General features: G+C 40.6%; 1 protein-coding gene and 1 non-coding gene across 2 annotated transcripts; both read left to right on the forward strand.

Moving 5' to 3' along the window:
- Positions 1-16,556: 16,556 nt before the first annotated feature.
- Positions 16,557-43,582, forward strand: LOC131238852 (oleosin-B6-like). The gene is made up of 3 exons (XM_058236447.1): positions 16,557-16,707; positions 41,551-41,777; positions 43,205-43,582. The coding sequence occupies exons 1-3, from the start codon at positions 16,557-16,559 to the stop codon at positions 43,580-43,582; spliced, it is 756 nt and encodes a 251-aa protein (XP_058092430.1).
- On the forward strand, positions 39,411-39,517 carry LOC131241867 (small nucleolar RNA R71). Its single transcript, XR_009169433.1, has one exon. It is a non-coding gene; the product is annotated as a small nucleolar RNA R71 (small nucleolar RNA).
- Positions 43,583-72,089: the final 28,507 nt, after the last annotated feature.

A 72,089-nucleotide genomic window follows, 5' to 3' on the forward strand; every position in this document is an offset into this window, starting at 1 on the left:
GATTCACCCTAAACCCAAGGTTTTAAATCAGGTTCACACTTAAGCTGACTATTTATGCTCCCCCGAGCAAGGGTCAACACATAACACTCGATTTTAGGCACACCGGCCAAGGATCCACATAAGGAACCTCTCACGTTTATGCTCTCATGAGCAAGGGTCAACACATGGAACCCACTTTTAGGTACACTGGCCAAGGATCTTCTATAAGACCCTAACTATTTATGCTCTCCACAGAGCAAGGGTCAACACAAGGCACTCACCACGTACACTCCCACTGGAGGCCTCCTAGAGGACTTGCAAAGGGTGAGAAACACCTTAAACCCAATCCTATAAAGGAATGATCACAAGGGTCCTTTGGACTCTAATAACTTATAGATAAGCGGATAAGTCTCTTTTAGCTCGTTGTGGAAGATCTCTTCCTTTGTTGATGAAAAGTCTTCTGCTTCCTTGAACCGCAACCCAGAAGATGTACTAGTGTGTGGTAAAGGTTTGGGTCAAGGTTGTAATGGAATCCTACTCTAATGAAGATTTTTCGATAAGGGAGATAGAGCGATTCTAATTATTCATGCATTCAAGGCATCCCAGCTCAATGATTTGCCATTAAGATGGTAGTTGGAGGATCTTTGAGTACGGAAGTTCATTCCCCAATCTACTCTATTGAATGTCAATGATGAGGGTGGATTGGAGGATGAACTTCCATGAGAGAAAGGGCTTTGGGTATACAATCTAAGGTTAGACACTCAAAAGCACTCTCTTCTTTCTCTACCAACAACTAAAGACAACCTCTCTATATATAGGCAAAAAGTTCCAACAGATATAAAACGGTCACATTTATGACAGAGTTTGATATCATCGAGTGTATACTCTCGATTTCATCGACTGGCCACTCAATGACACAAACTCAAATGTCATACGCTTTTAAAACCTTTTGCCAGCTGGTCGAGGGAATTGAAACACGTGTCGATATCATCGAATTTCAAAATCCGATTTCATCGATACGAAGATCGATTCCTCGACATTTAAAAATAAGAGAGACATGGCTTAGAAATATTTCAGGTCAAAGATATGATTGAGGTACACTCGATATCATCAAAATTTAAATGTTGATGATATCGATAGTCATGTTGATGCATCGATAAATCAAAAGGATTTTCCAGTTAAGCTTGCTAGATAGTTTATGTCCATTCTTGATGCAATCGACCCGGCCTCGATATCATTAATATTTGAATAACGATTCTAACAAGTGACCCTCGATCTAAGATAAAAACCACCTGAAAATATTGCTGGGAAACTGTGTCCAAGATCGATATCATCGAAGGTCTTCCGATATCATCAGTTTTTGAATTCCGAGGATATCAAATCGAGTCAACTTCGATAGACTCGAGTTTCAAATTTTAATGATATCGATAGTTCTATCGATACATTGATAATTCCGTCCAGAAGAATATGTGTTTGCTAGACATCTTTTGTCCTCATTTCGATAGTATCAATTGAGCATCAAGGACATCAATAGCACTTCTTGAATATATCGATCAGTCTATTGATAAATCGACAGAGGTAGAAAACTTAGAGATTTTCTGAATTTTGAAAAAAAATTTCTAACTCAAAAACCCTATGATATTCTAATCAGTTTTAAGGGTTTTAATCACCTAATGTTTTAGGACATGGGATGTGAGGCTTAGATTTACTTGTGGTGAGTTTAGGCCTACATTTAGTTGAGGCAGACGGTTGATTGATATTCCTATGGAGCTTTTCTGTCTAGCTGACTCAACATTCACGCTAATTGACAAACCAGGGCACTTTCAATCTCCCCCTTTGTCAATTACGTGACAAAATACCAAAACACCGTAAAACAACTTTTATACTGACACCCTAAATTGTGTGTACATGAAATTTGCACAGTTATACAATGCTATCTAGTTCATATACACAAACATTTAGAAGCATTTAGAAGCTACTCCCCCTAACTGCGTTCTCCCCCTATCTTGGTGCTGTATCACAATTCAGTAAATATACAATTTTCCCTTTGGTGTGTTTGATTTGTTCTCCCTCTTTTTGTTAGTCATTGACAAAGGTAAATATAGCAGTTGATTTTGACTAAAGTTTGAAATATTTGAGAGAACCATCATTCCGAGGGGATATGGAAGAACATATATTTATAAAAAATAGATGTATAATGATCAAAACAGTTGATTAATCAGATATCATTTTCAGAAACTATGTATGCATAGGGAGATCAAAGACAGCAGAATATCAAGCAGTTAATATAAAGATTAAGCACATTATGTATTACACACCACTTGCAAAGATAATCAGATAAAATAGGGTAGTAAAGAGATGAGAATTATAATCAGCCATAGCCCACATTATCCAAAAAAAATTATATACCGCCCAGGATTGGCAGTAGTATAACAGTCAGCCAAACAAAATTACCTAGCCTATTCATGTTTCATTCTGATGCAGGTACCCTAGTGACCTCTACACCCACCAGATGACTTATCGGCTCAGGAGTGACGTGCTCGGTCCGATTTATGACAGCGACTAAAATGATTAGAGGATCATTTTCAACATTGTAGATTAAGTTCAGAAACTAATGCACAAGATTATGCTGAAATCCTCCACCAAAATTCACAATATTGCCCCACCCAATCAGTTCTAAGAGATTGATGATCCCAAAGGGTTCAATACACTTCTTATGAATGGCTCATTCCGCCACAATTTCTAAGTCAAAAAATGAAGATGAGGTAGTTTCATTCTTCTTACCTATCTTGCTCTTAGTTGAGGCACTTTGTGGAAGAACCAGATCTTTGTCTTTAGACATCTGGGGATGAGAGAAGATTTGGATTCTGTAGCAAAAACCGTTTTGAGAGATGGAATTCCAAGTTAAGATCAACAAATGAAACTCTTTTTCTGTTCTTCCGACATTTACTGAGCAGTAACTTTCGATATCTTCGAACATTGGTTCGATGATATCGATATACCCTATTTTAGATTTTCAATAAAGAGTTCTAGGGAAGACCAACTGTCCCGACATTTCAGCTAGTTGAGAGGTCATCGATGGTATCAATTCTCGATCAATGAAATCGATAATCCACATGATTTATCGACAGACATATTGAAGGTGAATATTTTTCATTTCTCAGCATTTTGACAAACTTTCATGTGTAATATAGTATATCTTTGAATAACTAGTATACATAGTAAAAATTTTGTACAATCAATGTACAGATCAAAAGTATAAACATTAAGATGTTTATATATAAAAAGATTGAGGTGTGGGACCTCAGATGTATCATTAAGAGCTCAACAAAATTGCATCTTTTCAGCAGCTATTCAGATCTAGATGCATGATCTGAACTTATTTTTCCATGCTCAATGTTTCTAGGCATGTGAATCATCCTTTCCTTTACCTTTGATGACATAACAGTGGTTATTTGTGCGAGAACCCTTCATCACTGATTTTCCTGAGAGGTCTAGGATTTTGCATTTTTCCTTGTTAAATGTAACTACATGCTCATTGTCACATATTTGAAAAATGCTTAAAAGATTATGCGTTAGACTTTTTATGCAAAAGGCATTCTCATTTTTGAGCAAATTTATTCTTTTAATAATTCCTTGTCCAATTACCTTAGCGGTGCTTCGGTCTCCATAGGTGACTATCCCATTATTAAGATCTGAATAATTTGTAAGTAGAGATTTGTCACCCGTGACATGTCTTGAGCAACCGCTATCCAGGTACCACTTAGTTTCATTGCCTAGTATATGGTTTGAATGAGTAACCAGACAATTCTTCTTTTCTTTTGGAACCCATTTTGTGACAAGATTTTTGACCGTGGTAGATTCAGCCACTTGATTCAATACTTCTTTCACTCTACCATTTATTCTAGGTGGTGATGGGTGTGTATTTCTCATATTCCTAGGTGGACACTTGATGGCTTGTATTTTCCTGGCTGGTTTGAATTTTTGTCCAGAATTATGTTGTGTCCCTCTCGGTGATAAGAATTTAGACTTATAATGACCCCAATCGCCACATAAATGACAAACTGGAGTAGTTCCAGTGTTGCTTCCTAAAGTAGCAGAATTTTCAGTCTTTTGTGCTGCTTTTACAAATTTTGTTTTAGATTTTTCATATCCTAAGCCGCTCTTGTCCTTTCCAGGTCTTCCCATACCTAAGAGTTTTTCTAACTTCTCACCACTCTGGGAAAACTTATAGTTTAACTTAGTGATTTTTCTGGATTCTTCTAAATTAGAATGTTCAGAATCTATTTTAGAACTGAATATGATGTTTTAACCGCTCTACCATCCAACTAGATAGATTAGGACTTCGATTCCAGTTGAAGTATTGATTGGATCAAGTAAGAATGCATTAAAATAATTACAAGTGGACCCTTGGCTCTTTAGTGTTTTCTTTAATAATAATTTGACTACATACCACAATTGCTTCCAGAAGTAATTTAGTTTCTAGTTCTATTTCTTAATCAATTCAGAAATTTACAAATATTCAGTCCCCGTGGGTTCGACCTCGGTCTTGCCAAGATTATTATTACATTGTAACCCAATATTTGAGGTACAAACGAACACCTTACTCAACTTTATCTGTCACGCCCCAAACCCAGAAATCGGATTCACAGGAATCACGCTCGCCGAGTCCGGTGCCGACAGCCTCCGTAGTACCCCATTCTCGGCTCCTAACGTTCATACGCCAGATTCCGATCTTGCGATCCTACAAGGAGGATTTTTTTTTTGTACATTTAACTCATAATAAGCATAACCACAAGATTACCCAATTCACAAAGGCAACATCATCATCACATATCCACTAATATAATCATTTGAGTACAATGCTGAAAGGGAAATACATAAATCAAAATCAAAGCTCCAGAAGACAACTGCACGCTCCAAGCTCAACATTGCTGCAACCTAATAACACCTGCACGCATCTATCGTGCATAAGCTTATAGAAAGCTTAGAGGGTGGTGAAAGTGTGTGCACAAGGTAAGTGCCAAGTAAGCAATATCAGAGTAATCAGAGTAAGCGGAAATATTGATAAACCCATAATGATACAATATCAGAAACACTAGCAAAATCATAAATCATACGAAATCAGAGTAAGCAGAATTATACTGGTATGCCCATGAGTCATACGATATCAGAGTAAACAGAATTATACTGGTATGCCCATGAGTCATACGATATCAGAGTACGCAATTCAGATTAGCCATATAAATGAGGAGTCAAAGAGAGCCAAATATCAGATACCGAGGGTACAAAGTAAGATGTAATCCTGCTAAGTCCGTCTAGGCCATATAAATGCAGAAACATAGTAACCCGAAATGCTAAGTACTGCGGATGCAATGTAATATACGGTGCGAATGTAATGACCATGCTGGAGTGTGAAGTCAGGATGATGGTACGTAGTATCACAGACTACGGAGTCCACCATAAAGGACTTCTATCCAAACCAGTCCCATACCTAAATTTGGATAGTCAGACTCAATGTGGTAAACTCCTAATCTCAGGTTAGTCGCGCTCCCAACCGAAATCCTAGTCATGCGAAGGTACACGTAACAAATAGTTACGCACCACTAGCCCGAGTGGATAGTGAAGGAATGAATGAATGAATATGCAATTCCTGCTCAATAAGTCCACATATCAGTACGGTTACTCTCTAGGATAATCACCGGGGTCTATTACACTCCAAACCAGATTGCCGTCCCATCGCGCGCAATAAGGTGAGTGGAAGAGACCTCACTATTCGCCTGCCAATATCGGGCCCGGCTCGTCGATAGCGGACCCATTCCTCGAGCTGGTCAGACTCAGCCTAGCATTGCCCCCTCCTCTTGGGCAGGTAAGGCCTCACCCCCTTCCAACCGACCACGACACAGTGGGAGACGCGGCCTAATGGTATACGGCCCTCATGCGCTCATGCATCCACTCGGTCTAGACGTTGGAGCAACCTCTGGAACCAAGAGGGTTTAGGGACTTTCACCCAGGGATATCTATAGCACCCCATGTAGAACAAATTTTCGGTGTCCCATCTGGCCATCCACGATATGCCTGTGGAGGATATGACCCTGATGTCGCTAGGGCGTATAGTAATCATAATGTAAGATGCATGAGTCATACAATCCAGTTATGCATTAATCTTGCACATACCGTGCGCTCATGTGAGATAACCTCCGCCTATCAGGGAGTCTCATAACAACATGCTCAATGACATATACAAAGATCAACCACACCTCATAACAAACATGCAGATGATGCGTATGGGTAGATATCATGATGCTATGCTGTCACATACTCATAATTGGTATCAATAACCGGCATCGACAATCGACCTCGACAATGTGGACATTTAACCAACATTGCCCCCGGGGAATGATGCTCATAGATCCTAATATATAGTGGACCCATGACCTCACATGAGGGCCAAATATACAACACCATGGGCCTTACTCAAGAGCTTAATACACATTACGATGGGCCTTTCACATAGGCCTAACATACATCGCAATGGGCTCCATCGCCTGACCCTCAAATGCATCACAATGAGCCTTATCACATAGACCTCATATACAACATATCAGGCTTAAAACACAAGTCGAATATACATCGCAATGACCCTCAACTACGAGTCGCATATACACCATATAGGTCTCGGCAATCGGGATCAATCGATAATCATAATCGGTTAATCGGTCACGACAATCTAGATTGATTGATAATCAGAGTGGGCAAATCGGTCACGTCAATCGACAAATAGGCCACGACAATCAAGATCGATCAATAATCAGAATCGGTAAATCGGTCACGACAATCGGGATCAATCGATAATCAGAATTGGCAAATCGGTTACGTCAATCGACAAATCGGCCACGACAATCGGGTTCGATCGATAATCAAAATCGGTAAATCAGTCTCGACAATCGGGTTCGACACGAATGGGCTTAACAAGGCCTAAGGGAAGGTCACAATGAGGACATCTAACCGTCATTGCCCATCAATGTGGCCATCTAACTAACATTGCTCCCAAGGAGTGGCCTACATAAGGAATTCATAAACAACGTAACGGCCACACATACATCACATTGGGCATCATTCATGGGCCATGACCAATGGGCCTTGGATACACAATAGGTGGGCCCTACACATGAGCCTCAAATATATATAATAGGTGGGCCTCAATGGACGGGCCATAAATACATCAAGATGGGCCTTACACAAGGGTCTCATATATCACAATGGACCTCATATCTGGGCCTCAAATACATCATAATGGGCCTTACATACATCACATCGAGGTGGGCCCTGCACATATCAAATGGGCCCCAACGGATGGACAGTGTACTTGTTGTTCACACATTAAGGTGGGCCGCATGAGTGGACGGCATAGATGAAACACATACAACATGGTGGGTCCTGCGATTACACAGCAGAAGGGCCCACCGTTCAACAAGCTAGATGGTGCAGAATTATACAACACATACATAGCGGTGGCCCCACGTCTCTCGTGGCCGGACGAAATAGATATTACACATACATCACGTCGAGCCCACGTCCCATGGACGGTGCAGATAAAACATGTACATCATATTGGGCCCATATGTACATCACATTGGGCCATATTTCATGGGCCCCAAACACATCCAGTGGGCCGCATCAATGGGCTGCATCACTTGGCCCTCAAATATACAACAAGTGGGCCCTACACCTGGGCCTCAAATACATCACGTAGGCCACGCGTCATGAACCTAATACACATCACAATGGGTCGCACGATAAGGGCCTAATACACCCATAATGGGCCTCGTGTACTTCAAGTCGGGCCTCATCATATGGGCCTCATATACGCCAAGTGGGCCGCATCAATGGGCCTGATACTTTCCAAAAATGAATCATATCGAAAGATCATCTAAACCACACTCTAAACAGGGGTGGAGATGATGATTGGAAAATCATCTGAACCATACCACAAATAGCAGTGGTGATAATGTTTTCCGCTGCTTCAAAATTTCAGGGCCCACCATGGAGATTATTTTCTATCCAATCTGTTCATAATGTCACAAGGGTCTAAACTAAGAAGAAAAACAAATTTCATATAAATCCAACACTTCTGCATTCCTAAAAGGGTTTCAAATGGTAGGTGTTCAACCTTCTATTGTTTGCAGCGTGGTCCACCTGATGGAAAGCATGGATATAGAATAAATACATCAATGGTGGTGGTGGGGTCCATGTACATGGCCTATAAGTGTAAGACGAGCTCGTTAAATGAATGGGCTATTCAGATATAACACTGGCGTCATGGTGCAGCCAGCATCGTCCTAATGCATGGACGGTGTGAATGTACAAAACATCAAGGTGGGCTACACGTCCAACCTAATGGATGGTGTGAAAGCCACACGAGCAGGGCCCACTGTTCCAATGCACGAACGGTGTGGTTACAACACTAGATCATGGTGGGCCCCACCTGCCAAGTGGATGGATGTTTTGAATATAATAAATACCTCATGGTCAAACCACTACTGATGTCAATACAACAGCTATTAGCTGGTTGTGAGGTACATCAGCTCATCTGCTTCCATCTCCCATTCAGATGGACAGCTGGATATACAAGGCATATCTCAAGGTGGGCCCCACCCCCACACGTGCAACACATGTGGGGTGGGTCCCACACCCAAAAAGGGACAGGCGGCGTAGAGAAAAACACATATATCATGGTGGCGTTCCACACGGCACCGTCCAAATGGACGATGCAGAATTAAAATAGATATATCAAGGTGGGCCTCATAGATGAACGGCAAGGGTGAAACAGGTGGGTTCAATGAAAGGCCCACCATTAGGTATATATTATATAATATAATATATAACATATATTTATATAATATATATATTTACTATATGATATATATATATATATGTATATGTGTGTGTGTGTGTGTGTACACGTACACACATAATGGTGCAGCCACACATGTAGGGTGGGTCCCACCGTCCACTGTAATGGATGGTGTGGATAGGACACATAAAGGTGGGTTGCCACCGTCCACTGTCAGTGGGCGGTGCAAAAGAAACATATACATCAGTGTGGGTCCCACTTGGGGCCCACCGTAACGTTTATCTTCCATCCAACCCATTCATAAGGTCACCCGTACCTGGATGAAAGGGAAAAGTAAATTTCATTTTAATCCAAAACTCCTGTGGACCCAACAAGGGTTTCAATGGCAGACGGTTCAATTCACACTGTTTCCTGTGATGTGGGCCATCTGAGCTTTGGATGGGCCTGAGTTTTGGAAGGGGCCCACGTTAAGATGGGACCCACCTCATGAACGGCTTAGATGTCATACAAACATCATGGTGGGGCCCACGGCTAGAGCCGTGGGTACTGCTGCCATCAGTCCGCCCGCCAGTGTGCAGGCAGCGCTGCTGCCTTCTGACAGCGGCAGCGTCAGTTGCTGCTGCATTTGTTTTTTTTCTTATAATTTGCAGTACTTCACATGTGGAGCCCGCATCTGATGAATCCACTCCATCCATTGGTTTCTACTAATCAAGATGGACCAAACGAGTCCAATATTGGATATACTTCAGTGTATAGAACCATCAGGGTGGGTTTTCAATGGTGAAACCCACAGTTTTCCAAGGGACGGCCTACCAGAAAGTTGGATTGGCCCCATTTTTCGGCTCAACGCCTAAAATGATCTAAGGAATGGAATGGATGGCTTGGATGGGCTCAATGCATCAAGGTGGGGCCTGTATGGGCGGTCCACCTAAAAGCTAAAAAAAGAAACAAAGTACACATTTTTTTCTTACACCCACTGTCTGCTCACACTACACAGACCACGTCCAGCGTCTCTGGACGCTGGACATTTGAATATAGTATATTATTTAAGGTGGGCCCCACTTACAGATGTGTTGCCTAGGTGGGCCACCACAAGGTTGGATAATGTGGGTAAGACATATATCAATGTGGGGTCCATCTGAGTGGGCCACATGATCACACCATCACAAAGAGATAAGGAAAGAGAGAGTGGGAGAAAGAAGCACCCACCTTCCTTATTCCTCCTTGATGCTCCAAAGCTCCAATGGGGCTCCTTCAATGGTGGAGATGAGCTTTTTGATGGCAGGATATGGGGGATCTAAGGTGGGAAAGGGCTAGGAATTTGGAGAGCTTGGGACGTCCAAGGTCTTGCTACCATGGTGGAAAAATGGAGAATGAAAAAAAAGAAGAGAGAGATGAAGGAGAGAGAGAGTAATGATGATAGCTCTCTCTCTCTTAACTAGGTAATAAGTGTTTTGGGGAAAAGGTAGTAAGTATGGGCTAGGGTCATTATTGCTTTGACTAGAATTTATGGATGGCTTAGGGTGATGTCACCTTAGCCTTGGGAAAAGTGCCAATGTGATAGGTGGGCCCCACCAAAACATAATCAATGGTCCAAATAGAGCGCGACCTATATCCTTTGATGTACAACTCGGATTGCCGTATGAGACGCGGTGTTGGAACTGCAGCGACGATGCGGTTGCAATGACATATGTCTTAGGTCAAGTCCACTCGAAATTATAGGATGACACTCAAGGTCGCGTGTAAATACCGGTTAAGGGTCGAAGGTTGCCGAAATTTGACCGGAAAAATCGCGAAAGTCTACGGAACGGTACGGGTTAGGATACGGGTCTTACATTATCCTTCGACTTAGGCCCCCATGATGGGTCCAATGCAGGATTTAACACTGGCCAAAGGAAATGAACTAGTAAGAGGGTGTCCTCAACCGCTTATAATTGCAAACTATGACATAGGGAGAGGTCCATCTAGGCCTTAACGTGTAGCACCCACAATATTTAGTCCAAGTAGGATTCTAAATCCTTATGGTTGACCAAGGTTAGACCATTGCTGGCGTTGTGACTAACTGGCCCACTTATTAAACACCTGCCATCAATGCCTCGCAGCCCACTTGGCCATTAACAAAGGTGAGGCAGTGGAAGAAAGCTATATATTTGATGAGAATGAAAAAGTCGCTAAAGAATGAGTTGGTGAGTAAGAATGGTTGGCTGAGGATCATGACAAATCCTTGATCGTGAGGTGGTTATTGTACACTCCAAGAAATGAGGTGCACTCGCAGCAGGACAATATATTTCGCATGCATTGTACCATCAATAGCAAGGTCTGTGATGTAATCATAGACAATGGTAGTAGTAAGAACATCATCTCGAAGGTGATGGTGAACAAGTAGCGGCTACCTACGACAAAGCATCCTTTTCGTTACTCGATTGGCTAGATAAAAAGGATGAATGAGACTAAGGTAATTGAACAATGCACTGTCTCATTTTCAATTGGTAGGAACTACAAAGATCAGGTACTTTGTGATGTGGTCAACATGGAAGTACGTCATATGTTGCTTGGTCGACCATAACAATCAAATCGTAACATGACCCACTGAGAAGAAGACAATGTTTACGTCTTCGTTACGAATGATCGCAAGATGATCCTTGCCCTTATAGCACCAGACAACTACCTTGATGTTTCTAAAGTAAAAGGGAACTCCCTCCTGACCATTCAAAATTTCATGGAGGAATCCAAGAAAACCAACGAGGTGTATGCCATGGTTGTAAAGAGTGAGGAATTAGAGCCCTTAAATATTCATTTAAGTTTACAGTTGTTACTGAATGAATTCAAAGAAATATGACCTGAAGATTTACTCGATGAATTACCCCTCATGCGGGACATCCAACATCACATAGACCTCGTCCCTAGGGACAACTTGCTGTTTGGACAACCCCAAGTGCAAGACTGCAATGTAGTAATAACTTGGTGAGATCGAGTTCATACCCATTGGGACTTGCTATTGTGCGATTTCTGGAATACGTTAGAATTAAAAGTAGAATCAAAAGTAACTACTTAAATCTAGTTTAAAGAGTAATTGTGAAGAAACTATCAGAGATAAAACACTAGAGTGCCAAGGATCCACTTATAGCTTCCTTAATGTTAATTTACTTGATTTAATTAGATCACACAACTGGAATCGAAGTCCTATCTTATCCACCCGGATAATAAATTAATTAAATCATCATTCATATGCTTCAAAACAGGTTTTAACTTCCATTGAAGCGGTTCCCTCATAAAGCATCAATGACTTGTTTTTAGTATATTTAAAGCATATATCATACTCGGAATCAACGATATATCAATGGAATCTACAGATTAATCCCTTACAAAACATGTAAGAAAATATTCATAGCCTTCCTAAGCATCTAATGTGCCCCGAGTCGACAACGGATCAAAATAAACTAAAAATACTTCTTCATTCAAACCAAATATCAATCAATTATTCAATATGAAAACCAAATATCTTGAATTGAAGTAAAATAAATATTAAGAAGAACTACAAGCTTCATCTCTTAGCTCTAGCTAAGAGATTAGCCAACCATTGACATGATTGAAGTAAAACTTAAACATAAAAACATAAAAACTAATTGGAACCGATTGATTGAATAGGAGGGAGGACTCCTTGAAGCTTCACAAATCCTTACTTTATTCCTTCTACCCTAATTCGTGTTTAAGAAAGTAAGAAACATCCCTTTATATAGCTTTGATTTGCACCAACTTAAAATACAACTTGAATTTACAAAACCTTTCATAGCTTCGATGGCATTGAGCTCCCATCGAAGAGTCTGAGTGAAATCAGGAAACTATTAGACAATAAACTTTTAATTTTGTAGAGTTTCTCGATGTCATCGAACCTTCTTCAATGAGATCAAACTTGGCTTCGATGACATCGAAGAGTGCTTGAATTTGTCCATTGATGAAATCAGAAATTCATGAATTTTGTGATGGTATCAAAGATGGCTTCAATGACATCAACACTTACTTCGATGACATCAAAGGTGTCATCAATGGCATCGAAGTGTCAATTTCGGCACTTTGAATTCTCAATTTTCTTACTTCATTGCTTGGTTTCCTTGGATCTTGGACTCTTAAAAATTTCAATCTTGACATCCATAGATCCAATCTTCCACTTAGTAACTCTTTGAGTATTAAATCATCGCTTTAAGCATCCTTTTCTCCTTAGCTCTCAAAATCAACTCATAAGAGAAAACATGCGTAATTAGATTAATTTAGTACATCCATGTTTATAAAACCAATGCATAACAACGGGGAAGTATATAATATTTCATTCTCAACACTTGCCCAACTGCCCTTACTATTGGATGAGTACGAAAGAGTGTTAGATACTTCATGGGTAGGTGGAGGAATTGATTCGTAAGGGTCTTCTGAGAGAGTATGAGCTCATGTGTCATGCTTGCTTTATTAACGCCAAAGAAAGATGGGAGCTGACACATGTGTGTCGACAGCCAGGCAATTAACAATATTACCATTGAATACTACTTTTTGATACCGCAGTTAGACTACATGTTTGATATGCTAGAAGGTGGCAAGGCCTTCTCTAAACTGGATCTGAGGGGTGGGTATCATCATATTGTATCTGGCCTAGTGATGGGTGGAAAATGACATTCAAGGCTAAGGAAGGTTTGTATGAGTGGCTGGTCATGCCCTTCAGTTTATCGAATGCACTGAGCACTTTTATGTCTAATGAATCAAGTATTGAAGCCATTCATTCGCCAGCTTGTGGTAGTATATTTTAATAATATCCTGATATATATAACAAGAGTGAGGCAGAGCACATGGAAGATCTTGGGCATGTGTTACAGGTCTTTACATTTACCAAGTTGTACCTCAACCTAAAGAAGTTCAGTTTTCTAATGAACAACTTATTGTTCTTAGGATTATTGTGACATCCACGGACATCCATGTGTATGATGAAAAGGTACGAGCTATCAGGGAATGACCTATTCTGACGAACATCCATGAAGTGAGGAGTTTCTAGGGGTAGGCGACATTTTATCGTTGATTCGTGTGGAATTTTAGTACTATAGTCGCACCCATTACAAATTGCATGAAAAAGGCCATTTCAGTGGACTGATGAGGTGACAAGAGCTTTGTTGAAATCAATCATCGATTGTCTATAACACCGATCTTAATTCTTCCCAGTTTTGACAAGCTATTTAAGGTTGAATGTGATGCCTTATATGGCGGAATTGGAGAAGTCTTATCAAAGGAAGGCAGGCTAATAACCTTTTACAACAAGAAGCTCAAGAAACCTCAAAAGAAATGGTCAACATATGAGGTTGAGCTGTACACAGTGGTTCAAACACTGTGATATTAGTGGCATTAACTGATTCAGAGAGAGTTTGTTCTCTACACTACGATCAAAACTTAGAATTTATTAAGAGCCAAGCTAATATGAATCATGTACATGTTAGATGGGTCGCATTTTTTATTATTATTATAGGAATTCACATTCATTCTAAACTAAAAGACAGGGCATTAGAATAAGGTGGCTGATGCACTTAGCTATCATGTTTCACTACTTGTTACGATGAGCTCAAGGAGCTATATGCCGAGGATAAGGACTTTAAGGATGCATGGATGAGGTGTCAAGAGGTTCATCATAGTGACCTACATATGTAAGTTGATTTCCTCTTTAAAGAGAATCAACTGTGCATCCCCTAAAGTTTCTTGAAGGAGCAGATTATCTAAGAGCTACATGGAGGTGGCCTTGGTGGACACCTTGGGCGAGACAAGATGTAGGCCCTTGTTGAGGAATAGTATTAGTAGCCATAATTGGTACATGATGTGGATAAAGCATTGCAGTGTTATCATGTTTGTCATACCTCAAAGGGGTAGTCTCAAAATATAGGCTTCTAAACCCCAATACTTATGCCTCATGGCTCTTCACTATGCCAAAACAACGAATTTGTGACGGACCAATTCCATCGCAAAATGCAACAAGTTCGTCACTTGGTCTGTTGCAATTTGTTGTCGTAGAAATTAAATGACAGATGGGATCCATCGCTAATTTGCGATGAATTAAGTCTGTCGCAAGTAAATGATAGATAATCACAAAACTCCAAAAGTCGTTCTAAAAAAATATGGTTCGTCGCTACATGAAGGATAAGTGATCTATTTTTCTGGCTTACTCGGAAATTAGAGATGGATTTGGTCTATTGCTAAAATTTCTACATATCAAAAAATAGCAATATATTTGTCATTTTTTGTATCTATTGCACCTGATAGTCGTTAAAATTAAAAAATAAAAAATAAAAATTCAAATGATTCTTTAATAAGAACCCTATTCACAAAATTCACAAGGTTGGCCTAAATAGCAAACTGAACTAAATATGATATTCTACCAGGGATTGAACCCTGGATCACTCTCACACACTACATTGTTTCAGAAATGTTTCCTTTTAAAGAGTTTTAAGATTTTCTTGAACGGAAAGATGACAAAGTAAATGGAACAAAATAAATGGCATATAAATACTTCAATCAGATGTACAATATGAATCAAGGATGAACTAGTTCTGAGTTCTCAAGCATGAATTGGTTCAAGTTTTTTTTTAAAAAAATAAATTTCCTTATAATTTAGTTAATGCGTTCTATTTTATAAATGCATTGGGAGGACAACATGGACCATGAAATCAACTTCATAAGGTTGAATAGTTCTATAAAAAAAAAAAGAATGTGTACATTGCCACAACAAAGGAAAAACTTGGATATTGTTCACATAATGTGATGGTGGGTATGCAGATACTAAGAAAATGCACACGTGGCATACATGTTAAACCATCTAAATCATTGGTCCCAGTCTAGATGGATTGTGTAGCGAAAATCACACTAATTTGATTTCCTGATTTACTGATTGGATATTTAACAGCTAGTCAAAATAAAAATAGTCAATTGTCCACATTCAACAAAAGACAAATGCCCATTAATCAGAGTTTTAGATCACTCCATGGGTTTAGAGGACTATCAGTTCATGAACTCGATCTCAACCTTTTGATAATAATAAATCTACAGTGGGGCACCCACAATTTGGATGGTCGATGTTATGGGTAAAAATGGACTAACCAGATGAATAGACTCGAAGACTATGGATTAAATGAGGGCTGAAAAATCACCCCGACCTCGGCCTCGACCAAAGAACTTGATCTCGGTTACTAACTTTGGAGGTCGGCCTTGGATAACGACCTTGGCCTCGGATGCTGACCTCGGCCTTGGGATAAAAAATCACTTATAATATATAAAGATATGATTATCTTCCGAGATATTCACTATAAAGATAGGATTATCTTCTAAGATATTAGCCGAGGGTATAAGGAAATCAATCACGACACGTCCAGAGGAAGATCTCTTTCGCAATATGCATCCACCATAGAGAGGCATTACCATATATGTCACCACCCTCAAAAGGCTATAAATAAGGACTCCGCCTATGGTGAAAGGTATGCAGAATATCTCACCTAAAAGCCCTCAATACTACCAGACCCAAATTCCTAGCTCGACTTTAGCATCGGAGGGTCCCCTAATTTAGCCAGGGTCTCATTTGTCTTCTTCCTATACAAGTACTCGAAGGTTTAAAGAGGGTGGACCAAATTTTTGCATCCACAGTTTGGTGCCATTTATGGGAACAACATCAAAGTCATTCTTGCTTTACTAGAAAAACATAATGGCAAAAGGAAGAAAGAGTGCTCTGACCACCATTACTGCAACTGCCGATATGCCAGCAGAACAGTCCGCAGACCAAGGAGATCCGCCTTCTCAACTCCAGGCTAATCCTGCCCCCGCAGGCCGTGCGCAGCGACCCTCTAACCGCAAAGGTCAGCTCATCTCTTCAGAACATTAAGTCGTATCATTGACCGGTAACATTAACCAGATAATGCAAATTTTGGAGAGACAAAACCTACCTCTCGACCAGGGGATAGATGCACCAGCAGCAACCAAGATCTCTGCACCACCTTAAGCACTAGGCGACTTATAAAAACTAAACAACATCTTGGGCAGCCAAGCCATGCTCCCTCCCACACCTTGGAAACTTCCACGCTCGCCAACTTTAACTTGTGTCATACGTTGGAGAAGAAGAGGCACGGAAAGGCTCCCAAGGAGGTAGCTAAGAACAAGGGCCCCTGAAAGACAGAACTCGAGAAATTGCGACGTCAGATTAGCAATATCCGCCAATCCTACCGTGCCCAAATACCGACCTTCGTCGAGGCTATGCTGGAGGAGATTGAGCCACCATTTATCAACAACATTATGGGAGCCCGTCTCTCGTCCAAATTCCAAATGTCGCAATCACTCCATACTTTGGGTCTGTCGACCCAACCGAGCATTTGGAATCGTTTAGGGCATGGATGGAGCTCCACAACACATCGAGTTTGGTTATGTGTTGAGCCTTCTCCCTGACTTTATTGGGGACTGCACAAAAGTGGTATAGGCAGTTGAAGTCGAGATCCATCAATTCCTTCACACAGCTCAGCAAAGCTTTCATCACTCAGTTCATTGGTGGGAAAGATAGGAGAAAGCCATCGACCCACCTCCTTATGATCACTCAGAGGGAGGACGAGCTGCTAAAAAACTACATCATTCATTTAATGCTAAAGCTGTCTAGGTCGATGGTTATTCCGACTAGATAGATTTGGCCAACGAGGTGGTTGGCCTCAAATGAGGAAAGTTCCTCTTCTCTATTGGTAAGAACCCCCCGATTACTTTCGCCAACCTACTTAACCAAGCTTTAAAATATTCTAATGTCTATGAGTTCTTTAATTCACAAAGAGCTACTCAAGAAGGAAAGAATTTGACTAAGGATAAGAAGAGAAAAGGGAAGAAGTGGAGCCCTATGCTGTTAACGCCAAAAGAAAGAACGATGACGATGGCTTGAGAATTAGAGAATTGAATTTGTAGCATTGGGTTTTTTGTTTATTACTTAAAAATACATTAGATCCCTATATTCTTTTTACTTTAAACACATATACGTCTTCATCAATACCCCAAGAAGGAAGATCTCTGTAATCAAGTTACAATTACATATTCGACTTGACATCTGAAGATAAGTACTATATTTACTTTTATTTCATTAGGCTTTTCTGAGATAACCTGAAATTCTCAGCGGGTTGTTTTGTGCTAAGCCTGTGAAAATCACAAATTAGGTTTTGTTGTGATAACTTGTGAAAATCACAAGAACTGTATAAGGTTTTTAAGGTGAACATATGAAAACCTTGAAATAGTGAAAGTCAAAATTATGAGAATAATTATTTTAGGAGTGGAGTAGGTGTGGGGTTAAGCACCGAACCACTATAACTCCTTGAGCAGTAGTGGTGAGTCTTTATTTATTTATTACTTTACTTGTAATTGATGGTCTCTTGCTAAGTTTGATATTTTGATACCAAAGACGTCATGAAATAAGTTTGTCCTGCCTAAATCTTTTAGGTGAAGGTTGTCCTACGAACTATTTGGAATCAAGATTTCAATACTTTAAGCAATTGAGAGTATTTATTTTATGATTCCACATTATATCAAAATTTTTGTATTGTCCTATTAACCCCCCCCCGAAGGAGATCTATGGCTTGTTCTTTCAAGTGGTATCAAAGCGAGGTTGCTCCTTTTAGGATTTATCTCCTAGAGCTAGATCTAGAGCTATTAAAATGTCAAATTTTGATAGTATATCCATTACCAGGCCACCTCCCTTTGATGACTCAAATTATTCTAATTAGAAAGTCATAATAAGGATTTTTATCGAATCTATTGATGAAAGTGTGTGGCAAGTCACTAACTAAATGGACCCCTCCAATGATGGTAGTATTGGTTGAGGATGGAACCACATCCATGAAAGAAGCTGCTTATACTTTTTAGACAACTATTCAGAAAAGTGAAAGTAGTGCAAACGCAAAAGCTTTAAATGTAATAACATGTGCTCTATCACTAGTTGAATTCAAAAGAATCATCTCTTGTGATATAACAAAACAAGCATGTGATATTATCGAAATGATATATAAAGGAACAAAATTGTCAAAAAGTTTAAGATCCAAATCGTCAAGACAAAGTTTGAGGAAATTCGTATAGAAGAAAGTGAATCATTCATAGACTTCTATACGAAACTAAATGGCATTCTAAATTCTATGTGGGGTCTTGGGGAAAAGGTCCCTGAAAACAAGGTTTGCACAAAGATACTATGATCACTTCTTGATAGTTTCAATTCAAAAGTCTCTGCTATACAGGAATTGAGAGATACCAATGCTATGAAGGTTGAGGAATTAGTTGGATCTCTACAAACCTACAAGTTGAATTTTAAAGCTCCTAAAAACAAGTCCATAGCTCTTAAATCCTCTAAATCTAAATCCAACGATATAGATGTAAATTCTGATAATAATGAAAATGAGGATGATATGGAAATGTTGGCTAAAAAGTTTTATAGAATTTTCAAAAACCTTTTGGTGAAAGAAAAGAAAAATCAAATTTTTGGAAATCAAAATCTAAAGACACCCAATACTTCAACTGTTCCGAATTTGGGCATCTAGCTTCAAAATGTCCTAAGAAGGATAAATCTAGAAGAAGAGGCATGATTGCCACTTGGGATAAATTATTAGAATCTGAATATAATTCAGAAACTGACGAATCAGACCAAGAAACTGTGAGAGATCAAAAGGCTTTTATGACTATAGCCAGAATCACTTTGTCAGATGAATATGAAACTTCTAATTATGAAACTCTTGCAAGTGATTCTGAAAAAGATGATGATCTCCAAGTAGCATATGATGCCCTATACAAAGAAAGTTGTAAGATTGCGTCTAAACTAAAAATTCAAAAAGAAATACGTGCCAAGCTTCAATTAGAACTTGAAAAAGTAGTTTTGGAAAAATCTCATTTTTCTAATTACTTTGAGAAAACTAAATTAGAATTAAACTTAAGGATCTCGAAAATTCAAAATCTCAAGTATGAAAATGAGAATCTAAAAATAGAAGTTTCATCCCTAAAGACTTCAAAAGATAATTGGATTACCTAAGGAAACCAAAAACTTGAAAAATTATTAACCGCATCACGCCGAAGTGGTGACAAATCTGGCTTGGGTTATATCAAAGTTTGCACAGAAAATTCTAAAACCTCCACTCCTGTATTTGTAAAAGGAGAAACTTTAAAGTCTAAAGGAGTAGCTCCAAAAGAAGTAAACCAGAATGTAAAAACCTTTAAAAAAACTTCTAATATAAAAACTAATGCCAACTGCCACAAATATTAAAGGAAAAATAATTATCATCTTCTAGCAGATAAGATAGTGGGCTTGGGTAAAGAGCTTCTGAATTACTACTCTGGAAATAATAGAGTAAGTAGAAACACGAAAATCTCTTACTCCCAAATACAACAAATGGTAAGAGATCCTCCTAAGCATAGAATCATAATGAAATAGGTTCCAAAGGTTAAGTGTCTTGTCATCTACCCAACTTTCAAAGAAAATAGCCATTCAAGATGGTACATGGATTGTGGATGTTCTAAACATATGACATGTGATAAGGCAATTCTATCAGACATCAATCAAATTGATGGCGGCTCAGTTGCTTTTGGAGATGGTAGCAATTGCAAAATCATCAGAAGAGGTAATGTAAACCTTCCCAATCTACCTATCTTTGAAAATATGTTATATGTTGAAGGATTAACACATAATTTGTTGAGCATATATCAAATTTGTGATAATGATCATAGTTTAAAATATTCAGATCATGGATGTGAGGTAATCAATAATAAAGGTCATATAATATTAAATGGTCATAAGACCTCTGAAAATTGTTATATCATTGATGACTCTTGCTCAACAAATCATTCATGTATATGGTCCAAACAGATGAAACTGAACTTTGGCATCAACGTCTTGGACATGTAAACTACAGAGACCTATATAAATTAAGCAAAGGAGATCATCTACGTAGTCTACCCAAACTGAAAAAGGTAGAAAATAAAGTATGTGGGGCTTGTTAAATAGGCAAACAAATCAGGAGTAGTAAAAAAATGTGAACATTTTAGCCACTACAAAACCTCTTGAACTGCTCCATATGGACTTAGTTGGTCCAACTCAAATAGAAAGTAAAGGCAGAAAGAAATACTTTTTAGTTGTAGTAGATGACTACATTAGATATTCATGGGTAGCCTTCTTAAGAGAAAACTTGGATGATTTTAATGAAGCTAAAAAATTAATTAAATGCATCCAGACTGAAAAAGAACTGTTTGTAATCAGAATAAGAAGTGATCATGGTATTGAATTTAAAAATAGAAAATTTGAGAAATACTGTAATGACCATGGAATATTACATGAATTTTCTGCTCCTAAAACTCCTCAACAAAATAGAGTTGTTGAGAGGAAAAACAGTGTTCTACAAAAAATTACTAATGTTATGCTAAATAGCTTAAAATCATCAAAAAATTTATGGGCAGAGGTTGTTAATACTGCTTACTCTATTATTAACCGTGTTTATATAAGAGTAAGTAAAAATAAAATAGCTTATGAACTATGGTTTGATAAAAAAAACCTTATGTGATATATTTTCATACTTTTGAAAGCAAGTGCTTCATTTTATGAGACTGAGAAAATTTGAAAAAGTTTGAAGCTAAAAGTGACAAGGGAATATTTTTGGGATATGCTCTAAACAGTTGAGCATATCGTGTTCTAAACAAAAGAACTAGGGTGATTCAAGAATTCGTAAATATTGTTAATGATGATCAACCGATCAATCCCAGTCATCGCTAAGATGATGGTGATGATGATGATGATGATATTATTATGATGAATCGAAGTGAACCATCATTTAAATAAGATTCTACTAAGTCAAGGTTGGTAAAAGACCATCGAATGAATTAAATACATGGTAACCCTCTTTCTGATGTTCAAACCAGATGGCAATTGAAAAATATTTACAATTATTTTTTCTTTACATCTTAAATAGAACCAGCTAATGTAAATGATGCGCTAGCTGATGAAAGTTGGACTTTAGCTAAGCAAGAGCCTAAAAACCATTGATCCTAAGATGCCTGCTGCAAGTGTTGTGCACACTTTTGTTTGTCAAATTTCGATAAGACAAAACATCTTAAGTGATGGAAAGTTCACCTTCAAATGGACCTTTAAATGATCCTTCAAGTGAATCTTCAAGAGAAGTAAGATGAAAAATTTACCTTCAAGAAAGATAGATAGTTCACCTTCAAGAACAAACCATGAAGTTGGAAAGCGCAAGCACAAGTGCAAGTCATCGATAATTTAAGCCAAAGTGTATTCAAGTTCTACTGCATTTCTAGTAGAAGATCAAGCTCCACTTTCAAGTGCACTTCAAGTAAAAGATCAACTGAGCACTATTGAAGTTTCAAATGGAAGTTTCAAGCTTTACACTTCAATGTCCATTTTTCTTAGGTATAAATGACCCTAGAAAGACCTTAGACTTAGGTGCTTTCAAATGTTAAACTTATACGGATTTTTATACTTTAGTTAGGCTTTAGTTCAATTAATCTAAGCCTTGGTTCGACTAATCTAAGTTATGGCTCGACTAGTCTAAGTATATCTTCGACCAGTCTAAGATTTAAATTCAAAAATCAAAAATTTCTAGTGGTTTCTCGACCAGTCGAGCAGGCTACTCGACCAGTTGAATAGACAAGGGTGCTAGACTCAAAGTCCAGCAATTATATTTTATCACCCTCGACCAGTTAAAGGCTGTGTTTGACCAGTCGAATAGGACCCTCGACCAGTCAAGTAGGGCATTCGACTAGTCGAAGAACGTTTTATCTGATCGCGCCCAAAATTTAAAATTTGGTTAGATCTTAGACGAGTCAAAGGAGACCTTAGATGAGTCGAAGCAACAATATTTTAGCCTATAAATAGATGCATTCTCTCATTCCAAAATTACCAATCCAAGCTAAGAAAAGCCTCTGTTTAGAAAGAGAGAAGTCCTCACTATCATCAAGCTATTGCACGGTATTTTATATTTTGATTATATAACTTTTGTTTTTAAATTCCTTGATCTCTTTTTTGAATCATATGTTTTAAAGAGAGTAATCATTCTTCTTTTGAGATCTAAGGATTCAAACAAGTAGCTTGTGATTTGAATTAATTTAAAATAAATTTAGAACCTAGAACCCTCGTTTGTGTTACTAGACATTGAACATTCTACCCCAAGCGAAGTGGTTCTACAAGCTACATCAATGACGTCTTCAAGAAGAAGAACATTCTATATCTTTGTATTTGGTTTCTTTGAGATATCCAGAAAATCTCTTGTATTGGTTTTGACTGAGATAGCTAGAAAATCTTAGCGTGGTGTTTTAGTTTGTGATAGCCCTTCTAAATCACAACTGTGTATGTTTTAAAGTGAACCTGTGAAAACCTTGATTATTAGTGAACATCAATATCATGTGGGTTGTGATTATTGGGAGTGGAGTAGGTGTAGCTATTTGAGAACAGTTGGTGTATACATCAAACCACTATAACTCCTGGTGTTTGTGGTGAATAATTATGTGATGTATATGTGGTGAATGATTGTAATTTATTTATGCATATGTGGTGAATCCTTATAATAGATAGCTCTTTTATCTCTTGTTTAGTTTGTGAACTTGATCCTTACTACGTTCATGAAATCAAGTTGTCCTACCTAAAACTTTATTTTTGGTGTAAGGTTGTCCTATGAACTAAGTTTGAATCAATTTCTCAATACTACTACAATTGAGATCTGTGATTTGTTCTGAATTATTTATTATTTCAGTACTTTAAATTTTTATTTGACATAGTCCTATTCTCACCCCCAGGAGAAGTACATTAAAAAGTACTTTCATCGATTTAATAGGAGTTTGAAGATTAATGATCCTGAGATGCCTGATCTGTCCTCTTCTGAATCAGAATGATATTTCATCTATTTCGTTTTGTAATAACTTTATATTACTCTTTGGACTTCTTGCACACTTACTTGGTTTCACCTTAGGATATTCAGATAATTGTCTTTATACACTTGGATGATTTTATATCATTAATATTTATGGCGTTATCCTTAATATTTATGCTTTCTATTATGCATATTTTTTATTTATTTCTTCCACTATCAACTTCTAATAAAAAGGGGGAGAGATCGGATATTTAGATATAGGATATATTTATTTGATGCATGATATGAGATATGGAGAAATGATTTTTTTTTCCTGATGCATGATATGATATGATATGGGATTATATTTGTTTGCATTGGATTGCATGTGAAAAATTTGTTTGGATATATATATATATATATATATATATATATATATATTTCTTTTACTAAATGCTCAGGGGGAGCTACTAATACTTGTTCTAAGGGGGAACATCAAGTAAGAGCTTCAAGTGAATGTAAACAGGTGGTGTATAGATGTTCTCTTGAACCAAAGCTTCATGTTTGTATGATGAGTACATGAGATGTTGTATGATTGTATAATGAGTTGTGTACGGTTGTCTTTTGTCATGACATTGACAAAGGGGGAGATTGTAAGTGCTTATATTTAAAGCACACTTAGTATTGTCAAATTTCGTAGTTCCGAATGGATCACAAGCACACTCCAGCATTCTTCGGTAACTCATGAAGATCACTTAAAGACAGGCTCAACATCTCAATGTTGACTCAATATCTCAAGTGTTAAAGACATTGCATGGTTCAAGACTAAGCACTCTGTATATGTCAACCATCAGATGGTATAACCTTAGAATGACCCTAGATTAGGTGTATTTCATATGGTGACATGATAAACATAATTCTAAGTAAAATACACCGAAGTTAGGCCAACCCAACTTCTACTTCGACCAACTTAACTACATTCGACCATCCCAACACCATGCAAACAAGTATACAGCAAGATATGGGGTTTATGTGTCAAGTTCGGCCATCCCAACCTTAGGTTCGGCCAGCTGAACCTATTAGTTCCACCAGCTCGAATGTGTTCGATCAAGTTTCCAGCAACATTAGATTTTCAGATCTCAGGGAGATTCGGCCAGCCGAATCCCGTGTTCGGCCAGCCGAATTTTGGCTTGGGCAAGATGAATTTTTGAATATTCTTATCCCGCAAAATTTGAGTGTCATTGGAATGATATCATTGGAATTCGGCCAGCTAAATTTCTAAGACCTTTGGATATAAATAGAGTCCTTCTTTCATTAATTTCAAGAATGAAAATTTATGAGCAATATACTTAAGCAAGGAGAGAAAGTTAAGGCCTTCTTAAGCTATTTGTGCAGTAAATCTGATATTTAATTTAGCTTATTCTATTCTCTTTCTCAAGTTAGTTTTAATCATTTTCAATAGAGTAATCCATACTCTACTCGAGAATTAAAGAATTGAATTTACAGCATTAGAGTTTTTTTGTACTAGTTGAAAATACATTAATCCCTATATTCTTTTTGGGTTGAACACATATACATCTTCATCAATATCCCAAGAAAGAAGATAATTGTAATCAAGCTATAGTTACTTCTTCGACTCGGCATCTGAAGATCAGTACTGTATTTATTTTTATTTCATTTGGGTTTTACTGAGATAGCTCGAAAATCTCAGTGAGTTGTTTTTTTGTGAGCCTATGAAAATCACAAATTGGGTTTTGTTGTGATAGCCCGCGAAAATCACAAGATCGATATAAGTTTGTTAAGGTGAACTTGTGACACCTTGAAATACTGAAAGCCAAAATTACAAGGGTAGTAATTTTGAAAGTGGAGTAGGTATGGGGTTATAGATTGAACCACTATAACTCCTTGAGTAGTGGTGGTGAATGTTTATTTATTTATTGTTTTCCTTGTAATTGATTGTCTCTTGCTAAGTTTGATATTTTGATCTTAAAGACGTCATGAAATAAGGTTGTCTTGCCTAAATCTTTTAGGTGAAGGTTGTCCTGCAAACTATTTGGAATCAGGATTTCAATACTCTAAGCAATTGAGAGTATTTATTTTATTATTTCACATTATAACAAAATATTTTGTATTGTGCTATTCACCCTCCTTCTAGGACATCTATAGCTTGTCCTTTCAGACTTCCTTTAGTGTAAGGGAAAATTAGTCTTCAACCAGTCATTCGACCCTTAGAGAAGAGACCGGACCACTGGTTGGCAATGCTATTCGGACTACACGACTAACTACGAGGGCTTTCCTTGGTGTAAGGGAAGAAAGTCCTTCACTGTGAATTCTACTATGAAAGAACCTCCCCAGGTCAGGGGAGGAGAATTTCTTTCAATTCTCTACTATCCGACCTTATGATCGACTATGAGGACTTCCCTTAGTATAATGGAAGAAAGTCCTACTAAGTGCTCAACCTACCACTCTGGGAATGACTGGGACTTCTCTTAGCTAAAGGGAAGGAAAGTCTCTCCTATTAATTCTACCATGCACAATCTACCACTAAACAGTCGACTTATCAATCTTACAATTGCTCAGCCCACTAGCTCTACTCCATCTGACCTCTTTGGCACAAGGCATCAAACAGTGTTAGTCCATGCTGGACAGTAGGAGGCTACTATTATGGGTAAAAATAAACTGACTAGATGAACAGACTCGAAGACTATGGATTGCTTGAGAGCCAAAAAATCACCTCGACCTCGACCTCGGAAGTCGGCCTCGACAAAGAACTTCACCTCAGTTACCAACTTTGGAGGTCGTCCTCGGATACTAACCTCGGCCTTGAGAACCAACTTTGGAGGTCGACATCGGGAACCAACCTCGACCTTACGATAAAAATACACTTACAATATATAAAGATAGGATTATCTTCCAATATATTCACTATAACGATAGGATTATCCTTTGAGATATTCACCGAGGGTATAACAAAATCAATCACGACATGCCCAAAGGGAGATCTCTTTCGCAATACACATCCATCATAGAGAGGCATTGCCATATTGCCACTGCCCAAAGAAAGCTATAAATAAGGACTCCACCTGTGGTGAAAGGTACACAGAATGTGAGACCCAACCCGAGTTCGCATGTGTGCATGTGTGTATGATATGCACTCTATCCATTTTGGTCCCGCGGTCCTACCGGTCAAATTTCGATGACCCGCGACTCTCAGATAGTATTTGCGGTCATCCTTGAGTTCGGTCACGTAGACCCGACTCGGATTGATCCGAGACCTATGTCATTGAGACCATATCGTCGTCGCAGTTCCAATGCCGCATCTCGTGCATAAATTTGATATGTAGATCAAAAGTTGTGTACATTTCATTATATGACCATTGATCATGTGGCCCACTTAGGTGGAATGCATGTGGACCACCATCACCCATGGCACAAGTCCCCATGCACACTATACACACACCACACAAATGCTATGGAAACACCACCCATCTCAACAAACACCACCCAAGCCTAGTCTAAAGGCCTAAACATTGTAATCTCCTCCTTATACTATGATGACTTTTCTTACAAAATAATGATGGCATTGATCTCTCTCTTTATTCTCTCCCTCCCTCTCATTTCCCTCCATTGCTAGAATTTCCAGCAACTTCCCTTCCATCTTCCTCTCTTCTCCAGCCCCTTCTACCTCAAATCCCCTCCCATCTAACCTTCAACAATCTATCTCACCCATTGAAACATGTCCCTTGGAGCATGAAGAGTAGATTGAAGTAACTTTGGAGTGAGATCCATTAAGGTGGGTGCTCTTCTTGGTTTCATCTCTCTTTCTTCTTCTTTCCTTTCTTCCTTTCCTTTTTCTACATACATGAGAGCATGTAGGGCCTACCAATCCATGGCGGAGACCCTATATGGTTCCTAGGATGAAGGCCAAGGGCTTAGATCCTTCACAATCCATTCCATGGTGGGCCGTTTTTCATGGACCCACTATGATGATTTCCTCTTAATCCTTGCATCACATGGGCCACCTAGGCCTTTGCATGCATGTAGGGAAGGGATCCCTACCATTCAGCAACTTATTTTGATGTAACTTGGCTTGCATGTAAGTGTATGATATAGTGATGGTGTGGATTTGTGTGTGGGTGGCCCATTAGTGGTGGGACCTCCCACCTATGACCGATCTTGCTCCTTCTCTCCCTCCTTTCCCTTGTCTACTTCTATATATTTTTTGTTGATATTTAGCCCACCAAAGTAGGTCAGAAACATCGCAGGCCCCCAGCAAGATGGGACGTCTAAGCCCACCAAAGTATGCACTCTAGAGCATGTATTTTGAGTTATTGTTTAGAACTATTTACAGGCCTTTTTATCCCAAATTTCTTTAGGAGTTTTGTAGTGAGTGGACTCCACTTTGATGTGTTATGGGGCCCACACCCTACCTCCCTTGATTGAGGCTCATGGGTTGGGCTAAAGATGGCTAACTGCCTAGAAATTTCTGTACAATTCAGCAATACAGTATGAAGGAAAACACTATATTCACCTAACTTTTTGGAAGAATTGGGCCACTCTAGTGGACCCCACTTATTTACCAGATGTATGGTTACCTTTTACCCCAATTTTTCAAGGGTTTGGGTGGGTCCAGGCCCACCCCATGTGGTCCCAAACATAGGGACAAATACAATTCCAGCAACAATCCACCCTGGAAAGGTTGGAATTCCGAAATGTATTAAAATACTTTTAGGTGTCTAAAAATTATGAAAATTTACAAGAAGTTATCCCACTCATGTTATGACCCACCTACTAAATTTTATGTCCAATGGACCCCTGTGCACACCGTGGTGAGGGCCGGACTGGCCCACCACGTTGGGACATCTAGGTCTGTCCAATTTTCTAGATAGACTGTCTTGTTTAAATTAATTAAAATACTTAGGTATATCTAAAAATTCAAAAATTTTGTATAGGTTTATCCCATATATGGAAGTATCACCTTAAAAAATTTCAAACCCAACAGACATTTGAGCTGACCTTGGTGCGGCCAGGAATGACCCACTAGGCAGGGACGCCTAGGCTGGGGCGTCCAGCCTGGGCTGGCCCTCCAAGCTGCTTCGTGGGCCCACCTTGATGTGTTGCATATCCCACCACCCATTAATGTGGGGTCCTTAGGTAATTTATCATCCTCTTTTTTTTTTTGGTATTCAATTGGGGCCCATGGGTGGATTTTTGGGCCAGATACCCCGTGCCTATATGGCTGCCTATAGATGAGACATCCCTGCCTTAGGCTACTGCTGGGCTTGCATTCCAACGGACTGGCCCACTTGATATATGTGTTGCATATCTTCTCTCATATGGTGGGGCCTACAGTGATGTGTGTGGGCCATCAGAGATTAAATATACTAAGAAATACTTCTATGGTTGAACTTTAACCAACCCAGAATTTCAGTGGGCTGGAATTTGGCATTTAGCCCAATAATTGTTGCCTATAAAAGTTCTTTTGAGGCAATATGGCCCACTAGATTTGAGGAGTTAAGACAGCTATATTACCATCTTAAATTTATTTTATTTTATTTTTTTAGGCATAATTATGGCATGATTAAAGGCCCATCCCAATTGGACTAGTCTCTTAGTTAAGTATGAGCCTTGTAGCCTTGGTTGGGCTGGAACTTTTGATAGGCACATTGAACCCTTGGGTCCTATATTTTTACCATGCCATTGTGATGGGTCTTACGGGCCAAACACTCAAGTAGTTGGGCCCTTGTTTGCCCACTATAATAAATCCATACTTGGGCCGAGATGTGAGGCCCAACTTACTTGTGTTAAAAATATAAAGATTTCCCATATGTTGGGATAATGGGCTGCCCATTAGGCCCACCACAATGAGTGAACCCATGACCCTTATGGTTGAGCCCTAACCTTGATTAAGGGCCTACCAAGTTGCCTATATATTGGGCTTAATGTATGGCCCACTAGGCCATGGATTGATTGGACCTTGGACTTTTCCTTACATATGTAGCAGGCTACCTTTTGGGACCCAGTTGAGGTTGGATGTCCTCCTTGGTGGCCGTAAGGTAGGCCTATAGGGGGCCTTATAGGTGGTTGAAGGCCCACCTTAGGCCTGGCTAGGACCATTCCTCCTTAGGATCATGATTCTCTTAGCGTGTGGGCCATCCCAAAGTACTGGGCCCCCACTAGAGGATTTCTCTTCTCTTTAAAACACCTATTTATATACCTAGACCTTGTTCCTCTTAGGACGGAGGATTTCATATTCTACAGGTAGTACACTTACATGACCCATATGCATCATTTGTGTGAATTGATTGCATTGTATGGTGGTCATAAAGGGACGAAGTTTCTCCCCTTGTGCATGTTAAGTGCCTGAAGCTTGTGCATGATCTGTATGTGTGATTAATGCATTGACATCATATTTTATGATGACACCGTCCTTGCTTCATCAGGGCCTCACCTCCGTAGGGATATTCATGGATGGCCATATGAGTGGACACTAGAAATATTACTTGAGCATACTGGGTGCATAGGACGCCCATGTGTGAAATTTCCAAAACTTCCATGGTACCAAGGATCTGCTTCAACGCCGTGACCGAGTGAAAACGATGAGCGCATGAGGGCCTTATACTGTTAGGCCGCAACTCCCACTGTCCTGTAGTCCGTTGGATAGGGGTGTGGCCTTACCTACCTAGTGTGAGGAGGCATTGCTATGCTGAGTCTGACCAGCTCGTAAATGGGTCCACCACCTTCAAGCCTTGTTGGTGATTGGTTGTCCACAGGCGGGTAGTGAGGTCTCTTACGCACGTTTGACTGTACGAGGTCTGTACAGCGGCAGTCATTCATCAGTGTAATGGACCCCGGTGATTTTCTTAGGATTAGAAATATACTCGACATATGGTTTAAATATGGGCACTGGCATTATTTGCATCACATTAGCATTGGCTATGTAAGCCCCTTCATGCATTGCCTTGGTATGGCGTCCAGTACTCATTGCATCGTATTCATGATAAACCTTGGTAAGGCTAGTGATATTCTCATTGAGCATGTTTCCCTTCTTTCATCTCCTACTATTCTTCTGTACACTATTGTCACACACTTACACCACCCTCTATGCTTCTATAAGCTTATACACGATTGATACGTGCAGAAAACTCTAGGCAGGCGTCTTAGCAGCAAAGCATGGAATAGAGTTGAGCACTGAGGACTCCAGTGTTGCTGATTTCTCTCTCTTTCTTATTACCTTATGTATGTTCTCTTGAACCTGATGTAAACTTGTAAAAGTTCAAATTCTTAGTGGATTTTGTGATGTATACCCTTTGTTATTCTCAGATGTACTTGTTGTGATCTTGGGTATGCTCATATTGGAATGATTATACTGCTGTTAAAATCCTCCTTGCAGGATCCTTGTTCACTCCCCAAGTATAGGGTTGTGATGTAGTAATAAACTCGGTAAGACCGAGGTCGAATCCACAGGGACTGATACCTGTACGTTGTCTGAAACCAAGTAGAACTAGAACTAGACTAAGATGTGATCTAAACCAAATAGAAATTAAGGAATAATTGTGGAAGAATTATCTAAGACTTTAAGTAATTCAAAGGAAGGAAAACTAGGGATTCAGAGGATCCACTCGTAGAGATCAGGGAGATCTTTTTCCTGCATCAGGAATCATGGAAATCAAACTGGACTTACTTGATCTGGTTTTTCAAGAGATGAAAGGTGTATGAATTAGAATGGATTCCATCACCAAACCTTGCCCAGGAGACAAAGCAAACAACAGAATTAATCTAATTACCAATCAATCAACATGCCATGAAAGTTAGGCAGAGTACCGTCATCCGACCATGCCCATGAGACGATGGTGAACAATAGGGCTTCCTGACTTCATAAACATGAAAAGGAGAAAAGGAACATGCTCAAAGCTATCACAGACCCATTGTAATTTCAGTCACAATAGACCATTAAAAACTACAAACATTCCCTTAATAATTAAACCATAATCAAGTTCAATTCACGATTAAATAGTTAACCCAGCAATTAGAGTCTCCCATCTCACTACAAGCTTCACCTCTTAGCCCTAGCTAAGAGGTTTAGCCACTCATGATTGGGCTAAATTCAAAGCAAATAGGAAATAAAACGAGAAAGAAGAGAACAAGAAGGAAAGAAATAAATGAAAGGAAACGAAAGGGAAAAAAAAAACTAAAAAAACTTCACGTTTTCTCCTCTTTCTTTCTTCCTTGTTCCTGCTCAAAAACCGATCCTCTTGCTCCCTGTCTCCAGCAGCAGAAAAACCAGCGGTGTACTCCACATACAGCCTTCTGCTTTTCTCTCCCAGCCGTGCACAGCAGCAGCAGCCCTCCCTGTTTCCACGTCTCCTTCACGTTTCTCTTGGCCTCCTTGGCCTAGCTCGTTCCTTCCGTCTTCTTATACAGGACTGTCGTCCGGGAGTCCTACCCGGAATAGGGTGTGAAGACACTCCTCTTTACGCAGCCAGGCGCGGCAGCAGCGTGCGTAGCCGACTGAACACGGAAACACACCTCCGTTTGGCTTGAGATTTTGGAATTGATTGTCAAGACTTGGAATCGGACTTCTTGGTGGGGTTCAAGATCGCATGATCTATCATTTGGGCGGACTGGATTGTTGATCAGATCAGCATCTTGATCACAGAATGGCCCGAAAATCTCGGTTGCGCGCAGCAGAGCTCGGCGCTTCTTGCGCTGGGACGTTGGTGAAGGCCCTGATCGAAATCGGTTGCGAAATCCCCACTGTCCATTGAATTCCTTGTGAAAAATCAGTCGGGAAGGAGTGGTTTTCGTGGGTTCTTGTGTGGGCCATTGTACTCACTCAATTCACCGTTCATCTTATGTTGTACATCGATCTCCGTGTTTGCATCTGCATGGGGCCAAAAGGTCACCTAGGTCTTGGCCAATGGACCCGTGGGATTCCAATGGACGGTCCAGATCGGACCGTTGCATCATGATGGTGGCCCACTAGACACTTCCGCAGGCTCTGTTTCGGTTCGCTGGTGAGAGATCTTGAGTTGTAGAAGGGATCGGTCAGCGAGCGCGCTGACCGATTTCATGGGTCCGGTGCACTGCACACATCCATGTACTGTGTACACATGCACCCTAAAGTGGGGCCCATCATGATGTTCATGCCAAATCCGCTCCATCCATCCGTTTCTCTATCCCATTTAAAGGGTTTGAAACCAAAAATGAAGTATATCCAGCTATCTGGCGGGCCCCAGATTGATAATTTGTGGGCTGATCTGTCCGTTGGGCCCTTTCTACAGTGATCCAGGAGCTGAAATTTCACGTGTACGGTTCATTTATGGTCATCAGGACACGTATGGAGTTTTGAACTGATCAGATGGTGGGAACCCTATGATCTTTCATTCTGGACACTTTTCAGGCCACTTGAGCTTCAATTCCTTGATTTTCTTGGGTCCCTGATGTGTAATTCTGTTGATCTTGGGTCTTTGGAGTCCGTCCCACGCTTTGGTGTCATCAGAGCGTTAAGTCCATGCTTTAAACACCCATTTCGGTCCAGGCTCGTACATACACTCTGCATTACAAATACAATTAAATCCGACTATTAAACGGTATCATGCTTGTAAATCCATGCAATAAATGGGTCTGATATGCAATATTTGACCCTCAACACAACCCCCAACCAGCATTTTGCTAGTCCCGAGCAAAGTATGCGAAAAGTAAATTGAGAATTACAGGATAATTTTTACCACTCAAAGAGATTTATGAAAGAGAGTTCAGATACTCGAATTCTAAGATTCATGAATGTTGGCCTTACTTTTTCCTGAAATCAAGCTCACGGTAAACTTCGTAATTAAGTTCAAAATATTAGTCCATCAATTAGAACAATTCTAAACATTAAATTCCATGGATGCATAGTCTAATCTTGAAACATTAAAATTCACTTCTCTATTTAAGGATTTCAGTGGTAACCAATAGGAGAATTCACGATAACCAGAACTTGTCTCACACATTATCTTTTTATTCTTTTTAATTTTTTGACTTTTCCATTGAAAGTAATGTCAAGAAGGGGAATCAAATCCTTACCTATAGGGAGCAAACCTAAGGTAAAGACTGTACACCCAACTTGTTCACATATCATTCATGGGGAATTAAATCTACACCTATAGGGAGCAAACCTATGGTGTAGACCATTCGCCTAATCCTTTCAATTTTCCAAGTTGGTTCCTTTCATATTTAGTGATTACTAAGTTAATCCTTTAATATCGAACTGAAACCTTAATATGCAAGCGAGATGTGTCCTGCGAATTTATGACTCTATCAATGTTTACAAATTCTAATAATGGATTAACAATTCAAACTTAACTCTGAAATTTGATAGATGACTGAATCCAAGAGTCATAAAGTACCAACATCACGCATCTTGTAGTTCTAAATCCAAGATGGCCGTTAAAATCGCTTCGAATTCATATGAAATTTTAGAAAAAATTTTAAAAATTTTCACAATCTCTGCTCATGACTAGGAACATACTGATTAGGAAGCCTAATCTCCCACCCCCAACCTAAAATCTACATTGTCCTCAATGTAAAAGAAATAAGCATGCAATGCACATGGGACGAAATGAGTAAATGAGAAGTAATGGGAAGATAGTACCTGGATGATGCATAGAGAGACACTTTTCAAGAGATCACAGCCTGGGCACCGATCAGCACGAGAGAAAAGGCAACAAAAATGACACAAAATAAAATCCTATCTATACCACTTTCGTAGGTGCTCTCGATTGCATTTAGCATATGCAACAAGCCTTTAAACCCCTAGGTTACCCTTAGTGGACGAGTTGTAGTCTCGTGAGGGTTTGCAGTAATGTTACCCACAAACATTGAACTGATAAAAACGACATGAAATGAAGAGCTGGGTTGCCTCCCAGGAGCGCTAAGTTTACCGTCTTCAGCCAGACAAATAAAGCAACTACCCTAGTCCTAAGAAAACAGGGAAACCTACCTATACCTCCATCAGACTAGGAGATCAGTCCTGGTAAACAGGATCAGTCAGAGGCATGGACATGTCCTCTGAATCAAATTTCTCGACAAATGGCTTTAAACGATGTCCATTTACTTTAAACTCCTTGCCATTGTCGGGATCTCTTATCTCGACGGCCCCATGAGGAAAAACAGTAACAACAATGTAAGGGCCGGTCCAACGAGATCGAAGCTTACCCGGGAAGAGATGTAATCGAGAATTGTACAAAAGGACCTTCTGACCAGGCGTGAATGATTTTCGCAAAATGTGTTGGTCATGAAATGCTTTCATCTTGTCCTTGTAAATTCTCGAATTATCATACGCATCATTCCGGATTTCTTCAAGTTCATTCAATTGAAGTTTACGTAGCGAGCCAGCGTTGTCCAGATTGAAATTAAGATTTTTGATCGCCCAGTACGCTTTATGTTCCAACTCCACAGGCAAGTGACAAGCTTTCCCATAGACAAGTCTAAAGGGAGACATTCCAATAGGAGTTTTAAATGCAGTACGGTATGCCCATAAAGCATCGGTCAATCGGATTGACCAATCCTTACGATCTGGGTTAACCGTTTTCTCCAAAATGTGTTTAATCTCCCTATTGGAAATCTCAGCTTGTCCACTTGTCTGCGGATGGTATGGGGTGCTTACCTTATGAGAGATACCGTATTTCTTCATTAAGCTCTCGAATGGTCTATTACAAAAGTGTGAGCCCCCATCACTAATGATGGCTCGAGGCGTTCCGAATCGAGAAAGGATGTTCTCTTTCAGGAATTTAATGACCGTGCGATGGTCATTCTTTCGACACGGAATCGCTTCAACCCATTTAGTGACATAATCCACGGCGAGCAAAATATACAGATTTCCAAATGATTGGGGGAATGGTCCCATGAAATCGATGCCCCAGCAATCAAATGCTTCAATGATAAGGATGGGATTCAAAGGCATCATATTTCGACGGGACAATGCTCCCAATTTCTGACAACGCTCACAAGCTTTGCAAAACTCATGAGTGTCCCTGAACATAGTGGGCCAAGAAAAGCCACATCAGAATCTTGGCCGTGGTCTTTTTAGCGAAAAGTGACTACCATGGGCGTGAGTAATAAAAGGAGATGACGCTCCGATGCTCATCGCTGGTACACATCTCCTTAGAATTTGGTCCGGCAATATTTAAATAAGTAAGGATCATCCGAAAAGTTGCGCACCTCGGTGAAAAATTTCTTCTTATCTTAGGCAATCCACTGGTATAGCACCCGTAGCAAGATAATTAGCAATATCGGCGAACCAAGGTGAATGGGAGACTCAAAATTGTTCATCAGGGAACATGTCATTGATATGGGTCGCCTCAAGGGAATCAGAGGTATTAAGGCGAGAAAGGTGATCAGCCACTACGTTCTCTACTCCCTTTTTATCTTTAATTTCCAAATCAAATTCCTGGAGTAGAAGGATCCATCTTATCAAGCGGGGCTTAGAATCATTCTTAGAAAGGAGATACTTCAGTGCCGCATGATCTGTATATATAATGATCTTGGATCCGATCAAGTAGGACCTAAATTTGTCCAAGGCGAACACTACAGCTAAGAGTTCCTTTTCCGTAGTCGAGTAGTTCACCTGGGCAGGATTTAGAGTCCTACTCGCGTAATGAATGACGTAGGGCTTCTTATCTTTTCTCTGGCCTAGGACCGCCCCAAGAGCATAATCAGAAGCGTCGCACATAAGTTCAAAAGGGAGGCTCCAGTCGGGTGGCTGCATGATCGGTGCAGTGGTTAACGTGCTTTTAAGCTTGGTGAAAGCTTCCTGGCACTGCTCAGCCCACTCGTACGGAACATCCTTTTGAAGAAGATTACATAAAGGACGAGAAAGAAGACTAAAGTCCTTTATGAATCGCCTGTAAAATCCTGCGTGTCCTAAGAAGGATCGCACGTCTCTGATGTTCTTGGGTGGAGGTAGGTTAGAGATAAGATCGATTTTTGCCTTATCTACCTCGATTCCCTTGGACGAGATGATATGCCCAAGGACAATTCCCTTCTGAACCATGAAATGGCACTTCTCCCAATTAAGTACCAAGTTCTTTTCTTCACATCTTTTCAGCACACATTTAAGACTTTCCAAGCACTTGCTGAAAGATGGACCGTAAACAGAGAAATCGTCCATGAAGACCTCTAGATATTGCCCTACCATATCAGAAAAGATACTAAGCATACATCGCTGAAAGGTGGCAGGGGCATTACATAGTCCGAATGGCATCCTTCGATAGGCAAAGGTGCCGTAGGGACATGTAAATGTGGTCTTTTCCTGGTCTTCAGGGGCTATCTCTATCTGGTTGTAGCCCGAATACCCGTCAAAGAAATTGTAATAGGAATGACCAGCTAACCTTTACAGGATCTGATCAATGAATGGTAAAGGAAAGTGGTCTTTCCTCGTGACGGTATTCAACTTCCTGTAGTCAGTGCACATTCTCCAACCAGTAGTGACTCTAGTTGGCACGAGTTCATTATTAGCATTGGCTACGATGGTGATTCCAGACTTCTTAGGGACCACTTGAGTTGGACTCACCCATTGACTATCAGATATAGGATATATAATACCCACGTCCAATAGTTTAAGAACATCGGCCTTAACCACTTCCTTCATGTTTGGATTTAGTCTACGTTGTGGTTGCCGAGCGGTTTTTGCATTATCCTCAAGATATATGCGGTGAGTACAAATCGAGGGATCGATTCCCTTGAGGTCCGCTATCGTCCATCCTAGGGCTCCTTTATACTCAATGAGAGTAGATATAAGCATACTCTCCTGTTCTTTCTCCAGGTGGGCAGAGATCACCACCGGGTATGTCTCATCTTGACCCAAATATGCATATTTCAAATCAGAGGGCAAAGGTTTTAGGTCAAGCTTCGGCGGCTTGAGGTTAGACGGTAGAGGCACTACATCAGTTTGTGGTAATTCTTCAAATTGTGGCCTCCATCGGTTAACTTCAAGTACCGGTGCAGTATCAAGCAAGGCGCACGTCTCCCTAATCATGTCATCATCAAAATCATGGGAGTGGGCCAGGCACGTCTCTAGATGGTCGGAGGATAAGGTCAGAGGTGTCATATCTTCCACGAAAGAGTCAATCATGTTAATATCGTGGAAATCGTCATCATCCTCTGAATTGCTGCCGTTATTGAAAAAAATGTTTGACTCCAATGTCAAATTTCCAAAAGACATGGTCATGATACCATTCCTGCAATTGATAATTGCATTTGACGTGGCAAGGAATGGGCGACCAAGAATGACAGGAATCTGAGTGCTCATGTTATTGATGGGTTCGGTGTCCAGGATGATAAAATCTACAGGGTAGTAAAATCTATCAACTTGGACCAACACATCCTCAATTATCCCTCTTGGTACACGAACAGAGCGATCAGCAAGTTGTAGTGTGGTTAGGGTGGGTTTTAATTCACCCAAACCTAACTGTTTGTATACCGAGTAGGGAATCAAATTGACGCTCGCTCCTAAGTCAAGAAGTGCGTGATCAATTCGATGGTTCCCGATTACACATGATATGGTTGGGCTACCGGGATCCTTGAATTTCTGCGGCACGTCTTGCTTCAGGATGGCACTCACTTTCTCAGTCAAGAAGATTTTCTTTTGAATAATTTTCCGTCGCTTGGTCGTGCATAAGTCTTTTAGGAATTTGGCATATGAAGGTATCTGTTTAACGACATCAAGCAGAGGAATGTTGACTTTCACCTGTTTCAACACCTCTAGAATATCCTGAGAGTTAGAGAGAGGTTTTGGTGAAACCAACCGTTGAGGGAATGGAGCAACTGGCTTCTCTAGAAGTTCCGGTTCTACTTTTTGTGGGGCATCACTGGATCCATCATTGTTGTCCTCTTCTGGTTCTTGAGGCTTTTCGGGCCTAACCGGAAGAGTTTTATCAATGATCTTCCCACTCCTAAGAGTGGTGATGGATTTAGCATGCCCCATCTGATTTGAAGAGCTGGGATCATTATTCTCGTATTGCGGTTTAGGATTGGGGATAGGTTGTGCAGGAAGCATCCCCTTTTCTATAATCGTCATACGAGAATCTATCTTTTGCATAAAATCTGTGATTCCCCGCATTGCCTGAGCCAGCTCTTGTATGGGATTTTGAACCAGTTCCTCTTGAGGTTTCACTTGATTTGGATTTTGATTGAAGAAACCTGGAGGAGTCGCCGTTTGTCCATTTCTCCAACTGAAGTTTGGATGATTTTTCCAGCCAGGATTGTATGTGTTAGAGTTAGGTCCAGTAAAAGGTCTTTGATAGTTATTTACGGCATTGGCTTGTTCATTCAACACTCCTCGAAAGGCAGGTATTGTAGGACAGTTTTCAGTTGTGTGAATGTTGCAATCACAGATGCCGCAAACAACTTCATTGACCTTATCCTTCTTTCCTTCCATGGCCTCAACTTTCCTTATGAGCGTAGTCACTTTACACTTGAGATCATCCTCTTCTTTCAAGAGATATAATCCACCTTTCTCCTTTGATTGAGTTGGCCTAGGCGTGGTGTTCGACTTTGGGTAATAGTCCCAAGATTGTGTTTTTTCAGCCAAACTATCGAGGTAGTCCCATACCTCGTCGATGTCTTTATTAATGAACTCTCCATTACACATTGTCTCGACCATTTGGCGCATGGAAGATGTCAGTCCATCATAGAAAAAATTTGTAATGCGCCACGTTTCAAATCCGTGTTGTGGGCATGAACTGACCAAATCTTTGAACCTTTCCCAACATTGAAAGAATGTTTCATCTTCCTTTTGGGCAAAGTTCATGATCGCTTTTCTGAGGGTAATCGTTTTATGATGTGGGAAGAATTTTTTTATGAATTCCCTCTGCATATCGTTCCATGTGCCAATGGATCTAGGACGCAGTGAATGTAACCACGTCTTAGCTTTCTCTTTTAAGGAAAAAGGAAAGAGTTTCAGCCTAATTGTATCCTCAGATACATTAGGAAAACATAATGTAGCTATAATTTCATCGAACTCTTTCAAATGTAAATATGGACTCTCTGATTCAAGTCCATGGAATTTGGGAAGGAGTTGGATAACTCCTATCTTGATGTCCATTTGTCCTGTGTTTTCAGGAAAAATCATGCATGAGGGCGTACTCACTCCCGCCGGTTGTAGAAAATCTCGTAAAGTACGAGGCGGGGGTGCCTGTTGCACCTCATTCTCATCTTGGGTATCCTCCACCCTGGGTGGAAGTAGAGGAGGTTGGTCTTCAGCCATGACCTCAGTTAATTCAGGGGATTTCGAGCGGTGTCTAATCCTGTGATGGATAGTCAACCCCTCAACTAATCCTCCTTCAGTCAAGAGACGTCGAGTGTTGTCACGGGCCCACTTGGGCATGAAACACTCGCAGCCCTCAGTTAAAAACTTAACCCTAGGAAAGAAAATCTAGAAAGAAAGAGAGAAGGAGTTGGAAAGAAATTACCAAATTGATGCCCCTAAGTTAAGGACCTGCAAAATAAAACAAAAGTAAGTTAGATTCTAAAAGGGAGAAAAACAATCTTTTAAAAGAAAGATAACAGTAAACTGAGTAGAAATTTCTAAATTTAATTAAGACAGTCCTAAACTAAAAAGTAAATTACTACAAGAGATTTGAAAAATAGAACGTAGGGAAGGAGTGTACCGAATTAGAGATTTCTATTTTAAGGGCCTACAAAATAGGAAGGTTAGTTTCTAAACAGAAATTCTAAAAATAAATTAAGAAACAAATTAGATTCTAAAATTAGAAAGTTGCTAAAAATAAAAGTAGAAAATTAATTAAGAAATAACCTAGTTTTAAGAGTAAACTATTTCCTACAGATGGGAGGATACTAAAAAAAAAAAAAAAAAAAATCAATTAAAAATCTAAAGCTACAGTTAGTAAAATCCTAATCTCAAACTAATTCTAAAATTAATTAATTTCAGAAAAACGTAACCGACAGTCCCCGGCAACGGCGCCAAAAACTTGTTCACTCCCCAAGTATAGGGTTGTGATGTAGTAATAAACTCGGTAAGACCGAGGTCGAATCCACAGGGACTGATACCTGTACGTTGTCTGAAACCAAGTAGAACTAGAACTAGACTAAGATGTGATCTAAACCAAATAGAAATTAAGGAATAATTGTGGAAGAATTATCTAAGACTTTAAGTAATTCAAAGGAAGGAAAACTAGGGATTCAGAGGATCCACTCGTAGAGATCAGGGAGATCTTTTTCCTGCATCAGGAATCATGGAAATCAAACTGGACTTACTTGATCTGGTTTTTCAAGAGATGAAAGGTGTATGAATTAGAATGGATTCCATCACCAAACCTTGCCTGTGAGACAAAGCAAACAATGAATTAATCTAATTACCAATCAATCAACATGCCATGAAAGTTAGGCAGTACCGTCATCCGACCATGCCCATGAGACGATGGTGAACAATAGGGCTTCCCGACTTCATAAACATGAAAAGGAGAAAAGGAACATGCTCAAAGCTATCACGAACTCCATTGTAATTTCAGTCACAATAGACCATTAAAAACTACAAACATTCCCTTAATAATTAAACCATAATCAAGTTCAATTCACGATTAAATAGTTAACCCAGCAATTAGAGTCTCCCATCTCACTACAAGCTTCACCTCTTAGCCCTAGCTAAGAGGTTTAGCCACTCATGATTGGGCTAAATTCAAAGCAAATAGGAAATAAAACGAGAAAGAAGAGAACAAGAAAGAAAGAAATAAATGAAAGGAAACGAAAGGGAAAAAAAAACTAAAAAAACTTCACGTTTTCTCCTCTTTCTTTCTTCCTTGCTCCTGCTCAAAAACCGATCCTCTTGCTCCCTGTCTCCAGCAGCAGAAAAACCAGCGGTGTACTCCACATACAGCCTTCTGCTTTTCTCTCCCAGCCGTGCACAGCAGCAGCAGCCCTCCCTGTTTCCACGTCTCCTTCACGTTTCTCCTGGCCTCCTTGGCCTAGCTCGTTCCTTCCGTCTTCTTATACAGGACTGTCGTCCGGGAGTCCTACCCGGAATAGGGTGTGAAGACACTCCTCTTTACGCAGCCAGGCGCGGCAGCAGCGTGCGTAGCCGACTGAACACGGAAACACACCTCCGTTTGGCTTGAGATTTTGGAATTGATTGTCAAGACTTGGAATCGGACTTCTTGGTGGGGTTCAAGATCGCATGATCTATCATTTGGGCGGACTGGATTGTTGATCAGATCAGCATCTTGATCACAGAATGGCCCGAAAATCTCGGTTGCGCGCAGCAGAGCTCGGCGCTTCTTGCGCTGGGACGTTGGTGAAGGCCCTGATCGAAATCGGTTGCGAAATCCCCACTGTCCATTGAATTCCTTGTGAAAAATCAGTCGGGAAGGAGTGGTTTTCGTGGGTTCTTGTGTGGGCCATTGTACTCACTCAATTCACCGTTCATCTTATGTTGTACATCGATCTCCGTGTTTGCATCTGCATGGGGCCAAAAGGTCACCTAGGTCTTGGCCAATGGACCCGTGGGATTCCAATGGACGGTCCAGATCGGACCGTTGCATCATGATGGTGGCCCACTAGACACTTCCGCAAGCTCTGTTTCGGTTCGCTGGTGAGAGATCTTGAGTTGTAGAAGGGATCGGTCAGCGAGCGCGCTGACCGATTTCATGGGTCCGGTGCACTGCACACATCCATGTACTGTGTACACATGCACCCTAAAGTGGGGCCCATCATGATGTTCATGCCAAATCCGCTCCATCCATCCGTTTCTCTATCCCATTTAAAGGGTTTGAAACCAAAAATGAAGTATATCCAGCTATCTGGCGGGCCCCAGATTGATAATTTGTGGGCTGATCTGTCCGTTGGGCCCTTTCTACAGTGATCCAGGAGCTGAAATTTCACGTGTACGGTTCATTTATGGTCATCAGGACACGTATGGAGTTTTGAACTGATCAGATGGTGGGAACCCTATGATCTTTCATTCTGGATACTTTTCAGGCCACTTGAGCTTCAATTCCTTGATTTTCTTGGGTCCCTGATGTGTAATTCTGTTGATCTTGGGTCTTTGGAGTCCGTCCCACGCTTTGGTGTCATCAGAGCGTTAAGTCCATGCTTTAAACACCCATTTCGGTCCAGGCTCGTACATACACTCTGCATTACAAATACAATTAAATCCGACTATTAAACGGTATCATGCTTGTAAATCCATGCAATAAATGGGTCTGATATGCAATATTTGACCCTCAACAATCCTTGGATCGGAACCTGTCTCAGGAGCCGAGAATGGGGTACTACGGAGGCTATTGCGGCCAGAACCGGCCATCGGGTTCCTTATTAGTCCGGTTACCGAGTCTGGGGCATGATAGGAGTTGGTATTAGAGTATGGCAAGTAATTCTGGGATGACTCAGGATAACATCGCATGTCTACCAAGAACATAGGACAAGTAGTATTTCGAGATTCTTCCATTCTCTCCGTATTGAGCCTATAATTGTCTTTATTTCTTGTGTCATCATTTTGTAGACGAAGATGCATGGACGTGACGCCCATGGTCGTGGCACCCGTGGTCGTGCCGACCGTGGTCATGGTGCCCGTGGACGAGGCACCCTAGTTACCCCTCCTACTCAAGCACATCCTGCTCCCCTTGTTGAGGATCTGATTCCTGAGGTCCCGATCCGACCTGCTCCCCCAGTTGAGCCCGTAGCACCCATACCTTCAGTTACTCCAGTTCCCCCACCTCTTCCCCCTCCTCTGTCTGTTGTTCCGGTTTCGGAGTCTCCTGCTCCGCCGGCCGCACCCGTGCCTCTGCCCGAGGCGAGTGCCGCCCCTGCTTTTCCGACAGTACCCATAGGAGCCGAGCACTTCCAGCAGCTGATGCAGCTTATTGCCACAGCATTGTAGACCCGTCATCCTGCTACTGCTGAGGTTTTTGGGTAGTCTGATTTTCACAAGCTAGTGTGATAGCTCGAGAGTTCCAGCAACATGATCCCCCGAGGTTTAGTGGTGACCTTGACCCTTCTGCTGCTGGGGCTTAGCACACTAAGGTTGTGAGGATTTTTGACACTATTCAGTGTTCTACGAGTCAGAGAGTATCCCTTGCGACCTATCTTCTTCAGGGTGAGGCCCATCATTGTTGGTCATCTGTATCTAGGATGGTCGGACCTCAGTTTATTTGGACATGGGAGGAGTTCGTGGTTCGTTTTGACCAGAAGTTCTTCCCTGAGCACGTTCAGATCCAGCGAGCGATTGAGTTTGAGACCCTAGTGCAGGGTGATATGGCTGTATCTTAGTATAAGGCCCGTTTCTTGGCCTTATCTAGATTTGCTCCTCATCTCACCAGTAATGAGAAGATGAGGGCCCATCATTTTGTGACTGGTTTGCGCCCTGCCCTTCGTAGTCGTTTGGTAGGGCATTATTTGGAGACATTTGACCAAGTCGTTCATCAGGCACTGGTTTAGGAGGAGGACTGGGCTATGATCCATAGGTCGAAAGAGCAGAGTTCCGATGGAGACCGAAAGAGGAGGGCACCAGCCAACAGTTCCAGGTAGCACCGTCAGCAGAGATGGAGGGGCAGATCCGGGTTTTAGCAGCTTGTGGTTCAGACAGTAGCTTCTTCATCATCTTTAACACCACCAACTACTTCATTTTCCAGCCCCTTTTTTCGGTGTATGCTTCGGTTGTGGGCAGGTTAGGCATCGGAGGTGTGAGTGCTCTCTCCCCATTCAACAGCAGAGGCCACCACAATTGCCCCCTCCTCATCCTTCTCAGCAGCAGCAGAGAGCATAGCTTCCACCCACAGCTCCTAGGGCTCCTCCTCAACAGTAGAGGCAGCTAGGCAGACCTCCTCAACAGTGACAACAGTAGCAGAGACAGTAGTAGCCGCAGCACCAGCAGAGGGGATATCTGTATGTCTGGTCCCTAGGTCCAGTATGTATTGTAGCCCAGCAGGCACAGACTCAGGACCCTCAGTCTTCCGGGTTACTTCCCCTACCAACTCAGGGTGCTTTTATTCTGCGCAGCAAGCACCAGGCCAGGAGCCGCAGTCATTGACCGGTGGAGTCGTCAAGGGTATTCTTCTTGTTTCTTCCTGCATTGCTCATGTTTTATTTGATTATGGTGCCTCCCATTCTTTTGTGGTTGAGCATTTTTGCCAATTGACCGTATTCCATTGGAGTTCAAGTCTGAGGCCTTGACCATTTTGACTCCCATGGGGAAGTCTATTGTGTTGACCCGTCGCTGTCCTTCTTGCCCGGTGTTAGTGGGCGAGATATTTCTTCCCGTCGATCTGTTCGTGATGCCGATGACAGGTTTTGATGTGATTCTGGGTATGTACTGGCTTACAGAGTATGGTGTTGTCGTAGACTGTGCCGCAAGGACAGTTACATTTCATATTCTAGGCTTGCCAGTATTCCAGTTCATCGCCGAGCCTAGAGGAGAGCCGTTATCTAGTTTCTTGGCTTCAGTCATTGAGGATTCTGTGGCAGAGAGTATTGAGCAGCTGCTAGTTTTTTGTGAGTACCCAGATGTGTTCCAAGAGATCCCGGGTTTGCCACCGCATCGGCAGGTAGAGTTCCAGATTGATTTGGTGTCCGGTACCGCGCCTATTTCGAAGGCCCCCTACCAGATGACACCATTAGAATTGAGGGAACTATAGGAGCAGTTGGATGAGCTTCGGGAGTTAGGTTTTATTCATCCCAGCAGTTCATCTTGGGGAGCCCCGGTATTGTTTGTGAAGAAGAAGGATGGTTCGTTGTGACTCTGTGTAGACTATCATGAGCTCAACAGAGTCACCACCAAGAATCGATACCCACTTCGCCGTATTGATGACTTGTTCGATCAGTTGTAGGGTGCACAATATTATTCCAAGATAGACTTACGTTCCGGTTACCATCAGATTCGGGTTCGAGAGGAGGACATTCCAAAGACGGCTTTCTGGACATGCTATAGTCACTTTAAGTTCCTGGTCATGTCGTTTGGACTGACCAACACGCTTATCGTATTCATGCAGCTGATGAACGAGGTTTTTCGACCGTTCCTCGATCAGTTCGTGGTGGTATTCATTGATGATATTCTTGTATATTCGATGACCCAAAAGGACCATGCTGAGCACCTGCGGATTGTGCTTGAGATCCTCCGTGCCCACCAGTTGTATCCGAAGCTGGAGAAGTGCGAGTTTTGATAGGAGGAGATGAAGTTCCTCGGTCACATAGTGATGAGGGATGGTGTCGCTATGGACCCCTCAAAGGTTGATGCAGTACGTTAGTAAGGTCAGCCCATGAATGCGTCTGAAATTCGCAGCTTCCTTGGTTTAGCAGGATATTATCGATGGTTTATCGAGGGTTTCTCCCGTATTGCAGCACCGCTGACCCGGTTGACATGGAAGGACATCGAGTTTATTTGGAGTGACGCTTGTGAGAAGGCATTTACAAAGTTAAAAGACCACCTCACGTATGTTCCTGTTCTCACTCTTCCTGATGGGAGTGAGGGTTTCATTATTTTCACTAATGCCTCCAGAGTTGGCTTGGGTGCTGTACTGATGCAGCACGGGAAGCTAGTGGCGTATGCCTCACTCCAGCTCAAGGTCCATGAGCTGAATTACCCCACTCACGATTAGGAGCTTGCAACAGTTGTCTTTGCACTGAAGGTGTGTAGGCATTACCTATATAGGGTCAGGTTCGAGCTCTTCTCGATTATAAGAGCTTGAAGTATCTATTTTCGTAGTTCGATTTGAATCTATGGCAGAGGTGATGGATGGAGTTGCTAAAAGACTATGATTTTAATCTTTAGTACCACCCGGGCAAGGCGAATGTGGTGGCAGACGCGCTCAGCCGTCAGCCACGAGGCCTGGTGGCACAGATGATGGTGCGAGAGTGGCAGATGCTCAAGGATGTTTCAGAGTATGACTTTGAGTTTGACATGCAGTCTTCCATTGTTCAACTTTCGAGTTTATAGATTCAACCCTCTTTGGTGGTTAGGGTGATCGAAGCTCGGCAGATGGACGAGTCACTTCAGGAGTACTGTGCAGAGGCCACATCCGTGCAGCAGACAGACTAGTAGATTGGTCTCGATGGTGGATTATGCTTCAAAGGCTGGTTGTGTCCCGGATGTACTAGAGTTGCGTCGTGATCTGATGACGGAGGCACACCGATCGAGACTTACTATCCACCTGGGCTCCATGAAGATATATCATGATATGAGGAGGCAGTACTTCTGGTAGGGGATGAAGCACCAGATTGTCAGTTTTATGGTCGAGTGTGGCACATGCCAACGTGTCAAGGCCGATCATCAGAGACCCCCTGGTCCCTTACAGCCGTTAAGCGTTCCAGAGTGGAAGTGGGAGCACGTATCGATGAACTTCATCATAGGATTTTCGAGGACTCAGCGCGGTCACGATATCATATGGGTTATTATCGATCGTCTGATGAAGTCAGCTCATTTCATTCCAATGCATGCTTCCTGGTCTATAGACCGGTTGGCAAGGATATTCATTGAGGAGATAGTGAGACTGCACGGTGTCCCAGTTTCGATCGTTTCAGACCGAGATTCCAGATTTACGTCTCAGTTCCAGCAAGAGTTGGGGGTCACTTTGCATCTCAGTACCGCTTAGCATCTACAGACGGATGGGCAGATCGAAAGGGTCAACCAGATCCTTGAGGATATGCTCAGGGCTTATGTGATCGACTTTGTGAGGAGTTGGGATGAGCATATGCGCCTCACCGAGTTCACATACAGTAACAGCTATAAGGCGACTATCGGCATGGCTCCTTTTGAAGCACTTTATGGCAGACCGTGCAAATCTCTTAATTGTTGGACCGAGGTTGGAGAGCGTCGTCTCTTAGGTCCCAAGCTTGTGTAGCAGATGTCAGAGGTTATTGATGTTATCAGGCAGAGGATGCGCACAGCTCAAAGCTGGCAGAAGAGTTTTACTGATCGTCAGCGTCGACCCATTGAGTTCGCAGTCGGGGACATGATATATCTCAAGGTCTCACCTATGAAGGGCGTGGTTCGTTTTGGTGTGAAGGGCAAGCTCGCCCCGAGATTCATTGGACCTTTTGAGATTACCGAGCGCGTGGGCGCTGTGGCCTATAGGCTTGCCTTACCTCCTGAGTTGTCTGCGATACACAACGTGTTCCATGTTTCTATGTTACAGAAATGTGGGTCGGACACTATTCCTGTGATTGATTGGCAGCCACTTGAGGTTCGTGAGGATGCTTCTTACATTGAGCAGTCGATTCGTATTATTGATCGGAAGGAGCAGGTCCTCAGGACGAAGGTCATTCCCTTAGTGAAAGTGCAATGGGGTCATCATTCGGAGGCCGAGGCATCTTGGGAACGCGAGGCCGAGATTAGAGAGCATTATCCCCATTTATTCGAGGATTGATTATGTTTCTTCTATTGCCTTCTCTTGTGTTTGATGATTGAGATGCATATACGATGATGATGTTGATGCAATTTGTTGTCCCGATTTGTCAATTTCGAGGACGAAATTTCTTTGTTGGCGGGGAGGATTGTGAGACCCGACCCAAGTTCGCATGTGTGCATATGTGTGTTGAGTATGCACTCTATCCATTTTGGTCCCATGGTCCTACTGGTCAAATTTCAGTGACCCGCGACCCTCGGATAGTGTTTGCAGTCATCCTTGAGTTCGGTCACATAGACTCGACTCGGATTGACCCGAGACCTATTTCATTGCGACCGCATCGTCGCCGCAGTTCCAACGCCATGTCTCGTGCATAAATCCGATATGTAGATCAAAAGTTGTGTACATTTCATTATATGACCATTGATCATGTGGCCCACTTAGGTGGAATGCACGTGGACCACCATCACCCTGGCACAAGTCCCCATGCACACACCACACACCACACAAATGCTATCAAAACACCACCCATCTTAACAAACACCACCCAAGCCTAGTCTAAAGGCCTAAATATTGTAATCTCCTCCCTATGCTATGATGACTTCTCTTACAAAATAATGATGACATTTATCTCTCTCTTTATTCTCTCCCTCCCTCTCATTTCCCTCCATTGCTAGAATTTCCAGAAACTTCCCTTCCATCTTCCTCTCTTCTCCAGTCCCTTCTCCCTCAAATCCCCTCTCATCTAACCTTCAACAATCCATCTCACCCATTGAAACATGTCCCTTGGAGCATGAAGAGTAGATTGATGTAACATTGGAGTGAGATCCATTAAGGTGGGTGCTCTTCTTGGCTTCATCTCTCTTTCTTCTTCTTTCCTTTCTTCCCTTCCTTTTTCTACATACATGGGAGCATGTAGGGCCCACCAATCCATGGTGGAGACCCTATATGGTTCCTAAGATGAAGGCCAAGGGCCTAAATCCTTCACAATCCATTCCATGGTGGGCCATTTTTCATGGACCCACTATGATGATTTCCCCTTAATCCTTGCATCACATGGACCACTTAGGCCTTTGCATGCATGTAGATAAGGGATCCCTACCATCCGGCAACTTATTTTGATGTATCTTGGCTTGCATATTAAGTGTATGATATAGTGATGGTGTGGATTTGTGTGGGTGGCCCATTAGTGGCGGGACCTCCCACCTATGGCCGATCTTGCTCCTTCTCTCCCTCCTTTCCCTTGTCTACTTCTATATATTTTCTAATGATATGTAGCCCACCAAAGTAGGCCAGTAACATCCCAGGCCCCCATCAAGATGGGATGTCCAAGCCCACCTTGATTGGACGTCCGAGTCCAATCATGCATGCATGGTTTGGATGGCCTCTAAAATGGATTTTTATAGAAGCTTGGGAGCTCTGATGGGTATGAAATTATGTGAACCTATCAAGGTAGACCCCACATGAGGAAACGGGGCTATGGACCCCTTGATTTATTTGCATGGGCTGAAATATGGACAGCCTATGTTGCTGTTCAGATTTCAGGCCCAGTTGGAGCATGTATTTTGAGTTACTGTTTAGACCTATTTGCAGGCCTTTTATCCCAAATTTCTTTAGGGGTTTTGTAGTATATGGACCCCACTTTGATGTGGTATGGGGCCCACACCCTACCTCCCTTGATTGAGGCCCATGGGTTGGGCCAAAGATGGTTAACTGCCCAGAAATTTCTAGACAGTTCAGCAATACAGTATGAAGGAAAACACTATATTCACCTGACTTTTTGGAAGAAGTGGGACACTCTAGTGGACCGCAATTATTTTCTAGATATAGGGCCACCTTTTCCCCCAATTTTCTAAGGGTTTGGGTGGGTCCAGGCCCACCCCATGTGGTCCCAAACATAGGGACAGATACAATTCTAGCAACAATCCAACTGGGACAGGTTGGAATTCTGAAATGTATTAAAATACTTTTAGGTGTCTAAAAATTATGAAAATTTAAAGAGAGGTATCCTACTCATGGTAGGATCCACCTACAAAATTTCATGGCCAATGGACCCCTTTGCACACCGTGCCAAGGGCCGGACTGGCCCACCACATTGGGACGTCCAGGTCTTTCGAATTTTTTGGACAGCCTATTTTGTTTAAATTAATTAAAATACTTAGGAATATTCAAAAATTATGAAATTTTGTGAGAGTTTGGCACACATATGGAAGTATTACCTTGAAAAATTCCAGACTGAACAGATATTTGAGCAAACCTTGGTGTGGCCAGGAGTGGCCCACTAGGCAGGGACGCCCAGGCTGGGGCATCCAGCCTAGGCAAGCCCTCCAGGCTGCTTCATGGGCCCACCTTGATGTGTTGCATATCCCACCACCCATCAATGTGGGGTCCTTAGGGGATTGATCATCCTCCCTTTTTTTTTGGTATTTAATTGGGGCCCATTGGGTAGATTTTGGGGCCAGATACCCTAGGCCCATAGGGTTGGCTATAGATGGGACATCCCTGCCTTAGGCTACTGCTGGGCTTGCATTCCAACGGCCTAGCCCACTTGATATATGTGTTGCATATCCTCTCTCATTTGGTGGGGCCCACGGTGATGTGTGTGGGCCATCAGAGATTAAATATACTAAGAAATACTTCTATGGTTGAACTCCAACCAACCCAGAATTTGGGTGGGCTGGAATTTGGCATTTAGCCCAATAATTGTTGCCTATAAATGTTCTTTTGGGGTAATATGGCCCACTAGATTTGAGGAGAATTTAAGATAGCTATCTTACCATCTTAATTTAATTTAATTTAATTTTTTTGGGCTTAATTAGGGCATGATTAAAGGCCCATCCCAATTGGACTAGTCTCTTAGTTAAGTATGGGCCTTATAGCCTTGGTTGGGCTGGAACTTTTGATAGGTCCATTGAACCCTTGGGTCCTATATTTTCACCATGCCATTGTGATGGGTCTTATGGGCCAAACACTCAAGTAGTTGGGCCCTTGTTTGCCCACTATAATAAATTCATACTTAGGCCGAGATGTGAGGCCCAACTTACTTGTGTTAAAAATATAAAGATTTCCCATATGTTGGGATAATGGGCTGCCCATTAGGCCCACCACAATGAGTGAACCCATGACCCCTTATGGTTGGGCCCTAAACTTGCTTAAGGGCCTACCAGGTTGCCTCTATATTGGGCTTAATGTATAGCCCACTAGGCCGTGGATTGATTGGACCTTGGACTTTTCCTTACATATGTAGCAGGCTACCTTTTGGGACCCAGTTGAGGTTGGATGTCCTCCTTGGTGGCCCTAAGGTAGGCCTATAGGGGCCCTTACAGGTGGATGAAGGCTCACCTTGGGCCTGGCTAGGACCGTTCCTCCTTAGGATCATAATTCTCTTAGTGTGTGGGCCATCCCAAAGTACTGGGCCCCCATTAGAGGATTTCTCTTCTCCTTAGAACACCTGTTTATGTACCTAGACCTTATCCCTCTTAGGATGGAGGATTTCATATTCTACAGGTAGCACACTTACATGACCCATACGCATCATTTCTGTGAATTGATTGCATTGTATGGTGGTCATAAAGGGACGGAGTTTCTCCTCTTGTGCACGTTGAGTGCATGAAGCTTGTGCATGATCTATATGTGTGACTCATGCATTGGCATTGCATTTTATGATGATACTGCCCTTGCTTCATCAGGGCCTCGCCTCTGTAGGGATATTTGTGAATGGTCGTATGAGTGGACACCGAAAATATTACTTGAGCATACAAGGTGCATAGGATGCCCATGAGTAAAATTTCCAAAACTTCCATGGTACCAAGGATCTGCTCTAACGCCATGACCGAGTGGAAATTATGGGCTCACGAGGGCCTTATACTGTTAGGCCGCAACTCCCACTGTCATGTAGTTGGTTAGATAGGGGTGTGGCCTTACCTGCCTGGTGTGAGGAGGCATTGCTAGGCTGAGTCTGACTAACTCGTAAATGGGTCCGCTACCTTCAGGCCTTGTTGGTGATAGGCTGTCCACAGGCGGGTAGTGAGGTCTCTTATGCTCGTTTGACTGTACGGGGTCTATAGAGCGGCAGTCATTCAACAGTATAATGGAAATGTACTCGACATATGGTTTGGATATGGGCACTGGCATTACTTGCATCACATTTGCATTGGCTGTGTAAGCCCCTTCATGCATTGCCTTGGTATGGCGTCCAGTACTCATCGCATTGTTTTCATGATAATCCTTGGTAAGGCTAGTGATATTCTCATTGAGCATGTTTCCCTTCTTTCATCTCTTACTATTCTTCTATGCACCATTGTCACACATACACCCCCCCTCTAAGCTTCTATAAGCTTATGCACGATTGATGCGTGCAGAAAACTCTAGGCAGGCGTCTTAGCAGCAAAGCGTGGAATAGAGTTGAGCAGTGAGGACTCCAATGTTACTGATTTCACTCTCTTTCTTATTATCTTATGTATGTTCTCTTGAACCTGATGTAAACTTGTAAAATTTCAAATTCTTAGTGGATTTTGTGATGTGTGCCCTTTGTTATTCTCAGATGTAATTGTTGTGATCTTAGGTATGCTCTTATTGGAATGAATATACTGCTGTTAAAATCCTCCTTGTAGGATCCTAGGATCGGAACCTGTCTTAGGAGCCGAGAATGGGGTACTACGGAGGCTGTTGCGGCCAGAACCGACTATCAGGTTCCTTGTGAGTCCGGTTACCGAGTCTGGGGCGTGACATAGAATCTCTCACCCAAAACTACTTGATACTACCAGACCCAGATTCCTAGCCTGACTTTGGCATCGGAGGGTCCCCTGCTTTAGCAAGGGTCTCCTTTGTCTTCTTCTTATGCACGTACTCGAAGGTCTAAAGAGGGTAGACCTGATTTTTGCATCAACAGTTGAATTAGAGTTTTATGTATGCCACTTGTAAGTTGTAAGTGGATATATATTAACTGTCACTCTACAAGAGTATCAAATAACTCCCACAGTGAGAATTCCATGTTTGTATCCTCTAGTTGATCATCAACTATAAGCTCAATGTAAAAATAGATCACAATTGCAAGGGTATCATAATAGGTATAATAGACTTGAATAATTTGCTTTGGACCTTCAATTGGCTTTTTAAGAAACAATTTGACAGTTTCAGTGAGCAATTGCAACTGAACTAGTGGTAGCTCTTTGGGAAATGTCTCTAAGAAGCTTTTTAGTAGTTCATCAGCATTATCGATCCTTTCTACATATTCACCAATTATCTAGATCATTGATGCCTTGCAGTAATTAAACACTCTTTAGTAAACAAATGAAAACATTTGTAGATGCTAGTAATAGAAAGCTATAACTCTTCAACTGTTAATTGGAGGGAATTTAGAGAAGAAAAAACCTTAGCCTCTGATTTAGAATTATATAAAGTCAAGGAAAGAACAAACCATCATAAATAAGAAATAGTACATAAACCTTCTACAGGACACTGAGGAAAAGAATAATCATATCTTCATTCTGATGTAGAAAGGGGGGGAAAAACTAATGTCAATGAAACACGTTCTTACACTCAATTGTTGTTAATGTCTTCAAATTTGAAAATCAACAGGTCTGTCGATGACAGCTTGATGCCATAGAGCAAACTTTAATGTCATCGAAGGCCGCTCGATGCCATCAAAAAAATCCAAAAAATTCATGTTTTATCTCTATAACATTTTTGTGAAGCGTCATCAAAGGTGTCATCAAACAATCGTGTAGAGTTACGTGGAGTTGCATAAGTTCGAGATTTGTTTCCTATTTCAATTGTGCTTCTCATAGATGTTATATATGGGTGTAATCGGGAATAAGGGGCATCTCTTAGGGCTTTTCAATTCATGCAAAAGGGTTTTAAGGCCTTGTAAAGGGATTCAAGGCCTGTTCGAATCAAGTAATCTCTATCTCTTGTAATTTTCTTCTTTCATAGTGCATTCTTGTCGCTTTGTGCCATGGTTTTTTCTCGCAAGGGTTTTTCCACATTAAATTCAGAGAGTTTGTGATTGGACTTGATTGTATGATTGGAATATTTTTCTTGATTCATCTTTGTGTGCTTCCCTGGTCCCCCAACCAGTGGTATCAAAGCTAAACATTGAAGCACAGGTTAAATCTAAAAGCATAATATTTGTTATGGGTAAAAATGGACTGAACAGATCTACAGACTCGAGGACAATGGATTGCTTGAAAGCTGAAAAATAACCTCAGCCTCAGTTATCAACTTTGGAGTTCAACCTTGGATATCGACATTGGCCTTGGTTACCAATCTCAGCCTTAAATACCGACTCGGCCTCGAATGTCGACCTCAGCATTGGCCTCAGATAGACTCCCACCTTAGAATTCAAATACACTTACAATATATTAAGATAGGTTAAGATTATCCTTCGAGATATTCACCGAGGATCTCAGAAAATCAATCATGATACGTCTGGAGGAATATATCTTTTGTAATATGCAATCACCATCTATGAGGCATTGCCATATACGCCACCACCCCCAAAAGGCTATAAATAAGGGATCCGCCTATGGTGAAAGGTATACAGAATCTCTCACCCAAAACCCCTTGATACTACTAGTCTTAGATTCCTAGCCTGACTTTGGTATTGGAGGGTCCCCTGCTCTAGCTAAGGTCTCCTTTGTCTTCTTCCTGTGCAGGTACTCGAAGGTCTAAAAAGGGTATACCAGATTTTTACATCAACAATTTGGCACCGTATATGGGAACGACATCAAAGTTGTTCCTGCGTTATCAAAAAATCACAATGGCAAAAGGAAGAAAGAGAGCACTGGCTGCCATTACTGCAACTACTCCTACACTAGCGGAGCAGTTCGCTAACTAAGGAGATCCGCCTTCCCAACTCCAGGCTGATTCTATGCCTGTAGGCCCTGCGCAGTGGTTCCAAAACCGAAGAGGTTGGCTTGTCTCTCTGGGACATTAAGTCAAAGTATTGACAAGTAACATTAACCAGTTAATGCAAATTTTAGATAGATAAAACCTACCTCCCAACTAGGGGATAAATACACAAGCAACCACTGAGGTCTTTAAACCACCTCAAGCACCAGTTGACTCATAGAAAACTAAGTAACATCCTCAGCAGTCGAGCCTTGCGCCCTCCCACACCTCGGGAACTGCCACGCCCACTAACTCTGACTTGGGTCACACGTTGGATAAGAAGAGGCATGGAGAGGCTCTCGAGGCAGTAGCTAAAACAAAGGCCCCTGGAAGGCAGAACTCGAGAAACTGTAAGTTCAGATCGGTGATATCCGTTAAGCCTACAGCTCTCAAATACCAACATCCGTTGAGGCTATATTGGAGGAGACTGAGCCGCCATTTACCGATGACAATATGGGAGCCCGACTCCCCCCAAAATTTTGAATGTCATAAATCGCCCCATACTCCGAGTCTGATGACCCTGCTGAGCATTTAGAATCGTTAAGGGCATGGATGAAGCTCCACGAAGCATCGAGCTCGTTTATATCCTAAACCTTCTCCTTGAATTTGTCAGAGACTACAAGAAAGTGGTATAGGTAGTTGAAGCCAAGATCCATCAACTCCTTCACACAGCTTGGCAAAGCTTTCATCACTTACTTCATCGATGGGAAAGATAGGAGAAAGTCATCGACCCACCTCCTTACGATCACTCAGAGGGTAGATGAGCTGTTAAAAGGCCACATCATCCGTTTCAACGCTAAAGCTGTCTAGGTCGATGGTTATTCTGACTAGATAGCTTTGGCCACCATGGTGGCCGGTCTCAAATGAGGAAAGTTTCTCTTCTCTATTGGTAAGAACCCTCGACTACCCTCACCGACCTAATTTACTGAACTCAAAAATTTTCCAATGCTGAGGAGTTCATTAGTTCATGAAGAGCTACTCGAGAAGGAAACAATTCGGCTAAGGATAGGAACCGAAGGGAAGAAGGGGAGCCCTCTACTGTTAATGCTAAAAAAAAAGAGGACGACCAAGACCGAGGCCAATGTACCTCAACATTAGATACTAAAGAGCATGTCGACTGATCGATATACTCGACTAAAAGTGACCTCCCTTTTTAAAAGGAAAAATGTGCTCATGATTCTACTATTATGTTTTCTACTGCTTTATGGACTTCTCTAATAAAAGAACTTCCCCAAGTTAGGGGAAGAAAATTCTTTTCAATGATTGCTCGAATATTTGAAATATACGGTCTACTAAGGACTTTATGTACTACAAGGAAAAAATAGTCCTTAACCAGTAATCCGACCCTTAAAGAAGAGGTCGGACCACTAATTGGAAATGCTACTCGGACTACAAGATTGACTACGAGGACTTCCCTTAGTGCAAGGGAAGAAAGTCCTCCACTGTGAATTTTACTATGTAAGAATCTCCCTACGTAAGGGGAGGAGAATTTCTTTCAATTCCCTATTATGCGACCTTACGATTGACTATAAGTACTTCCTTTAGTATAAGGGAAGAAAGTCCTTTTACCAAGTGCTCGACCTACCACTTTGTGAACAACTGGGACTTCCCTTAGTTGAAGGGAAGAAAAATCCTTCATATTAATTCTACCGTGTGAGATCTATCATTGAACAAATCGACTTATCGATCTTACGATTGCTCGACCAACTAGCTCTACTCCGTTCGACCTCTTCGACGCAAGGCATCACATAGTATCAGTCCACACTAACTTACTTCTTAAGCTCCTAAAGAACGCTCAGAAGTAGGAGGATATTGTTATGGGTAAAAATGGACTGAATAGATGTACAAACTCGAAGACTATGGATTGCTTGAATGTGGAAAAATAACCTTGGCCTCGGAGGTCACCTCGACCAATGACCTTGACCTTGGAGGTCGGCCTCGGTTACTAACTTTGGAGTTTGACCTTGGATATCAACATCAGCCTGAAATACTGACTCGACCTCGGCCTCGCATAGAACATCACCTTGGAATTCAAATACATTTGCAAGATATTAAGATAGGATAGGATTATCTTCTGAGATATTCGTCGAAGATCTCGGGAAATCAATCGTGACACATCTGAAGGAAGATATCTTCTATAATACACAATCACTATACACCATCGCCCCCAAAAGGCTATAAATAAGGGATCCGCCTACGATGAAAGGTGCATAGAATCTCTCACCCAAAACTCCTCGATACTACTAGACTCAGATTCCTAGCCTGACTTTGGCATTGGAGGGTCGCCTACTCTAGCCAAGGTCTCCTTTGTCTTCTTCTTATGCAGGTACTCGAAGATTTAAAAAGGGTAGACTAGAATTTTACATCAACAATATCAATGGCTTCTAATCCTAAGTTTGATATTGAGAAATATTTAGAAAAAATAATTTTAAACTTTGAAAGGTCAAGATTACCGGTCTCCTAGTTCAGCAATGATTGAATGATGCAATCCTTTAGAAGCGACCAAATCTATGACAGATGATGAATGGAACGAGATGGATAAGAAAGAGAGAACCTCTATCCAATTGTGCCTAACAGATGAGGTCCTCTACAATGTCATGAGAGAGAAAATTGCATCAAGTACATGAGCAAAATTAGAGGGCATCTATATGAAGAAATCTCTTGAGAATCGCCTGTACTTGAAGCTTCTGTTGTTCAATCTAAAGATGGTAGAGGGGGCTGATGTTTAAGCCCACATTAGTAACCTTAATAAGATAATTTGCAAATTAATTAATGTGGAGGAAATGATGAAAGATGAGGATTAGACGTGCATCCTAATAAATTTTCTCCCGGCTTTGTTTGAGTCATTCAAGGACTTATTTTGCATCGTTAGATCGACAATTAACATCGATATCATTATCTCAGCCTTTCAAGGAAAGGTGATGAGAAAGAAAAGCGGTGACATGGGCACCTTTGCTGATGCATTGGTTACAAGGGAATAAAATTCTGAGCGGGACAATGGGTCTTCTTGATTAGGTCCAAATCCAAAGGCAAGGGCAAAGGTAAGTTGAAGTGCTAGAATTGTGGGATGTATGGGTACATGAAGAAAGATTGCAAAAACCCTAAGGTAAAAAAAGAGAACTCAGAGGCTTCCTCCAAGGTGGCCAACACTACCGAGTCTAATGAAAGTATAAGTGGTTATGATGTGTTGTCTGTAAGTGCTTACACTTAAAACACATTTTAGTTTGTCAAATTTCGTAGTCCGGTTACGATCGTAATCTCGACTGAAGATAAGCTATCAACTCGATCAAGCATTTGGAAAGAAGACTCAACATCTTAAAGCAAGATCATTCATGGTTTAAAGTTCAAAAACTTCATATGAGTCAACCTACAGGTAATATAAACCTAGTTTGACCATATGTTAGGTATATTTCACTCATGCATATTTAGAATCATATTTCATATTAAATACACTCGAGTTAGGCCAGCCTAATGTCTGGTTCGGCCAACCTAACTATTTGGACCAACCCTATAAGATTCGGTCAAAAAGATAGATCTCAAAAGATCTTTTTGTAGTAGGTTCGGCCAGCCGAACTTACCTTTGGCTAGCCTAAGGTGGGTTTGGTCAAGTTTCTAGCAATGGAACAAAAATTAGATTTTAGACCAGTTACACCAGGCGAACCTCCTGCTTGGCCAACCAAACTTAGGCTTGGGCTAGCTGAAGTTTTGAAAGATTTTATCCCGCAATATTCGAGTTCCATTGGAACGTAATTATTGGAGTTCGGCCAGCCGAACTACACAGATCCTTAGTTATAAATAGAGGCTTTCTCTTACTCTTTAAACAATGAAAATTCATAGTTTCATATTGTGTTGTTTGTAAAGAAAGATTCTTCTAGCCTCCTCAAGCTATTTGTATTGTAATTCTTATTTTTTATTAGCTTATTCTAATCTCACTCTCAAAGTTAGATTAAACTGTTTTTTTATAGAATAATCCATACTCTACTTTGAGGAAAGGGAGAATCAAATCTGCAGCAATAGGGTTTTATTCACTTTATCGAAAATCTATTAGATCCCTTTATATCTTTTTGGGTTGAACTCATACAAAGACTTCATCAATATCCCAAGAAGAAGATCACTGCATTCAAGCTACAACTATGACTTCGACTCGGCAAATCGAAGATAAGTACTATCTTTTAAATTATTTCAGTTTGGATTTTTCTGAGATAGCCCAGAAATCTCGGCGGGTTTGTTTGTGGTGACCCCATAAAATCACAAAGTGGGTTTAATTGTGATAGCCCATGAAATTTGCAATAACTATATAGAGTTGTTAAGGTGACCTTGGAAAACTTTGAAATAGTGAAAACCAAAATTGTGAGTGTAGTAATTTTGGGAGTAGAGTAGGTTGCATTGAAGCATTGAACCAATATAACTCGTTTGTGCATTATGGTGATTGGATATTATTATTTATGCTATTATTATGATTTATTTATTTATTATAATAATTTGATATTTTGATTTCAAAGACATCGTGAAATAAGATTGTCTTACCTAAATCTTTTAGGTGTAAGGTTGACCTACAAACTATTTGATATCAAGAATTCAATACTTTACAAAATTGTATTCAATTGATTTATTATTCTGCATTGTATCGAAATATTCAGCATTGTCCTATTCACCCCCCCTGTAGGATATCTATAGCTTATCCTTTTAAGTGGTATAAGAGTGAGGTTGCTCTTTTTGGGATTAATTTTCTAGAGCTTGATCCAGAGCTATTGGAATGTCAAATTTCGATAGTTTATTCATTTCCAGGCCACCGCCCTTTGATGGCTCGAACTATTCCTACTGGAAAACTGGAATGAGGATTTTCCTCAAATCTATTGATGAAAGTGTGTGGTAAGCCACCATGACCTGATGGGTCCCTCCAATGTTAGAAGTAGTGGGTGAAAATGGAACCAGGTCCATGAAAGCACAAGTTTATAATCTTTGGACTCTAAGTTAGAAAAGCTTGACTTCAGGTCAGAAAAGCAAAAGTAGTACTAATGCAAAAGCACTTAATGCTATCACTTGTGCTTTATCACCAGACGATTTCAATAGAATCATCTCGTGTGATACAGCAAAACAAGCTTGGGATATACTTGAAAAAACACACGAAGGAACTAACATTGTCAAGAAATCTAAGATTTAAATCCTTACAATAAGGTTTGAATAAATTCATATGGAAGAAAATGAATCATTCATGGATTTCTTCACTAAACTAAATGACATTGTTATTTCCATATGGGGTCTTGGAGAAAAAGTCCCTAAAAGCAAGGTGTGTGCATAAATCATATGATCGCTTCTTCACAGGTTCAATTCTAAAGTCACTATGATATAAGAATTAAGGGACACTAACACAATGAAGGTAGAGGAATTAGTGAGATCTCTACAAACCTATGAGCTAAATTTCAAAGCTCTCAAAAGTAAATCCATAGCCCTTAAATCCTCAAAATCCAAATTAAAAGACTCAGATAATGTAAAGAATGAGGATGACATGGCTAAAAAGTTTTTGCTAAAAAGTTTTATAAAAATTTTTAAAATAAAAATAGATTTGATTTTCAAAAACCGATTAACGAAAGAAAAGGAAATTGGAAATCTAAATCTAAAGACTCTCAATGTTTCAACTGTTCTGAATATGGGCATCTAGCTACAAAATGTCTTAAGAAGGATAAATCTAAAAGAAAAGGCATGATCACCACATGGGATGAATCGTCTGAATCTGAATCTAATTAAAAAACTGACGAATCAGATCAAGACACTGAAAATGATCTAAAGGCCTTTACGACCTTAGCTAGATTTACTTCCTCAAATGAAGATGAAACTTCTGATTATGAAACATCGGGAAGTGATATTGAAAATGAAGATGATCTTCAAATAGCCTATGATGCCTTATATAATGAAAGTTGTAAGATTGAGCAAAATTAAAAATTCAAAAGTATAAATTTGCTGATTTAAAATTAGAACTTGAAAAATCTGTTTTGGAGAAATCACATTTTTCTGATTGTTTTGAGAAAACCAAACTAGAACTCAATCTCAAAAATTCTGAAATTGAAGATCTCAAAACTAAAAATAAAAATTTAATATTAGAAATTACTTCTCTAAAAAAAATTCTGAAGAGACTTGGATATATATCCAAGGTGACCTGAGACTTAAAAAGCTATCAACTGCATCTCGTTGAAGCAACAACAAATCTAGCTTGGGAAATACTAAGAACTATTCAGAAAAATCTAAAAATACAGCTCCTATATTTGCTAAAGGTGAATCTTCAAACTCTAAAGAAGAAACTACTAAGGAAATAAAGAAAATTAAAAAATCTTATCAGAAACTTTTGTATCAAAAAACTAAGTCCAACTATCAAAGAAAAAATTATAACCCGTCTCTAACAGATAAGATAGTGGACTTACTTAAAGAGCTTTTGAAATCCAACTTTAGAACTATAAGAGTAAGTGAGAATAAGAAAAAATATTGCTCTCAAACTAATCATGCAATTAGAGATCCTCCTAAACCCAAAACCATATTGAAATGGGTTCCAAAAAATAAGTGTCTTGTCATCCACACATCTTTCAAAGCTAGTAGCCATTCAAGATGGTACCCGGACAGTGGATGCTCTAGACATATGACAGGTGACAAGGCAATACTTTCAAACATCAATCGCATTGATGGAAGCTTAGTAACATTTAGAGATGGCAGCAACTGCAAAATCAGCAGAAGAGGTAATGTAAAACTTTCCAGTCTTCCTGTTTTTAAAGATGTGTTATATGTTGAAGGTTTGAAACACAATTTGTTAAGCATATCTCAAATCTATGATAATAATCATAGTTTTAAATTTTCTGATCATGGATGTGAAATACTTAATAATCAAAGTCATATAATATTAAACGGTTGAAGAACCTCTGAAAATTGTTATATCATTGATGAATCATGTTCCTCAAGTCACTCTTGTTATATGGTCCAAACAAACAAAACTGAATTATGGCATCAATGTCTTGGACATGTGAACTTTAGAGATCTATACAAACTTAGTAAGAGAGATCATCTTCGAGGCTTACCTAAGTTGAAAAAGTTGGAAAACAAAGTATGTGGTTGTCAAATAGGCATACAAATCAGGAATAGTCACAAAAAGGTAAACTCCTTAACCACATATAGACCCCTCGAATTACTCCATATGGACCTTATTGGACCAGCCCAAACAGAGAGTACAGGAGGTAAAAAATACTTTCTAGTTATAGTTGATGACTATACTAGATATTCATGGGTAGCCTTCTTAAGAGAAAAGTCAGATGTTTCAAAAAGTTATTTAAACGCATCCAGACAGAAAAAGAACTACCTGTGAAAAAGATAAGAAGTGATCATGAAACAGAATTTCAAATAGCAATTTGAGAAGTTTTGTGATGACCATAGAATATTACATGAATTTTTTATTCCTAAAACTCCTCAACAAAATGATATAGCTAAAAGAAAAAACAGAATTTTACAAGAAATGGGTAGTGTTGATGAAACTCTATTCATCAAAAGAATTAATGAAAAGTTGTTGATTGTTCAGATATATGTAGATGATATTATTTATGGATCAGCGAATGCTAACCTTTCTTCTAAGTTTGCAGAGTTTATGAAAAAAATCAAAATTTGATATGAGCATGGTGGGAGAACTGAATTAGTTTCTTGGACTTCAAGTGAAACAACTTGAAGATGGAATTTTCATATCTCAAACCAAGTATGCGATAAACTTAGTTAAGAAATTTGAGTTTGAAAATTGTAAAAACTTTGCTGCTCTCATGGTTACAACACTCAAATTATCTAAAGATGACACAAGTAAAAGCGTTGATCCTCATCTCTATCGTAGTATGATTGGTAGTCTCTTATATTTAACAGCTAGTAGGCCTGATATCTCTTTCTGCGTAGGCATATGTGCCAGATATCAATCTAACCCTAAGGAATCTCATCTAGCTACAGTAAAAGGAATAATTAGATATGTTGTCAGTACTATTAATTTGGGTTTATGGTATCCTCATGATACGTCCTTATAAATTGTTGGATATACTAATGCTGATTGGGTAGGTAATGTGGGTGATAGAAAATCCACAAGTGGTGGATGTTTTTACATCGAAAATTATCTTGTCTCTTAGATGAGTAAGAAGCAAAACCTAGTATCATTATGCACTGCCAAAGCTGAATATATTGCGGCAGGAAATGCATGCACACATTTAATGTGGATGAAAAGGATGTTACTGGACTATGGTATTGATTAAAAAAAAAATAATGCATTTATACTGCGATAATACCAGTGCAATAAATATATCCAAAAATCCTATTCAAAATTCTCGCACTAAGCACATTGATATTCAATATCACTATATCAGAGAATTGGTTGAAAGCAAGTTTGTTATACTTGAATATATTAATACTAAAAAACAACTTGCAGACATTCTGAAAAAACCTCTTGATAGTGTCAGATTTTTGAATTTAAAAAATGATATTAGTTTATGCAGAGTTTCTTAATTAATTATTCTATATTGCAATTTGTTGTTTTACATTTTTACTTTAATAGAATAATGTTTATTCATATCAATATTTTAAAATTATAAAATTTATTTTTTTCGACCAACCCTGTGCTGACCATCCGATTCGGTCAACCGAGGACATACTTAAGTTAGCAGAACTGTGCGCATTTGGGATTTATTGGGGATTTTTTTCAAAACTCTCATTTCCATACTCATCTTCTTCGGTCCACCGGTAGTTTCTTCAACCAACCCATCACTCTAGTGTCCTCGTAAGTGAATATTTTTTAGTTTCCTTCTAAATTTAAGTTCCTTGTTATGCATTATTATAGATTTCATTATCTTTCTTGAATTTAAAACCCTATTTTGTTGGGTTTTTGTAGAAATCTGATCTAGATATTTTCTTCTACTTGTTGGTATTTCTTTTGCAATATCCAGTCATTTTCTATCATGGAAACTCGCACTAAGTGTATTGTACGATACCCCCAGACCGGTTCTTCCTCTCGATCTGCTAATCGGGTTATGCGCTCTATCTGTTTGCCAGAAAATGTGTGGGATTTTTATACCCATAATATTACCATTGAGTGCACCGTTAATACAAATCATATCACCTGATTTAGCCTTGTTGAAATCCTATCTGCGATAGGATAGGAAAATATTTTTGCGTGGTGTCAAGCCCCAAACTCAAAAACCGGGCTCATAGAATTCCCGATCACCGAATCCAGCCCGACAGCCTTCGTAGTGCCCCATTCTCGGCTTCCTGCGCCCATATGCCAGATTCCGATCCTAGGATCCTACAAGGAGGATTTTTATTATGATTTTTTCGTAAAGAAGCATAACCACAAGTGTACCCAAATCATAAGAGCAACACCATCATCATTTATCCACTAATATAAATAGTTGATTACAATGCTGAAAGGAAATACATGTACATAATAAAATCTCCATAAAGCTTTGCCACAAACTCCTGCCCCAATGCTCTGTGACCTAACGTCACCTGCACACAATGGTCGTGCATAAGCTTATAGAAAGCTTAGAGGGTGGTGTACGTGTGTGTGAAACGCAGGTGCCAAGTATACAATACAAGTCCATAATTCATACAGTATCAGAAATATTGGCAAGTTTATAAGTCATACAATATCAGAGTAAGCAGAAATATTGACAAGTCTATGAGTCGTACAATATCAGAGTATGAAATGCAGATCGGCTATGCAATGCGAGGTCATGGTAAACCAAATGCCATGTACTGGGAATGCAATGTAATATACAGTGTGAAAGAAATGACCAAGCTAGAGCATGAAATCGGGATGATAGTACGTAGTATCGCAAGCTGTGAGGTCCATCACAAGGGACTTTTATCCAAACTGGCTCATACTTGATTTGGATAGTTAGACACAATGTGGTAAACTTCTGATCTCAAGTTAGTCATGTACCCAACCGAAATCATGGCCATTGCGAGGGTACACACAACAAATTAGTTGTACACCACCAGCCCTAGTGGATAGTGAATGAATGAGTAAAATGATGAGTATGCAACTCCTAGTTAGTAAGTTCACATATCAGTACCGTACTTTTTTGAGATCATCACCAAGGTCTAGTACACTCTATGCCATCAAGCACACAACTGGGTAAGTGGAAGAGACCTCACTATCCACCTACCAATATCGGCCCGGCTCGTCGATAACGGACCCATTTATGAGCTGGCTAGACTTAGCCTAACGTTGCCTACTCCCTTAGGCGGGTAAGCTACACCCCTTTCCAACCGACCACGACACAGTGGGAGACATGACCTACTAGTATATGGCCCTTATACGCTTATGTATTTTCACTCGGTTTAGACGTTAGAGCTTCTTCTGGTACCAAGAGGGTTTAGAGAATTTCACTCAGAGACATCTATAGCACCCCTTGCAGAAAGAGATTTTCGGTGTCCCATCTAACCATCCACGATATGCCTGTGGAGGCTACGGCCTTGATATCGCTAGGGCATATGGTGGTCATATCACAAAATACGAGATGCATGAGTCATACCATCCAATCATGCATCAAACTTGTGCATACCTTACGCTTATATGGGGCAACTCCATTTCATAAGGAGTCCTATAGTAAACCAACTCAATGACATATGCAGTGATCAATCACTACTCATAACAAGTATATATATGATGCATATGGCCATGTATCATGATGTAATAAAGTACATAGGAATGATTATCTGATAGGGCAAACAACAATAATCCACAATCGGCTATCACCGACATATCACATACTATGAGTATAATTGGAAGACGTGCTCCTTTTACAACTATAGGAGCCTATGCGGTATGTCTTACATTAGCCTCCTAAGGTTCTGCATGATCTAAGACAGGGACGACGGGTCTAATCCATACGTCGAGATAGGTTCTACATAGTAGACATACCAAACCTAATACTACATATTCTTCTATCTATGGCAAGGGGTGATGATGTACTAAGCAACGAATGGCCTAGATGATACCCTAATGTCAAGGATAGACCTCGCACTTATCTCAACAAAGAGATGGACGGTGTGGAAGATATATACATGTCATGAGGTCCTAGAAAATGGGGTACAAAGGCGGGATACACCTCTCGTGGTGAGTCAAGTGTGTATATAACAAGGTGAGTTCACAAGGTAAGCTAACAGGGTGAACAATTGGGCTTTCTCAACCTCTTATCATGATTAAAATGGGCTTCCTTATGGGGCTTGATACATACACAAAGTGGGCTTAGTGGAGTTCTTACATATAGGACTATGTGTCCTTCCAAATGGATTGGGTGGCTCGCTCAACACCTAAGTAGACCTTGAGTATAGTTACTAAACTTGGGCAAGACATGCATCTAGATGGACCACATTACTATTGGAGGCCCAGTATGAACACAAGATAGGCTCAAGGCTTGGATGGTCCTACAGGGTATGGTGGAAAACATCATTATCAATGGGGGCCCAATGGTATGGGATAGCCCAATAAGGATAGATGAGAGATTACTAACATCAATGGGGATAGACCTCATGGGGTAAACTCAATGGGCATACAATAAAGGGAGTCAAGAAGATGGGCTAGGTACAACAAGTGAGCTTCCTCATTCACTCTATCATACCATGGCCTGGACTTCCCTATGGAGGCCCAGTACGAAAAAGGTGGGCCTTAAGACTTGGATAATCCTACGAGGTAAGGTGGAAGACACTAACATCAATGGGGGGATCCAATGGTTTAGGTTAGCCCCATGGGTATTACTAACTTAAGTGGGGGGCCCCAACGTTTTGGGTTAGCCCAACAAGGTAAGGTGGAAATCACTACATCATGTGGGCCCAACGGTTTGGGGTTAGTCCAATAAGGGAAGGTGGGTAATACAATCATCAATGAGGACCCAACGGTTTGGGTTAGCCTATTAAGGGGAGATGAGAATGGGCCTAACAACGGGCCTTAGGGAGAGTTACAATGTGGGCATTCAACCATCATTGCTCTTACAACGTGGACATTAAACCATCATTGCTCCCAAGGCATGGCCTATTTAATATCAACTAGGAACATGAATGGGCATCATAAACATCATTACGTACATCCTGGTGGAATCACACATCACAATGGGCCTCATATACATCACCTTGGGCCTCACACAAGGGCTTTATATACATCGCATTGGGCCTCACTCATGGGCCTCATATAGATCACATTGGGCCTCATACTTGGGCCTCAAATACATCACAATGGGCCGCATCACATGTGCCTAATACATATCACAATGGGCTAAATCACATGGGCTAATATACATCACAATGGGTCATATCACATGTACCTCACTCATCACAATGGGCCACATCACATGGGCCTAGTACACATCACAATAGGCCGCATCACATGGTCCTCACTTATGGACCACATATACATAATAATGGCCCACATCCCATAAGCCTCATGTACATCACAATGGGTCACATATACATCATAATGGGCCACATCCCATGGGCCTCATGTACATCACAATGGGCCCCAACACATGGGTTGGGTATACATCACATTGGGCCTCAAACATGGGCCTCATGTACATCACAATGGGCCTTAAAGACGGACCGCATGCACATTATAATTGGCCTCATATACATCACAATGGGCCCCAACACATGGGCCAAGTATACATCACATTGGGCCTCAAACATGGGCCTCAAATACATCACAATGGGACCCAACACATGGGCTAGGTATACATTACATTGGGCCTCAAACACATCACAATGGGCCTCATCAATCAGCAAGTGGACCAAATCAAAACACATACCTCTGGTGGGCCTAAAAACTGGTGGATGGTAAGGATGAAACATACGTATCATGGTGGGCCTTGGCCCAGCTACTGCTGGACGTTGGTCTAGCAGCAAGTGGACCTGCTAACTGCCAGCTGGGCTTGGCCGTTGAGGTTCAAGCCTTAAAATGATCTGGAAATAGGGTGGACGGTGTGGATACAACACCTACATCATATGGGTCCCATTGTCCACGTTTGGACAGCGTGGAATAAAACACATACATTGCAGCAGTCCCCACCGTCCATACCACTGAATGGTGTGGATCTAAAACACATATAGGGGTCCATGTCTAGATGGACGGTGGATGAAACCCATGCATCTGGTGGGTCCTACGTGTGGCCCACCAGATATATATTAATTTATATATATAATATTATTTTATTATTATTATATTAATTTTTTATTAAACGTCCATTGATGGACAGTTTGGATATAAATCCATGTGGGACCCACAAAACTTGCTGACGTCACTACAGCAACTATATTGCTGGTGGGGTCCACATAGATGGACGATCTAGATATAACATATCTCATGATTAGACCCACATAACTGCTGACATCCATCCAGCTAGATGGTCTAGATATAACACATGCCTCATGATCGAACCCTTAAAATGAATGACGTCAACACAACAGCTGCATATACCACTTGAAAAGGCCAAGCTATATGTCCTAGAGGGGGTGAATAGGACAATGCCAAATAAAAACTTATAACAGCGGAATAATAAAGAAAATGATAGCCAAATTAAATAATAATGCAAGAAAGAAAAACAACCTCAAAATTCAGATCTTGAGAGGTTGATACAAACGTTATTCTAAGGACAACCTTACACCAAAACAGAGTTTATGGTAGGACAACCTTATTTCTAGAAAGGTCTTTGTATCAAGTCTCAAATCGAAGAGGAATACGAAAATAAATATAAACTGAATAGAAATAACTTGTAATTAAATATGTATTGTTCTAGGGACAGCCATACACCATAAAAATGGCAGGGCAACCTTTCTGGAACAACTTTCAAATGAAATTGAAAATCAAGCTTATAAAGGAATAGCAAAAAGTAAATTCTAAGCTATTACAACATTCTCACAAAGCTTGAAATAATTACAACATTCACCACCATAAATACATCCCACAAAAAGAATAAAAAAATTAGAAGAATAAATCAATCAACCACAACTCAAGGGATTATAGTGGTTCGCCTGTGTGTTCACCAACTGTTATCCAATAACCACACAAAAAGCTACTCCACTCCTAATATCCTCACACAGGGGATATTAGCGTTCACTAAAGCTAGGTTTTCCCAGGTTCACCCAAAACCCTTACAATTGTGTCTGTATCTGTGGGCTTACACACTTAAAAAACCCCCACTTCTGAGTTTTCCTGGGTTTCCGCAGATAACCAAAATAACAAGATTTTTCCGGCAAATCTTGAAAGAAACCAAAATAATAGAAAGGAATTTACAATATGTAAAATACCTGAAAATCTCCTTGTAGCAGCCCGGTAGAACCAAATCCAAGTAGTTGATTGAATGTCTAAGTTCAATGTCCAGTACTTGATTACAATGGTTCTAATTCTAATAGATTTTAAATTAAACCAAATAGGGCTTGCCTTAATTGATTTTGATTCCAAAGAAAGGGAATAATAATTCCTCTTTATCAAATCGGATTGGAATATACGAAACAAAATCAATTAAAATAAAGCTAAGGAAAGAGAATATTAAATAAGCACACTTAGCTTAGATGGAGCACAAAATTATCTCTCGGAAGTTCGACGAAGATTGGCTTGAATACTTTAATTAAATCGATGATTTCTTGAGATTCATGCTCTATTTATAGGTGAGAAGATCGGGTCTTCGTGTCTAGAGTGCTCTTCGACTAGTTGAAGCTCTAACAAATATTTGAAAAATCCGCGGGATTTGCTTTGACCGTTCTACGGTCGTAGGTCACCTACGACTCGTCGTAGGTCACCTACGACCGTCGTAGGTTTCCTTCGACCGGTCGTAGGTCCTGCATCGCCGGACTTCGAGTCGTAGATTCTACGACCGGTCGAAGATCGATCGACACTGTTCCTACGATCGGTCGAGCAGTTCTGGACTAGTCGAAGGCTAACAGTTTTATCCGGAATATGTAACAAACTTACGATTGGTCGAGGAATTTCTTAGATCGGTCGAAGCAAGTCTAGACTAGTCGAAGAAGACCTAAGACTGTTGAAGAACAGACCAATCACATGTAAAATAACATTCGACTTATGTATCCAAAATGACCTACTTCTAAGGTCATCCTATGGTCAAACAAACCTCAATCATGAAGTATGGACATTGAAACAAGAGACCATGAAGAATGAGCCTTGAAGTCTTGATGTAGACTAAACCTTGAAGTAGCTCAATCATGAAAGTGGCTTGAGTTTCAACTTGAGTCTTGAGTTCAGCTTGAGTCTTGCCTTGTACTTTCTTTTTCTTTTCAGCTTGAGTCTTGTGAGCAGTTCTTTCATTCAAGAGTCTTGTCTTGTACTTTCTTTTTCTTTTCAGCTTGAGTTTTGTGAGCAGTTCTTGCATTCAAGAGTCTTGTCTTGTGATCAGTTCTTTCATTCAAGATCCTGAGTCTTGTACTTGAGAGCTTTGCTTGATGTGAGCTTAGCTTGTTCATGTATGTTGATCCTTGAGAGAGCTTCACTTAAGCAGGTTATATATAACATAACAGTGATTTTGGCATCACAAATTTGACAACAAACAGGATATAAACTATGAGGTACTCCAACCATTCAACTTCCCACCATGTAACGTCCCAAATTTTTGCCAACTTGGAGTTAGACATCCTTGGGCAATGGGTCTATCATAACACCTTATCGACTTCTCAAAACTCAATCCTAAAGCCTCAAATCCCCTTTCAACCCATTTCCTTCAAAAATCTCACCTTTCACCACCTTATTCTTCAAATTTTTCTAAGTACTTTCATATTAGACACTAATCCTAAAGTTTAAATGATGAAGAACAATACTTAAACTAAAATTTACTATAAATAGTAAATATATAAATAAAATAATTTTTTTACTATCAACCTTGTGGAATATCATAAAATAAATAGGTCATTTGGATAGAGCAACTTCTCCTACCCCAAAATCATATATTGCATATTAAATAACTTATTTCGATTTGCAAAATACACCTATTTTAAAATTCACATGGCAGAAGCACCACCAGATAGCACAGCGGGGTGCTGCGCCATGGCGCAGTTGGCGGCGGACCGCTGGTGCACCGAATTTCGGTGGACCCTCACTTCAATTTCCTGCACTTTTCGAGCGACTTCAAAAAGTCATATCTCCTTCAACATAATTCTGATTTAGGTGATTCACAGCCAAATTGAAGCTTGATAAGTCTAGTTTAAAAATAAGTTTAAAATAAAATAAAAATTTTAATATAGTTAAATCTAGGTTGATGTGACAACTATCTAAAAATTATTAGTTCGGGTAGCTGCTACTTCCAGAATTTTTAAAATTTTTCTAGAAGACAAAATTTAATGAAATTTGGTGGAGATAAAGTAGACTTAATGATGAACTATTAAAAAAATAATTAAAATAATATATTAACTAAAAGTATCAAAAAGGGACATAGAACTACCCTAGGACCTTATTCTGTCATAATTAGGGCGAAATTTGGTTAAGTACTAACCTAAATAATTGTTGGATTTAACTTGAACCACTATCTATACAAATGACAAGATCCAAAACTATCAAAATTACTAACACAACACTAGTTAAAAACCTAGGAGAAATCCCAAAAGCCAGTTGCTCTCGGGAGCACATTGAAACTCCGTATCGGACCTAGACCGCACGTCGAAAGTCCGATGACCGCAAAACTATAGGGTTATGACTGCCTGATTGGGCTTGACAACCATCGCCGGAATCAAGCCCAAATAATATCCAAAAATGCACAACTTGAGCCTTGAGCGAAGTGTGTGAGAAACGTGAATATCTTTAGAAAGTGAACCAGAACTTAAGTGAATTGGACCCTTCGCTTGCGAGCGAAATTGAAGACTTTAACCCGTCAGATTCTAACCAAAATTCACCCATGGATCAGGAAAATTTTCCTGCTCTTATCTGTATACTTGTGGCCCTAATCGAGTGACAACGACCGTTGATATAATACGGGTCCTCCACGGTTGATCCACTAATCCGATCGTACCAAAATCATAATCTATTTTATATCCATTCTCAAGGAACTTACTCCGTAACATAGACTGGTAATGGACCTCCAGATGAGCCCCATTCATCAGAAATAGTCGCCCTTTGGCTATAACCCAAGTATACCATGGCCCTGGGGCCATTGA

This window comes from Magnolia sinica, chromosome 3 (assembly GCF_029962835.1).
Source record: "Magnolia sinica isolate HGM2019 chromosome 3, MsV1, whole genome shotgun sequence".
NCBI classification, from domain to species: domain Eukaryota; kingdom Viridiplantae; phylum Streptophyta; class Magnoliopsida; order Magnoliales; family Magnoliaceae; genus Magnolia; species Magnolia sinica.

Excerpts from the sequence above, each read along its gene's own strand:
- LOC131238852 (XM_058236447.1), top strand. The coding sequence starts at position 16,557 with ATGGCAAAAGGAAGAAAGAGTGCTCTGACCACCATTACTGCAACTGCC. Across the intron at positions 16,708-41,550 it reads GCGACCCTCTAACCGCAAAG|CAGCAGAAAAACCAGCGGTG; the intron begins GTCAGCTCATCT and ends CCCTGTCTCCAG. Across the intron at positions 41,778-43,204 it reads CAGCCAGGCGCGGCAGCAGC|ACGAAGATGCATGGACGTGA; the intron begins GTGCGTAGCCGA and ends ATCATTTTGTAG.